General features: G+C 44.5%; 4 protein-coding genes across 6 annotated transcripts in view; all 4 read right to left on the bottom strand.

Moving 5' to 3' along the window:
- The window catches only part of CDK7 (cyclin dependent kinase 7), a 32,734-nt gene extending 22,236 nt beyond the window's left edge, over positions 1-10,498 (bottom strand). For 2 of the 3 annotated variants that reach the window (XR_002907980.3, XM_024197858.3), the window contains exons 1-3: positions 10,390-10,498; positions 4,660-4,719; positions 3,337-3,370 (exon numbers count right to left, since the gene is read on the bottom strand). Coding sequence is in view for 1 of the 3 variants with exons in the window: in XM_024197858.3 (XP_024053626.2) it covers positions 3,337-3,370; positions 4,660-4,719; positions 10,390-10,449 (154 nt within the window). In the remaining 2 variants the exon portion in view is untranslated. Of the gene's footprint in view, positions 1-3,336; positions 3,398-4,659; positions 4,720-10,389 lie in introns of those variants that run through there. The other variant, XM_024197859.3, reaches the window with a different exon arrangement.
- A 5,696-nt stretch (positions 10,499-16,194) lies between these two features.
- MRPS36 (mitochondrial ribosomal protein S36) lies at positions 16,195-23,167 on the bottom strand. The gene is made up of 3 exons (XM_029910891.1): positions 23,087-23,167; positions 21,185-21,248; positions 16,195-17,433 (listed from the first exon to the last, which is right to left on the bottom strand). The coding sequence occupies exons 1-3, from the start codon at positions 23,123-23,125 to the stop codon at positions 17,078-17,080; spliced, it is 459 nt and encodes a 152-aa protein (XP_029766751.1). The 5' UTR covers positions 23,126-23,167; the 3' UTR covers positions 16,195-17,077.
- Positions 23,168-29,369: 6,202 nt separating this feature from the next.
- CENPH (centromere protein H) lies at positions 29,370-49,576 on the bottom strand. Its single transcript, XM_024197869.3, has 9 exons — positions 49,358-49,576; positions 46,802-46,857; positions 46,191-46,239; positions 43,897-43,971; positions 39,821-39,877; positions 39,161-39,224; positions 37,358-37,409; positions 36,344-36,507; positions 29,370-30,068 (listed from the first exon to the last, which is right to left on the bottom strand). The coding sequence occupies exons 1-9, from the start codon at positions 49,507-49,509 to the stop codon at positions 29,976-29,978; spliced, it is 762 nt and encodes a 253-aa protein (XP_024053637.2). The 5' UTR covers positions 49,510-49,576; the 3' UTR covers positions 29,370-29,975.
- Positions 49,577-52,732: 3,156 nt separating this feature from the next.
- Positions 52,733-57,489, bottom strand: CCNB1 (cyclin B1). The gene is made up of 9 exons (XM_024197854.3): positions 57,349-57,489; positions 56,839-56,994; positions 56,646-56,759; positions 55,986-56,168; positions 55,177-55,335; positions 54,423-54,659; positions 53,857-53,997; positions 53,409-53,519; positions 52,733-53,041 (listed from the first exon to the last, which is right to left on the bottom strand). Exons 1-9 carry the CDS (start codon positions 57,367-57,369, stop codon positions 52,931-52,933), a joined length of 1,233 nt encoding a protein of 410 aa, XP_024053622.2. The 5' UTR covers positions 57,370-57,489; the 3' UTR covers positions 52,733-52,930.
- Positions 57,490-70,972: the final 13,483 nt, after the last annotated feature.

The raw sequence follows: 70,972 nt of genomic DNA, 5'->3' as shown, positions 1-70,972 counted from the left end.
AACACAGCAAGATATATTGTATTATCCATTTCAATATTCTTTGTGAAGAGATAGGTGGGCACTCTACAGGTCAATCTATGGCTAGAAAGATGAAGTGCACGGTTTGGTGCTGTCAATATAATAAAGCCAAGTCCTGGATACACACACACTCCCAGTGCGGCTTTGAGAAAAACAAGAGAAGTTTGATTGACTGGCTTAGATAAAATTCTGAGACACTCTTAGGAACCAACTTCAAGTGAAGTTGCAACATCACTTTGTGCTTATGTAATGTGGTATGGGGAGGTTCAGACATAAGTGCCTGAAGCTCACTCAATCTCCTGACTGAAGCAATAGTCTAGGAAGACCAACTTCAGAGATAGGTGGTGTAAGCTGCATTCTGTGAAAGGTTGGAAAGAGGCCTCCATGAGACTCAGACTAAACTGAGATCTCAGGCAGGATTCTGTTCTCTGAACAGTGGGTAAGTGTGCAAAAATTTAGATATTGTGGGGTTAGAAAAGACCAAGCATCACTGAATAGGTGGACCCCAAGAGATTAACAAAAGGCCAGCCTGTTTTAAATGCAACAAGTAGTAGAGAATGTTCAGTACTGAGACCTGGACCAGTGCTCACATTGAGAACCTCTTCCAATTAGATGAATTCTGTATCTGTGGTACTTAGTTAGCCAATAGCCATAGAATAGGTGCAGGGGTTTCAGGTCTGGATGGAGTATCTTGTCATGGTGTTGTAAGATGAGGTCTGGGAGCTGGATCTGAGGCTGGATGGACATTTGTAGCAGGTCTGTCAGCCAAGACTGCCTCAGTCAGCACAGAGCTAGGAGAATAATCATGGCTTTGTCCCTTTTGATTTTGGATGTCATCCTGAGGGTCAGGATAATTGGTGGAAAGGCATAAAATAGGCCTTGGGACCACTGCAGAAAGGCAGCATCTGGTAGCAACCCCAAACTCATGCCCGCTCTGGACAAAAGTTCTAGCATGTGGCATGGTGGTAATTGCCTGCCTGCTTAGGAAGTCTAAATTTGTTAGTCTCTAAGGTGCCACAAGTACTCCTGTTCTTTTTGCGGATACAGACTAACACGGCTGCTACTCTGAAACCTGGGAGATGAAGAGCCATTGATGTTCTCCAGTATTGGTGGCACCATGTCCAGCACTTGATGGCTTCCAGGCAGAGAGGAAATTAGCATATCTCTCTTTGTTTGTTTATGTACTATATTGCAGAGCTGTTGTCCTACAAGAAATGCACTGTTGGATTACAGGCTAACCTGATGGCTTGATGTGGAACCTCAGGTCTTCTGAGGACAAAATCTCTTGAATTTGTAGATTGTCCAGGTGGGCTTCCCAATCAGTACTGGACACATCCATGATTAAAGTCTTTGTCAGGGAGGAGGCAGAAGATGGTACCACTCCATGAATGTTTCTGGGTTCCTTCCACCAACTCAGTTCTGCAACAGGAGGTGGCACCACAAATTTCTGATCATCTGGTGTGGAAGGACAGGTCCCAGTAAGACCAATATGGCCAAGGTGGGACATTACATGGGTACTGGCCTTGTTAGCTGACCCAGTGTCACTCCCATGCCATTTGGCGCAGCACTCAGTGCTCTGAATGGGGGCTTCCTTATGCCCTCTTTGGGATCATTCTCCATTGCAGGGGCAAAGGATCTCTGCTCAATGCTGACAAGAATATATAGGCAATGGCAAGGGGTGTATATTCCCTTCAAAGGGCACTGGCAAAGCACCAATCCTGGTCCAGTCCACCTCATCAGTACCAGGAACATTTGCGGATGGTATATGGGTTCCTCTACAGAAAGTGTTAGGTCCTTGCTCAGCTCCATCACAGGTAACAGTAACAGGATCAGTGTCAGGGCTCTTGCTCTGCCCAGCTGCTTAGGGACTGTGTTCTTGGAGGATTGACATTTCATGTGCTCTAACTGGGACTTCTCTTTGGTTTCAGGGCTACGCTTATGCTCGGTACAACTATGCAAGTTGGAGTCCTGTTTATGAGCAGGCACAGGTGTTATTTTATTGTCTGAGGTGTCAAAGTAACTTGCACAGGAACCAAAGTCACTGGTTCCAGCATTGTCAGTGCTAAGGTCTCACGCACTGGGGACTTCACCAACGTTAAGGTGGTCAGTATCATCAGTACCAATACTGCTCTCTCTGCGTTCTTTCCATCCCCTGACCACAGAACATGGAGTGCTCAAGGGAATGCTGGCCAATGCTGCTTTATCCAGCCCCACTCTGGCTGTAACCATCATCTCTTGGTCTGAAGTAACCAGTATGGACTGTTCAGGGAGATGCAGCTTGAGCCAGTTGTCCCTGTACTGGATCATGCCACATAAAGACTTGCACACAGAGCACCTGTCTGGGATGTGGCTCCCCCTTAAACAGAAGAGGCATCATATGTATCTGTAGCAGGATGGCCAGAGATGAAATCCTGAGGATTTGGATTCCATCATGAAAGTGTGGTTGGCACAAAGTGCTTCACCCCAGTGTATAGTGGGATCAGTTGATTTCATCTCTCTTTTTTGGGAACATCATTTGCATGAAAAAGTGTGAAGATAATTTCTTCCCCAAAAAAGTTTAAAAAACCTGTTTAAGGTCTCTGAAGAGAATAGTGGGTTGGACACTCGTTGGGTTGGACACTCGTTGGGTTCTATCTTGCTGCCACAGACAATAAAAGTGATCTTAGGGAGGGGTGTGCCTGCCCTACTCTTTATGCGCTTGCATGAGAGCACAAGGAGGCATAGTGTGTATGACAGGCCCTGCTAGACACCACTATTCAAAAAATCTGATCTTGCATGCATGAGGCACATATGCACCTACAATGAGATCCACACCAACACATAGTTGAAGCCTAATTCTTCCTACAGTCATCTTCCTTCTTCTAACTATGATTGAAATACATGAATGATATTAAACGGGGAGACATTGGGGACACCAGTGTGAAAAGAAATACAAAAGGACTAGCTTCTTACCAATCTAATATGCCATGCACATCAACAGCACTATGATAAAACATACAACAGAAATGTGGGCAGGAAATCAAAGGAGAAAGAAGTTAAAGGCACAGTAAACTCAGTGTTGTAAACTAATAATTATGTGACTAGCCAAAGATTATTAAAAACTGAAAAGTTTTAAAATTCAAGGTATTTGCCACTGTTTATATTTCATTTACATCTACTTATCTTAGATAATGGAAATCAATTGATTTGACACTCTACAGCTAGGACAGATGAAATAACTAATTCACTGCTCTACAGCAACAGTAGGAAGTTCACAGTCACACACTAAAGGCAAAAAGACAAAACAAGTTATGGTGTACAAGTATTTTAAGTACTTACCATCTTTAGCTTCCGATCTATGTCCAAGTTTAATCTAAAGAAATAGTAAGTTCTGTATTATCTGTAATTAGAATCACATTCCTCAACACCTGAAGACAACTTCAATAAGTTTCTCAAAGATAAACTGAGTTTTAATGTTAACAAAAAATCTTAAATAGCTAAGTAGTTTATTTTTAGAAGTGAATTTGTAGCTTTGGCATTTACAAAAGGAACAGGTGTTTATGTTTCCCAAAGCCAGACATAATGCAATCTTACCAAAGAGTTTTGTAACTGCAACCTCAGTCTGGGCCTGCAAAGCCATACGACACCAGTAATGGGCTTCTCCCAAGAAGGTGAATCATACCAAGTATGAATTTTATCAAGACTGGCATCCACATGGTTGTTGCAAACCACCTCAAATTTACAGGCTATTCTGATTTTACCAGACTGATCCCATGCCAAACATTTTTCGGTCCTGAAGTTATTTTTTAACCAACAAAACTTCACGTGATCTTACAGCAATTCTACAGTGCAAACAAGTTTGTTCTCCACGGCAATTTTAAACAGCAACAGCCTTATGGAAGCAGTAGTAGAGAAGTAGTACAATATGAATACTGAACAACCTGACTGCATTATTGAAATGGCTCAACTTTGCTTATTAAGCAAAGCTGAGGGGTACTTGCTTCTTCATTATGGTAATCCCATCATAGTAAGATTCCCTCAAAGCATATCTAAAACATTTATATTCAATATTACAATTTACTGTAACCTCATCAGGTTATGGTGTTTCAAATCAGAAAAGAGCAATCACACTGTAAACATTTTACTCCAAAGGCTAAATTACAGAAATCTATGACTGTCAAAAGCAAGATTTCCCCCAACACCAATAGCCAGACCATCTAAAAGGGTTATCTGAAAACAACTTTATCTGAGGGGGACAAACATTAGACACTCCTTTTGAAGAAGACAAGTGTGTGGAAGACCCAAAGTTTAACACTACTAACATTATGTTTGGAAAAGCATGTTTGGGTTTTTTTTAAGTAATAAAAAGTAACAGCCCACCAAAATGTGGTCTGCAATATTTAAAATTCCCGCTTCTGAGCTGGGTGACCAATCACAAACCTAGAAATGTAATGGTGTTGAAGCCAGCATTTTACATTATGAAAACATTTGAGGTGGCTGATTCGGACTGGTCAGCCAGTTGGTCAACCACCACACTGTTGGTGCCATAGGAATAAATAATCACAGCTTCCCTTTAAATTGATAAAGCCATTGAACAGTTTCAAGAGCAACTAGATACCTGATTGCAGAGTACGTACATAAAACAGCACACAAAACACTCACCTTTTTAATAGCAACAATCTGATTGGTGTTCTTATCCCTTGCTTTATAAACAGTGGCAAACTAAGACAAGAAAAAACAGTAGTCCTTGTTTACAATATTATTAACCACCATATAACAGGTAAGTGCAATAATGTAGTATTCTTCATAGACATAGAAATTGCCATAATGGATCAAACCTATAGTCCAGTAGCCAATCTTCAGCAGTGGCCAACATAAAAAATCCTGCCCCTCATGACTATGCTCTAACTGCTGTTGGAGATTGGCTTAAGCACAGAAGCATGAAGTTTTATACCCCTTTGAAGTCTCTTTAGCAGTAGCTATAACAATTGTGCATATTCTTATCCAATCCAGGGGTGTCTAACATATGGCTAGCAGGTCAGATCTAGCCTTTGTGATGTGTTTGTGTGATCCAAACACCACTCATTGTGCAGAAACAGAGCTTTCACATTTAAAAACTTTCTAGCTCTCATAGGGAGCAAAGAAAGCCTTCCAAAACATGACCATAACCAGTGTTGTGGTGTCTGCCTGAGTTTGCAGACAGCCTGAAACAGTGACTGAGACAGATGAACTCCCTCTCTCTCCCCCCTCCGCCCCCATTGGTGTGTCAACTCTAAATATCAGTGAGACTTCAGTGTCAACATTAACTATTTCATTGCTGATCACTTTAGCAGACAGACTGGGAAAGGGAGTGGGAGTGAAGACTGGCCCAAAGGCAGAGGAGGGAAAGAAACAGAGGAATGGGGATGGAGAAGAAAAAAATACAGGGCAGGAATAGCAGCCTCCTATGGGGAGCAGATCCTCATTGAGTGATATTGAATGTGTCAATTAAAGCATTGAATAAATAGTAAATTTTAATTACTACATAAAGGCTGTGGTTCCCCCAATGACCAAATGAGTGAATTCCATTGTTGGCAAAATAAGAGGTTATGATCAGCTTCTTTTTACATGAGTTGCGGTCTTTGACTGTTAGCTAGTTGCTTCAAGTGTCTTGGTTAGGCAACGTTTGATGAGCTCTGTGCTAGTTTTACCTAGAGAGGTGTCATGTGTGGCAATTTCTTGCTAGTTCTAATCCAAGCAGAATATTGAAGTTTTCTGAGAACTAACAAAGGGGAATACATTATTCTAGGTGAGAGCAAACCACTGATTAATACAGAAAATATTACAATGACATTTTATAACTTTCCATCTCATTCCTTATGCATCCTAATATTGTTGACGTTTTTGGCCAAAAGTGCACATTGAACAGATATGGTCACAGTCCTGTTTTCCTCCCCTCCAGACTTCTGGATCCAGTTCAAGGTGCTGATCCTTATCTCTAGAGTGTTCTGTGAGTTAGACCTTTTACACCTCAAACTATCTTGCCCTCAGTGCCTTGCCATGACAGTTACCACCACGTAGGACATAGTGCCTAATAGTTTCTTAAGTGAAGCTTGAAGGTTTGTGGGGGAGAAGGGTATTTTGGGTGGAGGGCCTTCAGCTCCAGACAATCCAATGAATTATCACAATGGATCTTGCAATACTTGGGGCAAATAAGGCATAGCTCTTTCATCGGCAGAAGCCCTTCTCCCAATAATGGTGTAAAAGCAGGAACCAGCGTTCTGGTAGATACTACCTACAATAAATGGATAGTGACTGGAATTGCCCACCCACAGACAGAAGCCTATATGACTCTCCATTATGTGTCTCGTATAAAGATGCCACAGATGTCAGTGCATTGCCTCAAGGTTCTGTTTAATATATTTGTTAGTGATCTGAAAAAAAAAAAGAGGTGAACAGTAAAGTGACAGTTTATACATGACAAGCTTATTTAGGTTAATCAAGACTAGAGAAGAGTGGCGCACTAATAAACCTAATTAACTGACCTAACAAAGCTAGGTGAATAGGCATCATAAGGATGAATGGAATTCACTGCTGAGAAAGGCAAGGCTAGTCCCTTTGGAAGGAGTAACTATGCATTCACAAAGCTGAGTTCTAAATTAATTGTAACTGCTCAAGAAAAGTCACAGGTGTCAGCCAGATCAGTGCCCAGCAGTGATCAAAAAACAAAATGGTAGGGTCTAAACTATGGGATAGAATATCCTGAAAATATTTTAATATCATTATACAAACCAATGGAATGCCTTTACTTGGAACACTGTTCTGTTCAGGTCACTCTATATTAAGAGATCTACGAGAAAGGGTTCAGAAATTGGCAATGAAAGTGATTAGATTCATGGAGAGAGACTCCCAACTAAGAGACCGAAAAAAAATTAGAGAGAAGACCAATAAGAGCAGATATGGAGATTTAACAAAATACTGGAGGAGATAGAGAAGGGAAGTCAAGGGCTCCAATTTATGCTCATGATACAAAAAGGGGACATTCAATATAACTGAAAGACAACATATTTAAATCTGTTTTAAAAAGGGTTCCTTTTATCCGTGTGTAATTAATATGTAGAACTCGCTGTCTACATCTGAGAGATCTCAGGCCAAAATGAACAGGATTAAAAACAGAATTAATATATTTACATGGATACTGGAAACATCAAAAGATATTTATCCTGATATAAAAGGGATAAGAACTCTCAAAGTTCAGTGCAAAAGCCAAATATTTAATGAAGACAGAAGCTTCCCCTATGGGCTGGTCATTCTGTATTTGTCCTTTACAGAGTTTCTTGTACCTTCCTTTGAAGCATCTGGTATTGGCCTCTGTCAGACTGGATACTGGACTAGATGGACAAGGTATGCAAGTGTTTATATTCCTAGATGAATGCACCAGAAATCAGAAAAACGCCTTTAGACCAGAGGAAAAGGATAAAACTCTCAAGTATGATACTCATACCCTGTCCCAAACCACCCAAAAGAGATGCCTCCCCATCCTTAGGGCACACACACTGACCCCATACTCCAACTACAGCAGGTCTGCACAACCCGTAAAGCGGCGAGGGCCATATTACTCCAAAGAAAACAGCTGAGGGCCGAAACCCCCCGGCCCCGCCGAACTCCACCCCCAAAACACAACCCCTCCCCTCCCCCAGCGCCGCCCGCCCCACGGAAACAACTCCCCCCCCCAGCGCCGCCCTGCTGAAACAGCAGTATTGAACCTTGGTAATATGTTATAGCTGGCCCCTAAGGTAGTATAATTAAGGTAAAAGAAAAATGTCTTTTTGCTAGAAGTAGAATAAGATCTTCCCCCCACTTTGTAATCAATTGCCCTGTTGAATGAATGAGGTGTGAATGAGGAAGGCGTGGAAGGAAGGCACCTCCAGACAGCTGCAACCTTTGGAGAGGAGATGGGAGCCAGACCAGATCAGTAGAACAGGTCAGCCACCGACTCGCCGCTTGCCTCCTCAGCCCCACACCGCCCCGGCTCACGTACTCAGTCCCCCGCCACTGCCGCCAGCTCACCTGCCCCCCCGCCACTGCCTGCTCGCCTACTCAGCCCCCCCCCGCTGCCGGCTCACATGCCCGCCTGCTCAGCTGCCTCCTCCCCCGCTGTCGTCTCAGTTGCCCCCCTGCCACTGCCCGCCCCCTCACCCCCTGCCACTGCCCGCCCCCTCACACCCCCACCCCTCCAGCTTGCCTACTCACCCACTGCCCGCCCACCTCCTCAGCCCCCCTCCCTCACCCGCCGCTTGCCTACTCACCCCCCACGGGCCGCACAGTGAGCCCACACGGGCCGCATGTTGTGCAGGCCTGAACTACAGCTACCAATAGACGTGATGATAGCCCCTCAAGTCAATGTGACTTTATTGGCATGACAAGTGTTGTCAGGGCATGAGAAAAACATCCCTCAGGTATCTCTCATATGATCCACCTAGGATAGGATTACACACTGTGGGGGATCTAATCCTCTATTTGTCATTACTGTCCCTTCCTGATCTTGTGGCAGGGTACTACATAGCACAAGGCCACCTCTTGTCAGCATCCTTCTCAATTTCATTCTGGGACAGGAGCTAACCAGAGTACAGACCTTAAACTGCCACCATCCTCACTCTGCGCAGCACCTCTCTGTTGCATAGGCTAGCCCAGGGCTCCACCATAGCATAAATTGAAGATGCAATAGACACCAGTTTCTTGTGGCACAACTGGAAAGAATTTAAACCAAACCAACATAACTAAAGCCCAGCCACCCAGAATAGAGCATTTTCAAGACCTATAAAGAAAGAGTCCATGAATAGAACCAGACCAACTCTCTTCAATCCATACATCAATGACCTACCAACTCTAGTGGAACAATTCCCAAATTCAGAACTCCCACTAATGGACTCATAAGTTGACTGCAGTATGCTGGGAACCTAGTTGTACTATCATCTACTCAAGATGATTTGCAAAGAATCTTACTCCTTCTTAGAAACCTACTATAATACAGGTCAACCTTGGCAGGGGCAGGGAGAGAATCAGTTTTTTAAAAAGAAAAGTCCCTAAACAGCCAGAACAGGGGACATTTTTCTTTGAGAGACTTGAAGATTGAACAGACTTAATTATAGATACCTAGACCTTATTATAAATACATCAGAAAGTTTCAGATGGGCTATCAGAATTAAAGAAATAACCTTCCAGGCCTTCCACTCAGATAGAAGCACACAACCCCACTCTCCCCTCCCGACAATAAACTAACCACTAAAAGCTATTCAACAACACAACCCATTTTATTTATGGGAGTGAAATTGGGGGCCCAACTTAAATTACATTAACTGGGATAAGCCCTCCAACAAAAACCCTACATCTGCAGTTCTGCAAACATACTCCATGTGCACAGGAACAGAGCAGAATTGGGATGATTTCCTCCTATTAATCAATATACAGAAAAGAATATTCAAATTCTAATGCCACCACAACCAAAGCAGCAAATACTACCTCTACCCCAATCTCCTTAGATTTAGGAGAGCTAAATCTAAATGAAAGCACAATTTACTGCTATATGTCATCATTTCTTAAGTGCAAGACCTCCAACCCACTGACAAGCAAAGCAAGCAATGAAAACGAAAAGATGCTCAAAATATTAGAGCAACACCTCAAACACACCAATGAAGGACAAACAAACAGCAATAAAGTGGACTGCTTCAGATCCCTGCATGGAACTTCCTACCTGCAGACCTTTTTACCACAATGAAATGTGTACAATCAAGGCAGATTCTCCCTATTTCAGTGACCACAAACTAGAAGTGCAAAGGCACAAAATATACTCTTGTCTAAACCCAAAGAGAAGTAACTTTGCATTCAATGAGACAGAAGAAACATTTCCCACTGAAATGTGTCAGGTAGTAAGCAGTAAGAAAGATTTTTCCTCAAGTTATTGCATCGAAAAGCAACTAGGACAAGTTGCCCCTGACCCTGGGAAAAAGGAGAAGAATGAACAGAAATGACATTGTGCTATGGAGCAACTTGCTATCAGAACCAGAATGGAGAGTACCTGACAAGTGAATACAGGAGAGTGAAGCCTAAACAGTGAATAACACTATCCCAGTGGGTTCATAGCCTCCCCTAAGATCCTAGTGAAGTCTTTTTTTTAAACTAATTGAAACACTCCTACAGCACATGAGCGACACAATTGTATAATTAATATGTAGCAGGTGGCCTTGTCTCACTCAGCTTGTCTCTCATATCCTGGGAGCACAAGGCAACAACACCGGCCCGGCCCCCCTGATCCCCAAGCCGAGACACCCCCCACCACCCCACCCCCCCCCCCCCCCCGGCCGGCCCAGCCCCTCTGCCCCCAACTCCGCAGCCCCCCCGCGCAGACCTCACCTGCCCCTCGCCCAGGAAGTCGAGCTTCTCGTAGCGCTTAGCTCGCGCCCGCGCGTCCATCACTGCCCAGGGGGATTTAAAACCGTCACTGCCTGAGCCGCCCGCTGCTTCCGGCCCCGCACACGGAGCCCCGCCCCTTCCCCGAGCTCCCTGCGCATGCGCTTTACTAGCGGCCGCGGCGTCCTCCTCACGACGCCATCGTCCCGCTCTAGCAACAGTCGCTAAGCGACGCACGCTCGTCGCCCTGGGCTCCAGCCTCGAAGCGGTGTCAGCCCCTTCCGAGCCTGCCCCGTCAGACGCCTGCCGCAGGCAGGGCAGGACGGGAGGCGCCGCTTGGAGCCGGCTCAGGGTTCCTGGAGGAGCTAGGGCCGAGTCGGAGCTGCTACAGGGGAGCGCAGCATCTCGCTGAGCAGGGCGGGGTGAGGCGGCTGCGGGCTCCACGCTACCGCCCCTAGAGCTGCACCAGCAGAGGAGTTTGCCTGAAGCACTGCCTGGCAGGCTAGGCCGGATACAGTCCGACCACACCAGGCAGGCAGCAAGGGGCTGGGCCCGTTCCCCCGAGTGAGAGGCAGGGACACCAAACTTTGGGAAGATGGGAGCTCGAGCCTGAATGAGACAGGCACCTTAAACTCCTCCCCGACATCCACCAACACTCGCTTCAGCTCACCCAGAACCGCTAACAGGTTGCTGCTGAGACACAGCTACAGCAGGCTGCTGCAAAATGCACTCTCTTTAATTTCTAGAGAGGTGTGAGCCCTTTGAAAAGTGCATTGCAGTGATATGGGCTGGACGTGACAGGCCCAGATCACAGTAGCAAGGTCTGTGTCTGACTCAGTCACAATCTCTTGCTCAAGGCTAGATGGAGATAAAAGCATTCCTGAAGAGCACAGAATCATAGAAGATTAGGGTTGGAACAGACCTCCCGAGGTCATCTAGTCTAACCCCCTGCTCAAAGCAGGCCCAACCCCAACTAAATTATCCCAGCCAGGGCTTTGTCAAACTGGGCCTTAAAAACCTCTAAGGATGGAGATTCTGCCACCTCCCTAGGTAACCCATTCCAGTGCTTCACCACCCTCCTAGTGAAATAGTTTTTCCTAATATCCAATCTAGACACCCCCCCACTGCAACTTGAGACCATTGCTCCTTGTTCTGTCATCTGCCACCACTGAGAACAGCCGAGCGCCATCCTCTTTGGAACCCCCCTTTCAGGCAGTTGAAGGCTGCTATCAAATCCCCCCTCATTCTTCTCTTCTGCAGACTAAATAAGCCCAGTTCCCTCAGCCTCTCCTCATAAGTCAGGTGCCCCAGCCCCCTAATCATTTTCCTTGCCCTCTGCTGGAATCCCTCCAATTTGTCCACATACTTTCTGTAGTGGGGGGCCCCCAAACTGGACACAATACTCCAGATGTGGCTTCAATGCCGAATAGATGGGAATAATCACTTCCTTCGATCTGCTGGCAATGTTCCTACTAATGCAGCCCAATATGCCGTTAGCTTTCTTGGCAACTGTTGATTCATATCCAGCTTCTTGTCCACTGTAATCCCCAGGTCCTCTTCTGCTGAACTGCCGCTTAGCCAGTCGGTCCCCAGCCTGTAGCAGTGCATGGGATTCTTCCATCCTAAGTGCAGGACTCTGCACTTGCCCTTGTTGAACCGCATCAGATTTCTTTTGGCCCAATCCTCCAATTTGTCTAGGTCACTCTGGACCCTATCCCTACTCTACAGCATATCTACCTCTTCCCCCAGGTTAGTGTCATTCGCGAACTTGCTGAGGGTACAATCCATCCTATCATCCAGATCATTAATGAAGACATTGAACAAAACCAGCCCCAGGACCGACCCCTGGGGCACTCTGCTTGATACCGGCTGCCAACTAGACATTGAGCCATTGATCACTACCCGTTGAGCCTGACGATCTAGCCAGCTTTCTGTCCACCTTATAGTCCATTCATCCAATCCATACTTCTTTAACAAGACTACTGTAGGAGACCATATCAAAAGCTTTGCTAAAATCAAGGTATATCACGTCCACCACTTTTCCCCATATCCACAGAGGCAGTTATCTCATCATAGAAGGCATTCAGGTTGGTCTGGCATGATTTGACCTTGGTGAATCCATGTTGACTGTTCCTGATCACCTTCCTCTCCTCCAAGTGCTTCAAAATGGATTTCTGGAGGACCTGCTCCATGATTTTTTTGGGGACTGAGGTGAGGCTAACCGGTCTGTAATTCCCCAAATTCTTCCTCCCTTTTTTAAAGATGAGCACTATATTTGCCTTTTTCCAATCGCCTGGGACCTCCCCCGATCGCCATGAGTTTTCAAAGATAATGGCCAATAGCTCTGCAATCACATCAGCCAACTCCCTCAGCACCCTCGGATGCATTGCATCCAGCCCCAGGGACTTGTGCATGTCCAGCTTTTCTAAATAGTCCTTAACCTGTTCTTTCACCACTGAGGACTGCTCACCTCCGCCCCATACTGTGCTGCCCAGTGCAGCAGTCTGGGAGCTGACCTTGTCTGTGAAGACGGAGGCAAAAAAAGCATGGAGTACTTCAGCTTTTCCCATATCGTCTGTCACTAGATTGCCTCCCCCATTCAGAAAGGGTCCCACACTTTCCCTGATCTTCTTGTTGTTAACATACCTGTAGAAACCCTTCTTGTTACCCTTCACATCCCTTGCTAGCTGCAACTTCATTTGTGCTTTGGCCTTCCTGATTACATCCCTGCATGCTTGAGCAATATTTTTATACTCCTCCCTAGCCATCTGTCCAAGTTTCCACTTCTTGTAAGCTACCTTTTTGTGTTTAAGCTCACTGAAGATTTCTCTGTTAAGCCAAGCCAAGCTTGCCATATCTGCTATTCTTTCTGCACATCGGGATGGTTTGTTCCTGCACCCTCAATAAGGCTTCTTTAAAATAAAGCCAGCTCTTCTGGACTCCTTTCCTCCTCATATTAGCCTCCCAGGGGATCCTGCCCATCAGTTCCCTGAGGGATCAAAGTCTACTTTTCTGAAGTCCAGGGTCCTGCTATAGGATTATCGAACAGCAGTGGAAGTAGAAGGATAAAATTGACTTTGAATATTCAAAGTGATTTTTTTTTTTGCTTTGTTTTCAGAACTTTGGAGGAAGATGGTGATTTGGAAGGCAGAAGAGAGTCTTTTTTTTTTAATCCAGTCACTTCGTTGTGCGCTTTTGGGCCCTCAAACTGGTTTGTAGAACAGAACTTCATGGTTAATATTCCAGCTCTCAAGTGGAATCATTTTCAGGAAAATTTGGACAGATTATATAGTATACTCCTTAGACTCAGACCTACTTACATCCATGCTTCACATTCTGGATATGACTTTCCACCAGTGCCAGGACTAGTGGAATGTGCAATTGATTTAACAAGTAAGTTTATTAAAATGAGCTTTTGTAAGACAATGCTCTTTTTCATTGCCTCCTCTGCATTTTAAGATGGTGTTATCCTTTCTATGCAACATATTCCATTGATTTAAAATTATTCTTTTGCTGCCACTCCCTCAATTATACTGGAAGTAGCAGCCAACCCCCAGTTAGAACTGTTCATATTGACACATTAAATAACTAAGGCCTTGTCTACACTTGAAAGTTATTTCAGATTAAAGTGTGAATTTAAAGCACAAAAGAGAATCCAGAATAGCTCACTGTGTGGACAAATTTATACTGGAGTAAGTGTTGATGTGGGGAAGCTATTCAAATTAATTCTCCCAGATAGACAAACTTAAGAGTTTAACTCTCTTTTCTTTGTCCATGTGTAGGTAATGCATTGTAATAATATGAACAAACTTCTCTCATCTTTGTCTACTATACTCTGCAGTATGTTCTGGCACCACCATTTTGTACTTTGGGAAAAGAATGGTCTGTGATGAGAGCTCATGACTGGGAATCAGGAGATCTGGCTTCTATATTCCTTGTTCATTCAACCATTGTGTGTCTCAACTCCCCTCTTCAGTACATTTATTAGTAATTTTCTGTCAGCAATATTACCATTATCACTGTGACAAAAAAAAGTATTCTTGTACAGTGTACATAATTCACCAATACATTTAAAATTCTGTGAGATAGTTGGGAGAGATGGGTCTCTAGGAGGACTTGAAGATGCATTAAGACCTGGTTGTAACTGAATATTTTATTTCCTGAACAGTGTTGTCAGTGACAGTTTAAGTAGTAAGACAGACTGGTAGTGAGTTGTTGGGCGTTTTTTTGCTACCCAAAGAGAGCCGATAAAGAAAATGGGTCTTATTTGTCAGCAACTACATTTCAAGGCTTTAGTGTTTAAAATTACTGTGAAACATACAGAACCAGTTAATCTGATAGAGCACTCACTAGTCTAAGTTGGCAACTGAACCTGAAAACTATACTCTGATACAATCTTGAAAAGATAGGAGGCAAGCCCTTTCCCTAGCATGAGCCTGCAACTTTGCAACTCTGCCCCTCACGCTGTTTTTGTATCTTCTAAGAAAGGACTGAAGTCCATTTTTAATAGGTTAAAAGGTATAAAACAAAAGCCTGATTTCTGCACTAGTAGGCATCAAGGGACTGAAGGGAAGTTCTCCACCTTACTGGGCTAGTGGTGTAGTTTAACCTATTAAAATTGCCCAAGGCACAAGGAGTACTTAACAGATGTGGCACTCAAGTTAATTTTTTAGTCTCCCTTGTACCCAGATTATGGTTAATTTGTCGAAGAGAAGTAAAGGCTACCTGTAGTTCTCTTCCTGAGGCCAAACCCATCAGCCCCATGATATACCTGAGCTCTAAAGCTCAGGAAAGCAAGAATCAGTTCTGAATGGTAGTTTTCTCAAACTGTATGCAGATGAGTTTAAGATCTATTCTAAACACAATTTTAATTACTAAAGTTAGTCCAAGAATAAGCTGATAACCTCTATCTTAATGCAGTTCTCACCCTAGGAAGCATTTAAACTGTCAGGGCAAGCAGCCACCATGCAGCTGGATGCCAGAATCAAAGCTTATTTTTATATAATATCTGTCTGAAGTTGAAAAGTAGGAACATTAAGATTGCTACTTTTTATTATAAGAACTTTACAATGCTCATCTTATGGGCTTGAGAGGTTTCGCACTAGATCTGGACCTTTGTTTGTGGATCAACAACAGCTACAAAAATAGATATTCTTGAAAATTTTATTGCTTAAGTTACATTTTAATAGTGTAGGTTTCTAAAGGGGATTCAGACAATTACCTTAATCAGCCTTTAACAGAAAAGCTGGCCCAGAAACATAAATTAGAAGACAAGTGTCTAAAGTGTCAACTTTCTCACCCCTTTATACAGGGCCATTATTAAAGCTATTAACAAACTGTTTATAACATTCATAGAGTGAGGAAGGCCTTTAATGTGAATACAGTAATTCATTCAGCAGTGGTGAACAAGTATCTTCTGTAATTATTCTGGACCGCCACGCTGTAAAAGAAAAACAGACAATTACATGTCTTCTACTAAAGGAAAGGGAAGCTGACATGCTGGTTTGCACTTTGTTACTGAGTAGGGAAGTACTGTTTTCAATACAGGGTTATTTGCACATTTAAGAATTCTACTTTTTATTTCTTACTTTTATGAAGGGACACAAAATTTCTACTGGTCTTAGATGATGTAAAAAAACTCACAAAATCTGAGAAACGTTTATGTGACTTTTTATATAGGTCAGTGTAAAAATTAACACTGCAGCATTACACTGGTGAATAAAAGCCTGCAAAAGAAACTGACTAGTTATTTTCTTTGTCCAAGTTCAAAAGTGCAAAAAAGACAGTAAAAAGCAAGCTTCCTGTTTAAACTTTCTTTGTTTTAATAATCTAAGGTGTTCAGCAGATGTTTCCACTGTTTCCCCACTAGACTTTTACAGCTTAATACCTCTCATTGCTGGGAAACTTTTAGGCTGAATTTCACACCTTCTTTAATTCCATTACTCCTAGTTATATCCCTCTTTCCACCCTATGTAAAAATTCCTCTCTGTCATCAATGTTTATATCCTTTGAATACTTGTGGACTTAATCATCACCTAATCAAGCTATACAGATTTAGTTCTTTTAGTCTTGCCTCAAACCCATCCCTCCAGCTCTTTAATATTTTTGATATTCTTCTCTAATCTCCCAATTTGTCACCATCTGGTGATGAAATGCTCAAAACTAAACAAATTACAGGTACAATGCCATTTTGTAGTCAATTAAATGTTCTGCCTCTCATGTACTCGCATAATGCTGCAATATTAGTTTGCAAACACTATAAGGGAGCATTTAAACTCAATTTGTTTTCAGTGAAATAAATCATGAATATTTGTGTCTGTAATTTTTATTCTTAAACACAACCTATATTTTGGGCATAAGCTACCTGTTTAGCCTCTTCACTCTGTGAATAAACTCATAATTGAAAGGATCAACACTTTGTACATTGTATTTCTATTAAAATTATATTTATTTATATTTATTGCACATTCTACAATTGTAAATACAATAGGTAATGACATTGAAGCAACATGGTTTAATGGATTAAGTGTAGTCTAGAACTTCAAAACAAATTCTAATCCTGATTTTGTCACTGGCTTTCTGCGTGACCGTGGGCAAGTCACAGTCTCTCTGTGTTTATCAGTATCCCGAACTGCCAAATAGGGATACCTTATCTACCCAACTTGTGTGCTGAGGAATATTTAGTTTGTATTTACTGCAAATTAAGTTGTAACGCTCGATGTAAGTGCAAAGTTAACAAGAGTTTAAAAGCAAGGATATTTATCATGTTGTCCAGAAGTTGTTTTGCAAAGTTTTCAACATAGTGAATAACGACAGAGGACATATGTAGTAACACAAAACTTACTTGAATGTATTCCATCTCCTCATCTGACATCAGCTTTCTCCTGTACTTTTGAGGTAATGTTTTTACTAATTCTGTCGTGTCTGGTGTGCCTTGTACTCTACTAATGGATGAAATGTTTTGAAGGGCTGGTGGTCTGTCTCCTACAGACATCTGTGCTGCTGAAGCATGAAGTGGTGGTACCCTTGCTTGTAGAGATTCCTGCACTGAAACCCAGATTTCAAAACCATGTATAGAAGTACAGAGAATATTTTAATACCTTAACGGGCTTGAGTATAGTTATTCATTAGTGCAATCAGTAGAAGTTAGAAGGTACTGGTCGTGCAGTTGAATTTTTCACTATAAAGCTACTTGCATGAATTAAAATCCCTTCCTTCTCACCATATACTTTTATTTTCAATTTTAGGGACTAATGTATCAATGTTCTCATTGCTATAGTCAAATTTTGAGAGTAGGAGGAAGCACAGATAGAAAGGGATAGGACCTAGGTACTGATGTTGCAATGGTAGCTAAACCAGTACATAGTTTTACAAATACTTACATTGGGAAGCTATAACTGCAGATTAAGAACATACAGTGCCTCACAGTGTATTTGTATTTATACAATGCCATAAGTGTGTGGGATTCTTTAAGGTTTGGTCATTATATTTCTACTCAAGTAGTTTACAATACAAGTTGTCCACAGACAAAGGGACAGGTCTATGGGAGGATAAAGGTTGTAACTGTGAAATATTACAAAATGTGGTTTGTATTATACCCATTTTTAATGTTTTGTTTGTAAACACTTGGGTCATGAGCTGGGGAGTAGGAAACTAGGTGTCAGAAGGGCCTTGAAGCTGCAAGGATGGAAGATTTTGAACGTGCTATAAGTCAGCATTGCACGGCAATGCAAGAACTTGATGATGAGGACTAGATGGTCAAAACAGCCAATAATGAATTATTCTAGTGGCAATGTGTTTATATTTATATAGCATTCATCCCTCTGGACAAAAAAAAGAACGATAAGCATAAATGATTTAGACTTGACAACACAGTAGACTATAAAATTATAATATCCTGTGGAAGTAAAGATTCCTAATTGAAGTCTCAAGTCCCATGGGAGCAACATTTCCCATCCTATTACACCCCCCAGCCTCAATTTGTGGACTAGAGTGAATGAAATGCAAAAGTCAAGGAAGCCAGAGATGAGGAGGCTGCAGTAGACCAACATTTAAGCAGCAGTGATAAGATAGTTGCAGAATAAGCAGTAATGGGATTTAGCAATCCTAAATGAGTCAAAATGTACAAGGAGTCAAATGTGACACTATGCTTGCCAACCCAGGCGACCAGATAGATGATGAAGTTGCTGATAAGGTCAGAATAAGAAGCAGAGGAAGATTAGTTTTTCAATTTTAGCCATGTGGAGTTTCATCTGATTCAAGGATATTGAGCAAGAGATGTGGGACCGAACACTGTGGGTGACAGCAGCAGCAGGGAGACATATTTAGGAGTTGACAGTGAAGAAACTATACTTGATACCCTCAGTATAGGTAAAGCTTCCCAGAGACTGAGGGAACCAGGAACAGAGCCCTCAATGCCAACCAGTCAAGTATACAGCCAACCACAAAAGTATCATGTGATGGTAAAATACAGGCTATCATATTCTAAATCACTACAGGATGAATGGATTGAAAGTATACAGAACAGTCTTGAGGTGACAAAGGCATGGATCAAGGTAGGAAGGTCTATATCTATCTATACACACACACACAAAAGAAAGAAAAGTCACAACCAAAGCTAGTCCAAAATTTTCCAGGGAAGCTGAAGAGTCATGCTGGACCGCAGACCCTGGGAATCCCAGCAGGGGCTTAATGAAACTGACATTCAGTGAACAGCATTCTGATTAGTTTCCCATATTTCATTCCACAAATACCATGTTTCAGTGTCTCCAAATTGAAATTTTGGATTTGTTGAAATATTTCAACAAATTTGGTTTGGTTATGATGAGAACAAACCCCAACTTCTGAAAAGCTGAAATTTCTCATGAATCAAAAATTGTGAGTTTCAGCCAGCTCTAATCAGAACTTGCACATCAGATTTAGAAGAATAATAGATGAGAAATTAGTTGTTTATTCAATCATTGAAAAAGATTTTCAATAGAGTAGAAGGCATGGTATGATGGGATAGCCTAATTTTGGCAATTAATTGATCTTTGATTATTAGCAGGTAAATATGCCCAATGGTCTGTGATGGGATGTTAGATGGGGTGGGATCTGAGAATTCTTTCCTGGGTGCTGGCTGGTGAGTCTTGCCCACATGCTCATGGTTTAACTGATCGCCATATTTGGGGTCGGGAAGGAATTTTCCTCCAGGGCTGATTGGCAGAGGCCCTGGAGGTTTTTCGCCTTCCTCTGCAGCGTGGGGCACGGGTCACTTGCTGGAGGATTCTCTGCACCTTGAGAATCTTTAAACCACGATTTGAGGACTTCAATAACTCAGGCATAGGTTAGGGGTTTGTTACAGGAGTGGGTAAGTGAGATTCTGTGGCCTGCGTTGTGCAGGAGGTCAGACTAGATGATCATAATGGTCCCTTCCGACCTTAAAGTCTATGAGTCTATGGGTGTTGGAACTGGATACAAATTAGATGGTGTGGGCAAACACTGACCAAAACACTGCACAGAATTCTGTCAATATACTTCATTTTTTAACAAAAGTATTCAATGGAAATTCAAACTCAGGTCAAAACCACCAATCAAGCGAACCAATAGATATTTTGTGGCATTAACAGGAAAACTAAACTCTCAAGTCTCAATTGTGATTTAACTGGTATTCGAACTCAAGAGAAAGGCTAGTTTATTAGCAAATATGTAGTACTACTAAAGTAAAAAATGTAAATCAGTTCAAAGTAATACAGGTGACAAAAATGCAGCTGCATAATTAAAGTGGCTTCCAACTATATTTTGCAGGAAGGCCATCAACTGAAGATCAATCTCTTGTACAGTCACCAGATTTATTTATTTTTTTAAATAAAAATATTTTTATGGAGTGCTTCCAACACGAGGGTTGAAGCATTAGATTCCAAGAATTAAAGTTCTCATTTTTCAAAATTCTATAGTATTGTAATGTTCATTATATCTACCTCTACCACCACCAGTGAAAAACCTTAAAATGAGTAGGTGAGCTCTGGGACATCAACAGGAAGGGATCCTTTAATTTTAGATGCGCTGAACAGGTTTGACTCCAATATTTAAGAACAGGTACTGAATTAAAAGAGGAATGAACCAGGAATTATCACAGCCTCCAGACAAAAAGTGAAGTATTGGGCCAGAATTTCATAAAAACATCTCCTATCTTTGTTTCAAATACTTTATTGAGTCAAGAGGAATGTTAGTCATAACAATACACAATCCCATTTTAAAGGAGCAATATGACAACTTTGATGTCTACATATGACGGTGATTGGTATCCTGTAAGCATCAATGTAGTAATATACAGATATACAGTAAAGTCAGATTGAGTACTGTTTTTTTTAAATATAACAACTTTTTTCCCGTATGCACAGTGGGAGTAAACTGCCCTCCCAGGTACCATCAGGATTTTAAATACGTCAGACAAAGCAAGGAAACTTCATTGAAAACTCATGCTGCTTAAAAGTGAATTTAGCACAGCCTCTCATAAATGGAGATTAGTGTTTGCAAAATGAGCTCATAGTATAAGATTAAAGTAGGAGGATAAAAATGGAGATCCTCAAAACTCTGCCTGAGCAATAGAGGAAATAAGGTAATCTCAGTTTTATGCATTAAGTATGGTCTGTTTTCTAAAGCGTAAAATCAGGCAGCTGCCACCAAACTAGGTCAATGCTCAGAAATAACTGAGCCATATAAGTCAAAAAGAAACAATGTGTCATGGTCCTTATGTAAATATTAAGGCAAATAAGTATGATATGGTAGAAGTTTTATTTACAAATGAAATACTTACTTTTAGGTTTGGGACTATTTTTTCTGTCCGGGAACTTGATTAAGGGTGTATGTGGCTTGACTACCTAAAACAAGACACAGCAGTGGAAGGAGGCAGGGGAAGGGGAAGGCGGGGGAGAGAAAGTTTGGGTAAATAAAATGTAAAAGTTCATGAGATTTTCATGGCAAGAATGCTACACACTAAGCAATTATTTTGACCCTGTTGCTTTGTGCTTTCATTAACACCAGATTTGGGAGATTTACAATAATTTAAATTTTATTTTTTAATCAAGGCTAAGACTGTCCAAGTGACATTTCAGATTCAAAGTTGTACTAGACTGTAAAGCAAATGCAATGCTTTTTTAGTTTCCACACAACTAACTATGGCTTATAGAGGAGTAACTATAACTGCAGTATAAATTGGATTCTAATGTTTTTGTGCTATGATCATGGGACCTTTGGCTCCCTTCTGCCTTTTCACATTAGCTCAGATGGAGGGACAGAGTTAACTAGTCTCAGAAGTAAACAGTTATACATTAGTAGGTGTGGAGTTCAACCCCCATCTGCATTAAAATATTTTTGCATTGATTTTTCAAAAAGTTTATTTCTTTAAAATAATTTTTTAAAAAAGGGCTTTCCCTCATTCCTAAGAACAGCAATTTTTGAGTTGCAAATAAGCATTTATGGGAAGGTGACATTTTGAGGGTGCATAATCTCCTTCTCATGAGGGCTACTGCAAGATAGGCAATTTGCTGGCATCCCTATAGCAGTAGGAATAATACCACAAGAGAAGCAGGCAATTGAGCACTGGGTCCAACAGACCAGGTGACTAGTCAACAGGGATAGGGAAGAAAGGGATGTGAGGACATCAAGACATTGGAGAGCCCCTACTTGCTTGGTCCATGAAGCAGAAAAGCAAATTCTACTACACATCAAGTGCTGTCAAAGGCACAAAGGAAACAAGACTGGAAAAAACAGAATTTTTTTTTTCTCAAATCTCTTTCATGTATCTTAACGGTTACTTGTACTAATAACAGGTGCTTATTTTTAACAGACGTGTGATTTGCAAGCTGGTGTCCCTTAAGGCAGAAGCTGAAGACAATTAGAGCAGGCTGTTGCCCACATAGCTAAACCAGAACGGAAAGAATTGGAATAGAGGCTCTTGAAGAAAGAGCAGCGAAGATTTATTCCCTCTCTCGGTTCTGCGCCCTCTCTCCACCAGCTCCTCCGAGTCTCTCGAGGAAGCTCTCCCAGGGTGATGAGGCGCCGCCGGCATCTCCACGTACCGCACCCGTGCGAGCCCCCCAGGGGCTGCTGTGCGAGCCCTGCGCGCTTCCATGCACCGAGAACGAAACGACGGGTCGTGCGAGCAGAGCCTCGGGCCTTGCACCTTAACGCATTGCCGGGCTGTGGGGACACGACAAGGCCCGCGCGTGGGGCGGCAGCAGCTCTGAAGGGAGCCTGGCTGTAGCCACTGCACGGCAAGTGAGTATCACCCATGGAAGCCAGGATGAGCCCATGGGCGGCGGCAGTCCGGGTTCAGTTCCGTCCCGACTCCCTCCCGCCGCTGCGCGGAAGAGTCCCCGCCCCCGGGCAGGTGAGGCCCCCACTGCTGTCACTCACCCCCAGCGCGCGCCCGGCCTCACTCGCGTCCCTCCCGCAGTGTCCCCGCAGCTCAGACCCGCTCGCCCCTTCTCCGAACTCGGGTCCAGAAGCACTTCGGCCCGCCACTGCCCAGAGCCCCCGCCAGCGCCCCGGCTCCCCAACGGCACCTCCAGGCCAAGGGCATCAGCCCCGGCCGCTCTCGCTCTGCTCCGGCGTCTCCAGCCGCCGGCGGAGGTGGGCAGACCCCACTAGCCTCCCCCGGGCGGCCGAACGCAGAGCTCCGGGCCCGCCCCCTTCGCGAGGAAACAACTCTAGTTACCTGAACGACCCTGCTGGCGGCCGCCATCTTGCTGCCCATGGTGACCCGCAGCCAGTTACTGCATCCTCCAGTCCGCGAGCACGGCGCCGGCGCGAGGGGCGGGGACACGGCAGGGGGCGGGGCTAAGCTGGAACTGCCTGGAGGGCGGGGCTGGAGTCAGGAGTTCTGCGGGGGCCGGGCCAGAGCCTCCTGGAGGGCGGGGCTCTGCCGCCTTCTGGGCATTGGTAGCTCTCTGAGGCCAGCGTTGTCCTGTCTTTCTTCTACAATTGTGGCAGCCACATACACAATATTTATGGCTGTGTTCGTTCGGTTAGCAAGCAAAATACTACGCTGAGTACAATCTTATGCTGTACACAGAGATGCTGGAACAATTTGTACAGTGGGGCTGCTGAGTGCCATTGAACCAAACTGTAAACCCTGTATATGACAGAACCACTTCAAACCAGGGGGTGCTACAGCACCCCCACCTCCCAAAACCCCTACTTCCAGCACTGATGGCTGTACATTCCCTATTAGACCTGACCTAGGTGTTTAAATACACTGCTCCAAGGAGTTGTGAACTTTCTATCCCAGCAAGCTTGGCTTCCTTGTCAGAAGTATTATTAGAAGGCTAAGAGGTGATGTTATCATGTGCTTACACAGGGAGAGGCTATCTGGTAGTAGAATGCTTGTTAGTCTAGCAGAGTTAAGGTGACCATATTTTGCTGGGTACATAATTGGCATGTTAATATTTCCATAGCCACAATCTCCCATATTTTTGAACCATTCCTCTATAGTTGGACTATTTTTCTTTTTGCAATGAGATGCTATCAGTAGCTGACTAACACGGCTACCCCCTGATACTTATCAGTAGCTGAGCAGCTACTAGCAAATAAAAGATCAATTCATTTCCTTTTGTGTGATCATTTCCAGTAGGAAGCCCTAGGAAGTTTACCAAAGGATCATTTGGTAATATATCCACCAAATAGTGGTAGTTGGTTACAGATTGCATCCTGTTGCTCTCCAATGACTGGACAAGTCCACCATATATGCATAAAATCTCCTCTTTTACCACAATTTCTCCAACAGTTATCCCTATTCAATCTCTCTCTACATTTTAACATGACTGGTGAGAGGTACCATTGAAACAGTATCTTAAATAAAGTGTATTTTATTGTGCTACAAACTAAGGTTGCTGGCTCTCTTTTCCATGCCTCTGGAGTAATTTGTCTATACAGGTCCTTTTCCCAGTGTCATATGTGGACTTTTGTTAGAAAAGTTGTAAAGATTATCAATTCAATATATAAATAATTGATAAGAACACTGTGTAGCTTGGCTTGACCAGACTGTATATGCCAAATAAGTTATAATGCCATCACTTCTGTTAAAGTTATCTTTCTGTATACAATTTTTTGCTAGAAAGTTGAGTCAGGCATTATGTCTCTCAAAAGTACTGGTGCTACAAAAGAGTGGGCCAGTTAATTTTGATCTCTAACTAGGTTAGAAAAGTTTCTTTACTGAAGAGCTGGCCAACCATATGTATTCTATGGCTCTTTGAATCTTTAAAATGCTCTAGTTTGTCACTTGGTTAAGATCTGGATTATTTAAAAGTGGCATGGGGAAGGAAAAAAAACAAGAGACAAGATGTAATATATCAAAACCATAGAGTTTTTGCCAAAAGATGTGTATAAATTTCTGGAGGGTGGGTTTTTTTTTTTAAATTAATCCATGGTAGCCTAGTGAGGTTTACACTGGCACAACTTCTTTGTTCAATAAAGACCCAGTCTTTGGCAGTGTTAGAGTGCCAATCCACTACTGCTTTGAGCTAGCTGGCTTTCATAGTACCATAGGAGATTTGGAATAGCGAGTCCATCTGCACTTACTCTTGGTCTTCTCTTATTCCATATACATTCTAACATGCTCTGTATTCCTGCTAGGGTTTTACCTGAGATGATTACAGGAAGATTTTGAAACAAGATACTTAGCAAAATGTTCATTTTGACTGCAGCAATTCTTCCCAACCAAGAAATTGCAGACTTTCCCCAGCAATACAGAACTGTTTTAATTTACTGAAGTCATGGTTTGATATTTAAATCATAGAGCTTTTATAGTTTGTTTGAGATTTGAATTCCCAAGTATCTTATAGAATCTGTTACCTATTTGAACCCAGATATTTTCAGGAAGAGTGACTTTTCAGAGTCTGGAAAACTTATAGCTAGCATTTCAGATTTGGTATAATGTATTTTAAATCCAGACACTTCCCCAAGTTCCTGGATTTCTTTAGAAACTAATTTGAGGGAAATATTTGGCTTAGATAAAAATATTACATCATCTGCATATGAAGCTATTTTCTGATGTGTTCCTGTCCAAGTTTTATTCTTATGACAAATTAACTGTTCCTTAGCACCAGTGCAAAAAGTAAAGGAAACAGCGGGCCTAGTCCTTCTGTGTAATTCAAATAGGGGAGACTTAACCCGATTAACTCTCAGCTGCTTTTGGGGTGGTGTAAAGAGCAGTTATCCATTTAAGGAACTGAGACCAATGTCCATGTAGGACAGGACTTGAAACAAAGTTCCACGCCATTCGATCAAAGGCTTTCTCTGCATCAAGTCATAACAAAAGATTTCTTTTTGTTCTGGCATTATGGATGATTGCAAGTACTTTCTGAATGTTGTCTGACATGTGTCTATCCTTAATAAATCCAGTCTGATCTGGATTTATATAAGGTGAGAACACTGATTGCAATTGGCTAATTAGTAATTTTCCTAAAATTTTTGTCATGATGCAGCAGTGATACGGGTCAACAGGAGCTGCATAACGATAGGATCTTTTCCAGCGTTAGGGAGAACCACCACAGTAGCTTCTTTCATAGGTTGTGGAAGTTCCTCCCCTAATAGAATGGTATTGAAGGTTCCTCTCAAGGGACCCACTATTACCTCCTAAAATTCAGCTGGAAAGCCATCAGATCCTGGAGCTTTACCACTTTTCACACCTGCTACTATTAAAAGGGAGGTGATAATCAGTGCAGTGCTCATAAGGGTAAAAAAAATGCTTAGTTGAATTTTAATTTTAGCCATGTACCTTAGTAACATGAAGAACAGAAAGAGACAGTTACCTTTTCCATAACTGGTGTTCTTCAAGATGTGTTGCTCATGTGTATTCCACAATAGGTGTGCATGCTCGCCACGTGCACCAGTGTTGGAAGTTTTTCCCCTAACAGTACACGTAGGGGAGCGCCCCTAGCAACCCTTGGAGTGGCGCCTCCATGGTGCGGTATAAGGGGTGCTGTGCGCTCCCCCCACCCTCAGTTCCTTCTCACCAGACAACTCCGACAGAGGGGAAGGAGGGCGGGATGTGGAGCTCCTTGATGTTTATGTGGAGGGCCAGGTCCTGTGCAGACCACAGACCTTGGGTCTGAAGGTCCCCCACATGGGCTCCCCACCCCAGATCTGATGCATCAGACACCAGTTCCATTGACGGGGGCCTGCCTCTGAACGGGACCCCGTGTAGTATGTTCCCTGGGGAGGACCACCATCATAGGGAGGTGATCACCGGTTCAGGCACAGTGAGGACTTTATCCATTCTGTCTCTGGCCTGGGAGAACGCCATGGCCAACCACAGCTGGAGGGGCTGCATCCTGAGTTTGGCATGGTGGATCACATACGTGCATGCAGACATGTGACCCAAGAGTTGGAGGCACGCTCTGGCTGTTGTCAATGGAAACCTTGTGACCGTGTCTATGAGCCCTTTCAGGGTCTCGAACCTGTCCTGAGGGAGGGAGGCTCTGGCCGACGTGGCTTCCAGGACCACCCCGATTAACTCTATGCGTTGTACCGCGACTAACGTGGACTTGGTGTCATTTACCAACAGGCCCAAAGTGGCGCACATGGACAGAAGGAGCGCCACGTGATCCTGCACCTGCAACCGGGAGCTGCCCTTGACCAGCCAGTCGTCCAGTGAGGGGAAGATCTGGACCCCCCGGCGCCTGAGGTAGGCCGCTACCACCGAGTCGGAGGCCTAGAGGCCGATGGGGATCGAGGACTGCCCAACACGGGTCTAGCTCTGCCCCAGATTTACTCCAGTGCTGCGGTGGAGAAGGCCTCTTCTTGGCACCGCTCCCTGTCCATGGGGCATGCTAATTAGTAGCTGGCGCCGAGGGGTCGCCGCGCACCAACATCGTGGTGCCCGGTGCCGACTCGGAGCAGCGCGCCTCAGTTGGGGTCAACGCCAACTCCATGATAGCCCGGAGCCTAATGTCTCTCTCTCTCGGTCCGAGGCTTAAATGACTTGCAAATCTTACAGCGATCGCGGAGATGAGTTTCACCCAAACAGCATAAACATTCCGTATGCAGATCACTCACTGGCATCAGGCACCTACAAGTGTCACACGACTTAAAACCCGGGATGCAGGGCATGCCCCAGCCCGGGCGCACTAGCTAAACTAAACTAAACCTAATCGAGTACTAACTAGAGGTCACATACACTGAACGAACAAGAGTTCTGGGACAAGCTACAGCAAAGCTGGAGCAAAGCAGTTCCGAAGCACCTTCACTGGCGGCAAGAAGGAACTGAGGGTGGGGGGAGCGCACAGCGCCCCTTACACCGTGCCATGGAGGTGCCACTCCAGAGGTTACTAGGGGCGCTCCCCCACAGGTACTGCTAGGGGAAAAACTTCCGACACTGGTGCACATGGCGAGCACGCACACCTATTGTGGAATACACATGAGCAATCACTCGAAGAATTTATCTTATGCTTGACAGATTTAACTTAGTTAACACTTCCCTCTTATGACAAGGCTTGTGCATTTCTTCCAGAGGAGCCTATGGCTAGAGCGTTTATGGCTTCTTCTTCTTCTGTGAAGCAGTCGCTTCCAGAGGGCTGAGAGAAGTGAAGCCTTATTGCCGTGAGCATTGGGCCAGTTTCCTTTCACAGGCCCTAACCAGCAGTAGGGTACTATACTTTCTTTCAAAGAAGGGTGCCCTGTTGCCACAAATGGTGACAGCTGCATTTTCTCTCTGATTTAAGGAGGCTATTACCACTGACAACTGTTTTCACTCTAAGGTGGCCTTGCTCTTGCAGGGTGAGAATGTTGCTGCTGTCCCTGCTCTGCAATAGTGCTCTTTGAAGGGGCTGAATCAGAGGAGGCAGATACCAATTTAGAGTGCACAGGCATGCTAGTACTTCAAAAAGAAGTGAACACCTGTGTATACCAGAGGCATGAACAAGGATACAGGTGTGGGATAGAGGGGAGAAAGACTGGAGGTGATGGGAGAATAAAGGACCATAAGCCACACTGGTAAACAGCCTTTTCTCTCAACAGAAACAAGGTTGGTGACTGAGGTAATATATATTTTTTTTACTGGACCAGCTTCTGTTGGTGGAAGGTATAGGCTTTCGAGCTACACTGAGCTCTTTTTCAGGTCTGGGATCTTTCACCAGAAGACACTGGTCCAAGAAAAGACATCTCCTCACTTACCTTTTCTCTCTCATATCTTGGGACCAACACAACTGTAACAATGAAAGATACTGAATTTTCTGTCAGCAGTCACTTATATATAAACTAACATGCCTGTCTGAGTCAACAGAAGCAAGGACAGAAGGAAGTCAGTAAGCTCTAAAATAGCGCCAAGTCTTCCATACCTATTACTTCACATGGGAACATTCAAAAATACAGACCATTTTCTATATTATCACCAATTCTGAAGAACTCCAAGATTCATGAGAAGACAAAGGGAAGCAGTCAGCACAAGTCATTTTATTGAGGTTATTACTAAGAAAGACTTTAAACTACAGTATATAGTTTAATCTATTTTTGCATTTTGAAGCTTAACAAAAACAGAAGTCACATTCTCATCTTAAGAGTTTTGTCCCCAACTTCAGATCACCTTTGGCTTTGTTACCTGCATTTTTATTTAACTAAATGCATTTCCCCTATCCAAAATGTTACTTTTTACTTAAAGAAAATTTAAGTGTGGAATGAAGTCCAGATACAAATCTGTCAAATTGTAAAGAATGAAGTTAAAACTAAGTTCAATTGTATAGAAACTCAGGTCCTGGCCTATATAAAAATCCCACATGCCTTCTGCACAACCCCCATTTTCTCTATATTGGCTGTTGTGATTCAGGACAGACAATTTTTATTGAAGCTGGTGTTAGAGAGCTGCAGTAGCAGATACAGCACAGATGAATTGGTTTTGATCATCATTTAGTCTTTTGAAGGCATACAAAATAAAATGAGCTCAACTTTTAAAGAAGTTTTAAATCATACATAACACTTTTGGCCAAAGTGCTACATTGGTTATCAATGGTAGCCTTTGTAAATGACTACACAACCTTTGTACGATTACTATTTTCACAATGTGCAGTACTGGGACATGTCCTTAGGAAAAGGATGCAGAGGAATAAGGGGAGTGAGATGCTGCCTTACTCTCCTGCACAGGCTATCCCACAGTGAGAGTCACACTTCAGTGAGGAACAGCATCAGGGGGACTGCTACTCCCACTCCCAGGCAGGAAGATGGGGGAAGAAAGCAGAGTCTTGTTTCCACCCTTCAATATGCCAGCCAGTAGCAGATCATTGTGCTCCTTGGTGTGGAGGTAGACAGGACTTAGACAGCTGCAGTTCTTTCCCTGGACAGCTCCTGGGATTGAGCAACTATGCACTTACCTCAGGTCAGACTGTAATGTTACAATCTAAGTCCTTAAAATAATGATTCAGTTTTGCACTGTGTAATTGCACATCTGAATCACCATAGCAGAGGAAATGCACTTGTAGAAAGGTCCTGTTTTCAAAGTCTCTTAAGTTGTCTTGCTATTGTTACCATTATTTGTGTCAGTCTAGTTGAACTCCGGTTTATTGGTGCATATTATATAAAAACTATAGCTTTAAAAAAAGAGTCTTGTGGCTTATTCAGATACAGTTCACATTTTTCTCAAGCTGTAGAACAATTGCCTTCAAAACTGGATCCTCTGCCCAGTTGACTTTACTTCCAATAATGATGCCCTGTAATAAGACAGTTATCATTAAGTTAATGCCATAGAAAAACCAGTTTAAAAAAACCCCCCTAAAATGTTAAAGCACTATTTTAATTGTCACTTATTAAGAAGTTGCCCAAGTTGTTGCCTTTTTTTTTAAAGTTTGAATCAGTACATAAAGTACATGAACTGAAAAAAAATCTCTAGTTTTAGTAACTCCAAACACAGAAAATGTGTTGTTTTAACACCATGCATATGATTTTGGTGCTGAGAACAGGAAGTATTAATTTCAACCCAAAGGATATCTCCTCTCAAGAAATATTGAAGTGCTTACAAAAATGAAGGTTACTTACATGTAACTTGTACCTAGCTCAGTATATTCACACTTAGGGGTACTGCGCCACCTTGTGGTAGCAGGTTTCAGAGTGGTAGCCATGTTAGTCTGTATCAGCAAAAAGAACGAGGAGTACTTGTGGCACCTTACAAGACTAATCAATTAAGGTCGGCTATTATCTCCTGCTGATAATAGCCCACCTTAATTGATTAGTCTTGTTAGAGTTGGTATGGCAACACCCATTTTTTCATGTTCTCCATATATCTATATATCTATCTTCCTGCTGTATTTTCCACTGCATGCATCCAATGAAGTGGGTTTTAGCCCATGAAAGCTTATGCCCAAATAAATCTGTTAGTCTCTAAGGTGCCACAAGTACTCCTCGTGCCTTGTGGTAGAACCTTCCAGCAGTGTTAGCTAGAGAATTCTCATCCCATTCCCCCTCCCCCCTCCCCCCCCAGTGTCACTGATGTACTGAGGAGGCTATATAGGAGGCCGAGCTCCCTCCCCACCTCAGTTTCTTCCACCATAAAGCCAGAGGGACAGAACGAAACAAGGACTCCAACAGAGAGGTAAGCTGGGTGGGAAGGGTGAACATGCAGAGCCATCTTGAACTCTGGTTACAAGTAATAAATGGTTACTAACCTTTCTGTAACTGTTTTTCTTTGAGAGGTGTTCCACTGTAGGAGTTTGTGTGCTCCAGTGCACAGCTGGAGAGTTTTTACCCTTAGCAGTACCTGATGGGCAGGCCTGAGCACCCTCTGCTGTCTCACACACACTGCCCAGGCATAAAGGGCTGAGCTACCCCGACCCCCCTCAGTTCCTTCCTACCAGATCAGCTCCATTAGAGAGGGGACGGAGGGTGGGTTGTGGAATGGATATGTGCAACACAATTCAAAGAACAAATTACAGAAAGATTAGTAACAGTTTTTTCTTGTTTGAGTGATTGCCCATGATCATTCCACTGTAGGTGACTCAAAAGGAGTCCCATCTGGAGTTGGATTTAGAGTCTATTTGAACAGGGACGGGTGGACCACTCATCCAAATTTAGCATAGTCTCTAGGTTGCTGAGAGATTGCATAGTAAGAGGCAAACGTGATGTGTACTGACACAGAGATGCTTGGTATCCGAACTGAGGTAGATGACTCAGATGGAGGACATGGCACCAACGCCATCAGCAGATGGAACGAGGCTTAAAGCCCTTACAAATGTCACACCTGTCACTCACATGAGCCTCCCTCAAGCACTTACAACAGCTGAGGTGAGGGTCACTATTAGGCATTGCCTTATCACAAGAGTGTCAAGGCTTGAAACCCGGAGAGTACAGCATATCTTCAGTATCCAAACTAGGTGCTGGAACCACAGAAAACAAACAACTTTTAAAAAAAAACACCTAACCAACCCCCCACTCTAATCTACTTATACACAGGTACTATTTACAGATTTTGACTAAAGACTTGTAGAGGCAAGGATAGGGAGCTCCAACAACTGTCATGAGCAGTAGGAAGGAATTGAGGATGGTCAGTGACAGCTTGGCCCTTTATGCCTGCTCAGCATGCATGAGACAGCAGCAGGTGCTTGGGTCACCCTGACGGGTACTGCTAAGGGTAAAATCTCTCCAACAACTGTGCACTGGAGCGCATAAACACCTACAGTGGAATGGACATATGCAATCACTTGAAGAAGAACCTTCATTATTTCTTTGTCTGGCTCTGCACATTTCCATTTATAGGACAGACTAATAAAACCAGGCACAGAGAGTCCTAGCTGAAGAGAGGCTGAAGCACCACTTTGCCAAATCTGGCATCTGCCCTAAAAGCCAAGTGTGAACTGAAGTTGAGCTTGCAGCTTTGCAAATTTCAGCAACTGGCAAATAGCAGCAGGTACCGGAACTTTTGCCAGCATCTAGCATTCAGCAATACATTGTTTAATCCACCGAGAAAGTCTGGGAAGAAACTGAATCTCTCATGGGATTCTTGGCATAAGACAATCTAGAAGAAGATTTACAAAAACTTTTAGTCCTGTCCAGATAATAGGTGAGGGCTCTCCAGGCATCCAAAGTGTGTAGGACAGATTCCCCCTTATTCGAGTGTGTCGTTGGGGGGAAGACAACAAAGTAACGGTCTAATTGATATCGAAATCAGACACTACCTCAGGTAAAAATCTGGGATCAGGTCTGAGAACTACCTTGTCCTTATGAAAAGAAGTTAAAGGTAGATTAACCATAATGGCATAGATAAATGGTAGAGGTTCAAAGGGCGATTTTACCAGTATGGCCAACCTCAAATTGGGGTCCCAAGAAGGGGCAAGATCTCTAACAGAGGAATACACGTTTCATAAATCTTTTAACCCAACAATGAACAAATAATCTACCATCAGCTAGAGTGTAATACATAGAGATGGCTGTCAAATTAACTTTTAATGATGAGTTAGACAACCCCTGATTTTGTCCTAGGTAATTTGCCTTCATACATTGATGAAATAGGTTAGTCTGTTCCCAAATTAAAGGATAGATTGGTCTTAGTTGACTGTTTTTTGACTCTTGCATATCTTGTCAAAACTGGGGCTTGAGGCTTCGTGATGAGGATGCTGATGATGCAGTGGATTGTTTAGGTTTAGACCTTGGTTTGAAAGGCCTTTTTTCATATTGACTCTGAGTCTAGTGTCTATAGTTAAGGATGAGGAATGGTGCCATGCATGCCTCCTAATGGTCACAGCAGACACCAATGCGCTTGCAACAGAGCCTGAAACATCAAAGGCAGCTCAAATGGAAAGTTTAGCTACATTTTGACCCTCTACTAAGAGGGCATTAGCCAACCCTTTTCTGTCATCCAGCAGGTCAAATAAAAATAAAGTCATTTCCCACCCCCCACCCAATAATGGAATTGGTAATGGGCCATGGTTACTTGATAATTAATCACCCTAATACTGAGGGACAAGGAAGAACACTTTTCTCCCTAACGACTTTATCAGCTGGTATGGAGTGCTTCTGCTCAGTTCTTGCTCTATTGCTGACGTTACCAGGGAAGTGAATACAGGATTGGCATGAAAGTAAGAAAAACCTTCAGAAGGTACCTGGTACAGTTTATCTGGCTTTTTGGAGCTGGGCTGATGATGTAGCAGTGGACCAAATGGATCTGGCTGACTGTAGCAGTCCATCTATGATGGGTAGGGATATCCTACTCTTAGCTGTAGCACCACAGATATTGCATACCAGGCAGGAAGTCTCTTCCAAAGATACCACAGGTAGTTTCAAGATGGAAACCATGTTGTCCACCAGATTGTGGAACTGCATAACGTCCTCAACTGGAGAGGAGGCTGAAGCCACCCCCACATGTTTGTCAGGTGATGGATTTGGTTCATAATCCGTGTCCATCTGCTTCTGATAAGAGAGTGGAGTCTACCTCCTCCTACTCTTCTCCCTTGGACAAAACTTCAGGAATCACTGCCTGAATCATCAGTGTATCCAGAAGAGTCGGATCAAAGTATCTCTGGGCTTCTGGATCCTTCGCAGATGAGACATTACCTCTCCATGTGGAGAATAGCTGAAAAAATTCCTGAGGTGGCCCCCAGTACAGGCCCCAGGGCTGCCAGTCTCCCTAGCAACTAGGATGTGGGAATATGCCAGCCAGGGGAGGACCAAAGGCAGGTCCCAATCACACTGTCAGTCTCTGGATTCTTCTTCTAGCTCCCTCAATAAAAATCTGGGTCTGGATCTGAGATAGAATGAACCAGGGACAACAACAGATCCAGCAGGAGATATGGGGAATTGGCTGTTTGTGGAGAACCTCAGTGGTCTTTGGAAGAGGGAGAATGGGAGGATCTGTGAAATGGTCCTCCCACGCCTTCTAGTATCTTCTTCCTGATGGGGAATGTGGAAGAGGCTCTCAGAGTTGGGGAAATGGGCCTTCTCTTAGAACACAAGTCCCTTGCGTTCACACTTGGATCTAACCCTAACCCCTTAAATCCCAGCTTCTTCTGTTTCTTTAGTTCCACCGTAACATGGAATGAAAAAGAATCACTAACTGACTAAACTAACAACTCATACTAACTATTGAGAAAAGATGCTCCGGCGAGAACGAAGAGGTTCACATCAGACTGTGGCATGCAGTTGGAAGGAACTGAGGTGGGGAGAACGCTCTGCACCTATAAAGCCTTGCCCTCAGTACATCAGTGATGCTGACGGGAGGGTCAAGGAGCAAAAGAGTGCTCTAGCTCAGTGGTTCTCAACTTTTTTTCATTTGCGGACCCCTAAAACATTTCAAGTGGCAGTGCAGACCCCTTTGGAAATCTATTGTCTGTATATATAATTGAATTATGTTCAGTCAGTTTTCAGTCTAAGTGGACCCCTTCGACACAGTCTGCAAACCCCAGGTTAAGAACCATGGCTCTAGCGAACACTGCTAGTAGGTGCTACTGCAAGGCACCACAAGGTGGGAATATGCAGAGCCACTCAAAGAACAAGAGAAAACAGGTACTTATGGCAAAGGCTACGATTTTGTCAAGGCTACTGATTTTTTTTCAGTAAAAGTCAGGGACAGGTCACAGGCAATAAACAAATCACAGAAGCTGTGACCTGTCCCTGACTTTCACTAAAAACATCCCTGACAAAATGGGGAGGGAGGAGGCTGCAGCACCCTAATCCCCCTCTCCCCTTGCTGGCAACAACTGAGAGGGATCCCCCCACTGCCCTGCAGGACTGGCGCTGGGGGGAGGGGTCCCCCCACTGCCCTGCAGGGCTGGGAAGCTGCAGGGGGAGGGGCGGGGGCTGCCAGCACTGAGCTGCTCCGGGGTGCCCTCTGCCGCCGCCGGCTGGGAGCTGCGGGGCAGGGGACGGCCGCTCATGGCGGCTGGGGGGGGAGGGAGGTCCTGCCAGTGGCAGTGGCTGGGGAGCTGTGGGGCCACTGAACAGCTCTGGGGTCCCTCCGCCGCCGGCAGTGGCAGCAGCTGGGAGCTGCGGGGGTGCCCAGCTGCTTGTGGCAGCTGAGCCACTGCAGGGGGGACCCTGCCAGCGGTGCCAGCTGGGTAGCTCAGGGGATGCTGCTGCCAGTGTTGGCCAGTCAGTTGCGGCGGGTCCCATCACCCGCAGCTGCTGGGCAGTTGCGGGAGGGTCCCCTGCTGCCTGTGGAGTTTGGGCTGCTGCAGGGTCCCCCACTGCTGGCAGCAACTGGTCAGCTGTGGGGCCCCCACTATCACGGAGGTCACTGGAAGTCACAGATTCCATTACTTCCACAACCTCCATAACATAATCTTAGCCTTACTTATGGCCTGATCCAAAGCCTACTGAAGACAATGGCACTCTCTATCTTGACTTCAGTGGGTTCTAGATCAGTCCCTTAGAATGGAAGTACCTTCTCATACTTAACTATAGAGTTACTAATGTAATGCTAACATCCACACCAACCTCTGGTAAACATATGATCACTCAACACAGAAATGTATGGAGCTTCCTTTTAAATTTTTCCCAGTGCCACTCATTTTTACAGAAGGTGATGATACAGCCATCAGCCCCACTCCTCTTAATATCCAAAACCTTCAAAACATGCTCCTATCCCTTCTTCCACCCTAGGGTTTCAATCCCATGTTCATTCCCCAGTGGGATTTAATGGACATTCAACTAGAAGACCCATCATATCTTTTAAGTACCTTAAACAGTGTAACAAATGGATAAAAATCTGGTAAACATCATTTCAAAAATAGTTTAAGACAGTTTAAGATTCTCAGTATTTGAAGTACCAAAATCATGATATTTACATACAGGCTAGTTTGCAGTTATAAAAATTACAATTTTAAAAGAGTAAATTAATCAGACATTTTTAGAGATTCTATAAAGTATTTTTCTCAAGTAAATATCCATCACCAAAAAATAGCTGAATGCCTACAAAAGTTCATAAGTTGTGTTTGGTTGAGATACGATAGAAATGAGACTTACAAATCTGTCCTATTTTCAAAGCAACAGATTAAGTTACCTGGAAGATATTTTGAATTAACGTAGTCATCTGTGTTTCTTTTTGCAAGTTTCTACATATTCTCTTTAACATTTCACCTACTTCCATACCCTCTAGTTCCTCTTTTTGTTTTTTCTTCAGAGTGTGTATCTGTAGCAGTTTGTGTTCTCCAGCTTGCTTTAGTGCTATTCAATTCACAGAAAATGAAAGATTAGAACTAGACTGGATAAAATCCGAGCAAACATACCGCAAACAATTCCTGGACTTACAGACGATGTCCCATCTTACCTAATATATTTTGCTCTCTTTCTAATTTTTATGATTCTGTGAAGAGATTGTTCGAAGAAAAGTTTGGGTGCCCTGGATTTCTAAACACAGACATGCACTTTCCCTATGTCAAATTGACAGTAAAAGAACAAAGCTGATAGTTAAAACTACTGACAAAACAAACTATGCCATTCAAAAGGCTGGTACGATATTTCTAAAGGTCTGCATATAATATAGTAATTTAGTTTTGAAGAATGGTTTTAAAGAATCCAAATCCAATCCCTGGCCAAGTCATGTAGGCATGTTACAACCATTCCCTTCCCCCAAAATATTATTCTTTACGAAGAGATCTTTATGAATCAGACTTTTCCACCAAAACATTACACAAAGTTACAGTATGATAAAATGGTATGTGAAGAGGGATTGTAAGATAGGGGTTTGTTGTACTAAAGGACTCTAAATGAGGTTTAGTAGGAAACAGTGGAATGAGACTGCATTCTTTTGAAGTTCTCCAGTCTCTTTTTCTAAACCATAGTACCTGTCCTGTTTGCCTGCAGACATTCAACATACCAGCTCACTTTCATGTACACATCATACTTAATTTTTTAGAAAGTTTTACATCTAGACCAGAGCTTTACAGTAATACAAGATAATGTAGTTGTCAGCAGACACTTTTTAAAGCTTGTCACAAAAGTTTGAGCTTACAATCTGAAAGATACAGAAGGTAGCAAGACAATATATGCTTGCTAGCAAGTTATATACACTTACCGAATCTCCTTTTTTTAATCTCATTCAGTTTTTCTTCCAACTCACGTGCTTGCTGTGTTAAAGAAAAAGGGTTTGACATATTGATATTAATATATTGTCAATCTGTAGTACTGTTTAATAGGTACTAATCCTATACACAAAATAAATTAAATAGAACAATATGAGGTAAAGTGCAGTTCTGTGTAAAAAGGGACTTTACTGAGCAGACTTTCTCTTTATATATTCAGTCACCTGTTTATTTTAAAAATGACTTTTTCACTAAAATAATTTTATTACTGTCAATGAGAACTATGGTTTTTTGGTTTGTGTATCATTAAGTTCCAAATGCAAGACCACTTGTGCATTCCCTCTGTTTTCAAATTCTGCTCTTCATTACACATGTACAAGATCACTTAGGACAACAGACCTGTACAGTTGTAACTGAGGGCACAATTTGGCTTGCAGAATATTTGTTGAAGGTGATGATACCTGAACCAGGAAAAATCCAGCTTGACTTTCGGATCTTAAGATCAGTTTTGCATTTGACTTACTACTACACCATACTCGGATTAAAATAAATAGCACTATACAAAGTCAGTAAGGCACATGGACTAAAAACCCGTGGACAGATCTCAAAAATGTAATTCTTGAGGATTCTCCATTAATGAGTGTTTTCTAGTGAGGGTCTGGAGGGTTCTTGGCCCAATGCTCTTCAATATTTGATTAATATTTGCAGATGACACAAAGATTGGTGGAGTGGTGAATAATGTAAAAAACAAACAGATTATTTACTCCGAGCAATCTGGATCACTTGGTAAATTGGATGCAGTCAAATGATATGCACTTTAATACAGCCAGTTGCAAAGTTATATATCTAGGTATGCTGGTCACACTTACAGGACAAGGAATTATCCTGGAAAGCAGCAATTATGAAAAAGAATAAGGGGACATGGTAGAAAGCCAGCTGAACCCCCTATGTAAAGCTGTAGCTAGAAGAGCTAGCCTGATTCTTGGATGTATAAACATGGAAATCTCAAGTAAAAGTAGGCATGCAATACTAGCTCTATAAAAAGGCACCGACGAAGCAACTACTGGAATACTGCGTTCAGCTTTGGTGTCCAAACACTGAGAAAGATGTTTTAAAATTTGAGGTTTCAGAAAAGAGCTCCATGAATGACCTGTCTGGAAAACTTGCAGTCTTTAAATAATGACTGAATGTCTTTCTAAATGATATGCTCTAGTTCAACAACAAATTATTGGGACTATAGCAGGAATTATTGGGTGAAATTCTATGATCTGTATTATGCAGGTTAGACTAGATAGATCAGTTATCCATTCTGGTCTTAAAGTCTGTGAATCCACGACTAGCAGTCTTTTTAATTGTAGACTAAATTTGATATAGACTAGATCAAAACTGTAAATGTGGAACACACAATGCCTTGCAAAATAAAAACAACTTCCCTTTCTAGAGTAGATTTAAATGCATCATGTTTCAGGCTCCTCACAGCAGTTATATGCCTCTGGCTAATGTCCCTTCCGCTCTATAGCTGTCAATTAAATTGCTATAGATTAATTTCCAGCAGATAGACAGTCCCAAACATAAATCTACAGCATCTATTATCCCAATCATAATAGGTTCAATATCAACATAAACCTCAAACCTAAGATGTCAACAGTATAGACAAATTAGCGTTTTCTCCTAAAAGAAATCAGACCACCTTTCAGAACTACATTTAAAAAATAGAAAGAAAAAAAAAAAATTATTTTGGCAACCCACTAAAGTCTGAAAATGATTTAATAATTAGTAATACCAAGGATACTTGCCTGCTGAGATTCAAGTATTGCAGTACTAAGCATTATGATGTGTTTTATAGTTTCCAAGATCAACCTAACGATGGAACAAATAATTAAATTACCAAACCATAAATTAACACTATGAACATTTTAACCATAATGATTTGGATTAGGGAAAGACTGTTCCTTTAGCATCATTAAAAGCATAATGTGCTTTTAGCACTTGAAAAAGTATACATTTATTCCCTAGGTATATTATGCTAAATACAGTTCAAGAAATCAATTAAATATTCTCTATGCACCCTCATCAGATCATCGGGATTTAATTTTCAACAGTTCTAGCACTGAGCGAAAGGTACACAACTTGCTAGGCATCAAGGTGATAGTAGCAGCATCATGCAAAAGAAAATCTAGGTTAAAAAGTAAACTAGAACTTTTGCCTTCAGGCTAGCGGTAAAGGCATTATGGAGGTGGAGCATTTTTAATTCCTAGAATGGGAAGGAAGGGTGTCCAAGCCAATTGCTCAGACAGCGTCCCTTAGTACCACTTTCTAGCTACCCAGTGGAACTGTGCTACAAACAGAAAGGGAAAAGCGTATTAAAAGTGACTGAGGTAGTTTGACAATCTCTCTACTCTGGAGTGTCAGGCCCACCTCCCCACCCACCCACTGCACACAAAAAAACACCTTACTTTGAGTCAGCATCAGTGTGTCTCAGTTTGGTTCTGAGGGCATCTATAAGCTGGATCCTACACATGGTAGGGAAAGAGGAAAAATTCTGGTCGATGAGAAAGCCAAAGGAAAAAAACCCAAAACCTTAGATAAAGCTGAAAGAAAAGCTGAGTTTGAGCATCTGTTTCTCCTCATGTATTTGGTGCATATGTAAAATACATGATGATACCCAAAATGTATTATCTGAGGATTCTCTTATAAATGGTCATAAAACAAACAAACAAACAAAAAAACCCACCTTAATATGCTCCCTCCAGGTTCTGTGTGTGTTAAAGTGAGAATGTCCCCCAACCACTCTAATTCTTTCAGTTACTTCAGTAATCCTCCTTAATCCAAGACTATGAATGTGTGTGTGGAGGGAGGAAGAGGAGGAGAGAAGGTGTGCAGGGACATGGATCTCTATGGGGAAATCAAACACCAATGCAGGAGAGCCACCACTTTCCATACATGCTGCATTTTTATATAAAAATAATAATCTGTCCCTATGTTCCAATGAAGTTGTTGTTAATTATTAACAGTTAATTATTTGTATTACGATAGCACCTAGGGAGGGGAGCTTAACAGATCAAGATTCCATTGTGCTAGGCCCTGAATGTAGAATAATGGTCTCTAACCCAGAAGAGTTTGCAGTCTAAATAGACCAGACAGACAAAGACTTTGGGGGAAGGATCTAACATATAAGCAGAGTGAACAATTTGATGGTCTGTGTGATGGCATGGAGGTCACCCCCTTTCAGTCAGGCATGGTACCACAGGTCAACCCTTCCCCACTTCCCTTGGCTATAAACAAGAGTGCCCGTCTATCCCCTTTTAAGAGTCTCATTTATTGATAGCCATAAGCACAGGTAGATATACCCAGGGACATTCATCGCCTTAGGTTAAGCCCAACTAACAGTTTCTGTCTCCTTCCTTCTGGAGACTCTTCTTTCCTGTGCCTGAAAACCATGTGTGGGCCAGGAATGCTTCCTGATTCCTTTGCGAGTTACCCCTTTTCAGTACTTCTGTAAGCAGGAATCCCTAGCTCTCTTCTTTGGAACTGGGCTGTATTAGTTAGTTCCACACTTTCTCCTTAGCCAGGAGTCTCCCCAGCTCTCCTCCCTGGAGCTGGGTTCTGTTAGGAAGAACTAGACAATCTGACTAAGCAGAAGCCCTCAGCTCTCCTCTCTGGAGCGGAATTGTGGATTAGCCAGCTGTGGGACATTGGGAAGCACTGCAGTATTTAAGATCTGAAGAAAGCTGTCATTTTGTGCTTAAGGAGTTTCTGAAGCCACTGAGATCTCACTGGAGATGTGATAGAAGAGTAGACAGGGGAGGGGAGGGGAAGACATCTCTAGTGGAAATTAGGCATGGTTTGCACTAGAAAACTATGCTAGTCAGGAGTTTGAAAAATTCACACCCCTGAGTGGTGTAGTTAAGCTGACATAAATCCTCACGTAGACCGTGCTAGGTCAATGGAAGAATTGCTACAGCTGTGCCGCTATAGCATTCTGTGTGTAGACAAGCCCTTAGACTAAGACAACATTTTTGCAAGTGTTGCCACTTTCCTCAGTCCTCCCAAAAAAGATTTTTCTCTCTCTCTCTCATAAATTTTAGTCAAATCTAGTTTCTTTCTCACAAATTAATAAAGACTGTCATTTAAATCCATAGTAGGAAACCAAAAACAAATGCCTTTTTATTCAGTTCTGACCTTTCAACTGTATACCTAAAAAGCTGATAATGGGGGGAGGGGGGGGAAGAAGAGAGAGAGAGAGATTTGGATTTATTATTTTATTTTGTGAACCTGTACTCCAGAACTGGTACCATATTTTATTCCTGTTAATTTCATTGATCTATTGTATTATGAGCTTCCTAATAAATAGCTTAAAGAAGATCAACTCCTAGATACCCAAGCTGGAAAAAGCAAGCTTTATTTTCTTAATTCCTGCTTCCTGTTTCTCTCATTGTATTTACTGAGCAAGAAATTCAGAGATTACTTCTTCAACTGAAGTGTTAAAAATGTACAGTTTATGGGCCTATGCCTGCAAAGACTTATGCATGTAAGTAACTTCTCATGTTAACAATCCTATTAGCTTTAGTAAGACTATTTGAATATAGATGAGAAAATGCATCTTTTCAGGATCGGGGCCCTTCCATGACTTAGGTTTGGAGTATTATTTGTTTTATCCTTTTCATTTCCTTTTATAAGGTATATTTGTCTACATTCTTTTTGGCCACCCATGGCAGAGGCACATTGGTGGTTCATTATGCTATGTGAGCAGCTCTTGTCAAGCCTGACATACTCACTACACGTAACACACTGTTGTCAAGATATATACCCGCAAGATGACATCTAAGATATCATTGGAAAACTAATAACTCACTGATCATTAATGTTCTTGCATGATGTATGTATGGGGGTGTGTACAAAGTTATGGATATGTGCTAGAATTATGTTCTTAAAAGGTATTTGGCAAGCATCAGGTCATCAGGCAGAGACAATTAAGTTATATTTTCATAAAAGGTAAACAAAGCCATCAGCTAGTGAGTGGAGACAGCCTCTTGCAGGAGAATGAACCTCAAATGATAAGCAATTGAATCCACTGACTGCATACAATATTACGGTATTATACAAGTATATCAAGTAAAGTCTTTTATGAAAGCTAACAACACTTGTGATTAATACATACATTTCACAAAGATATTAACACTATATGAGGAATTATGGATACTTAATGATATTATACTTCAAAGCCTGTGACCAAACACAGGGAGAAACAGGTTTTCCCCCAGACAGGAAGGAAAGGAACTATCTACCTGTCTCCAGTGAAATTAAGCAAGGTATGGCCAAAAACAATGGAAGCCCTATTTACATATCAGCAAGGGAATGGGAAGTTCACAAGAAAGGAAGAATAGCATACAGTCATCTGAGTCTGGGGAAAAAAATGAGTTTGGGTAGATATAAGGAGAGAGAAGACAGCATCCATCGCTGGACAGACAAGGGGTCAGAGTTCTTGCAGCCAAGGTAACTGAAGTCTCTGGGAACTGAATATACTTTATATACTCATTCATTAGCCCATTTGTTTATAAGTCGACCCCCCAAAATGGATAGGTAAAAATAGCAAAAACTGTATGACCCTTTTATAAGTCGACCCTATATTTCAGGGGTTGGAAAACTTTGGCTCCCGGCCTGTCAGGGTAAGCCGCTGGCGGGGTCGGGACGTTTTGTGTACTTGGAGCATCTGCAGGCATTGGCTGGGAATGGCAAACCGCGGCCACAGGGAGCTGAGGGGCACCATGCCTGCAGACGCTCCAGGTAAACAAAACTACAATGTATTAGATCAGGGATCGGCAACCTTTGGCACGCGGCCCACCAGGGTAAGCAGGTTTGGCCAATCGCGGCTCCCACTGGCCACGGTTCGCCGCTCCAGGCCAATGGGGGCGGCGGGAAGCGGCGTGGGCCAAGGGATGTGCTGGCCAGCGCTTCCTGCCACTCCCATTTTTGGTGTAGACCCGTTTATAAGCCGAATCCCGCTCTTTGATGAGTCACTTTTTTACCAAAAATATTCAGCTTATGAACAAGTATATATGGTAAGTGAAAAACCTGCTGAGGCAAAGATCTTTCACCTAGGAAGACAAGGGAAACCAGCACCTTGTACTTCTGTGGAATGTCCTGACTGAAAGACTGCCATGGCTAGAAAGAAAAAGATTGGTAAGAAATTTACCTTGAACCAAGGCTGGTGGAGACCAGGGTGGGGCTGTTGTGTTGTAGGTCAGCTGGTGGGGTCAGAATGTTGAACCGACATTGTATACTTGTTTGCTGACTGTTGGTGTCTGGGCTGTGAGCCACAGCAGCAGAGCGTTTAAGGTACCCCAGAGTTATAGGGCAGGTACTGACAACCTCACTAGTGTGGATTGCACCCCAAAACGTGACACCACCATTCTAACATTTCTGATGTTATTTGCAACTCTAACTTCTTGGTTCAACATTAATAAAGTCTTATGTAGTTCCATTACTATTTAAACAAAATTTCAGAATAAAACTTTAAGAAGAGCTTTACCTTTGTAACGCCAGTGTTTTGTTTTGAAAGGAGACTTTCACTTGTTCCATTTCTCTTTCCAGATCTTCTGTGGCACTAAAAACAAATGCAATAGCAGAAGACTTTAGAATTCTACAGACAAACAAAACCACACACTTTAAATAAAACATGGTTACACTGTCTTTTTTTGGAGTTAGACACTTTTCCAATATATTATTGATGAATTTCCCCTTTAAAAAGCAGAGGATGACTGATTATGGTACCATTGTACCACTGGTATCACAGCGCATGTGTTTTGCTGTGCTTTGATACCAACTTGGTTTCCAGTGCTATGGCAGAAAGAATATTTGTAAAATAATTTGGAGGAACAAAAGTTAAAGAGAACCACTAAGACCCACCAACTCACAGATTCAGGGCCCCCCCATCCCCCAACTAACCATAGGGGGAGCAGGTAGCAACCCTTTCTTGTCTAAACTCTCTATTATGAAGTATTCTTGTGACCTTTTCTTTAAGAACCATCATCACCTCCATTGTCTGCAGCAGACCTTTAATACTCAGCAGGGAGAAATCCTCTAGTCTATAGAAGTGCCTTTTCTTTGTCCCATGAAATTCCTTTCAGATTTAACTGCTTTGTAAAGTGTAATTGAGCTCCTCAGGAAGATGTTGGTAGCCTGCAAACCCAATGAACATTCTAAAGAGCCCAGTCCTGCCACCACCAAAGCGGCAACAACAGCCTATCCACTAGGAATACTTCGGAGAAGCTACAGCAGAGCAGGGAGAGAGAGAGAAGAAAGAGGCTCTCCCCAATACTCTCCTGACCCCAGCATCTGGTCAAAGCTCCTCACCCCTACTCTGGAGGCACCAGATGGAACAGAGCTCCCTCAGCTCCTAAGGTGGCAAATAGAGTGAGTCAGACCAAGCTCCCCTCAGCCCCCCCCCCCACCCCCCGGATTCAGCACATGGTGAATCCACTATCAGAATTAGTCTTGTAGCCCAAGTTGTAGAAGTTGGTGCTGCCGTATTGAAAGCTGAGGGTTCAAATCCTCATGATGAGACAGATAATGATGAGAGATAATAGTTTTATTGAAGAAATTACACATGAAACAAACCCAAATCCCTAAATTAAAAGAATATTATTTAGCCTACAAAAATCAAGCACTTGAAATTTAAGAAGTGCCAGATTTATAATTGTCCATGCAACCTTAATTCAACTACATTGAGTATATGCATTATGATCTTTAATTACACGATCACAATCTGTTTTTTCCAATAGGACCTCTGTCTCATTCCATGCACAAATTGGATGCACAAAAGGGCTGAATTAAGATTGCATGAGCAATCATGAATCTGGCAATTCCTAACTTTAAGTGTCCAATTTTACAACCTAGATAATATTATTGACTTTTTCCTATGTAAGGATATTTACATTGCAGAACTAACTAGCATCACCACATGACCGTGTTAACTTTTTTCCTCTAGGCCATAATACTAGACACTCCTGCTGTGCCTCAGTAATGCAAAACAGCACTCAGAACTAGTGCCAAAAACTTTGATCATGGTTCTCCTCTGATTATGGTTGCTTAAAAAATATCTAACAGAACAAAAATCGTACTATGAACAGATTTGGGGATGGAGAAAAATCAGGAAGGGGAATGCCTTCACTTTTCTATTCATAATCAGCATTTTAAAGACCAGAAAGAAAAGTAAGAACACATTATTTAGAGAATTCTGTATCTCCCACCGTTTGAATCGTTAGGAATATTTGTTTGAAAACAGCATCTGTATTTGAGTTTCTGCTTCTGATGCTTATTTATCTGAACTCTTTAAGAAATATTAGAAATATGCTGATCACTACATCCAGTTACAAGAGTACATTCCCTTTTTTAAAGCATCTTTATTATAAAAGCATAATTAAAGAGGAACCAGTAACCTGAAAGTCAAATGTAGTTTTGGACCCTAAATGCAACTTGCTATCTGAATGCCTAACATAGGTAAAATACTTTAAGAGATGTACGTAAGATTATATTCTCATTTAAAAGTGGAATTTAGTTTAGCACTTGGATATTTGTAGCTAAATCCCAGCCAACACTCTGAAGACTATGGGTATGAGAGAGCAGAGTCCACATCATATGAAAAAATATTTGAGGGGTGGAATAAAATTTCTCTGCTTACCCTTGCACACTCCACAAGTGAAATTAAAGCTCTGATAATTAATCTAACATTCTTATTAAAAGGAGAGCAGTAAGAATAGAACCTATGACAGCTTTCCCCTTACCCCTATTTTAAAAGTTAAAAATAGTTATCAGAAGACATACGCCTCAATTAGCTTTTCTTCTATGGCTTGGTCTGGAATGCTTTCTTCACCTGCAAGTCAATAGTATTTTTAAGTTAACAAGATTGAAAAAAAAAAATCTGTTTACACAGAATATGTGAGATGTCAGTTGAACAGATTTCTGAAAGCCTTTATTATAGTTTTAACTTTGTGATGATATTGAAAAGGGTCTAATTTGAAATTCCAAAAGCACACCATTGTCACAGGATTATAACTTTGCAAACAAAGAGGTTGTCTGTTCAGTGCAAGAACAAGGTATTCAATAAAAATCTGAACAAGCATCTTGTTTGTAAAATAAAAAAAAACTTTAAAATGTTTACATTTATTATTGGTTTCTCATCTTTTAATACTTTACTGCAATATCAGTCAAATTAAGATAGAGCATGCAGGTACATTATTTTCTGTTATGACAACATGTACGTTTACTTGCATTGGATAGAGACAGCGAAGAATGACAGAGGAAAAAAAGGTTTAAAGATGAATGAAGCCAGGAAAGTGATACAAAACAGAAAGTGGTGGAAGACTTCATTTGGCTTCATTGTTGCTGTGGAGCTAATGGACAGGAATCAAAGAAAGAAAGACAAAGAGACTTACCTGCATGAACTGTTGTATTATATTCCATAAATTGCTGTTTTATTTGTTCTCTTAGTCTATAAGAGGAAAGAAGAAAATTAAAATAAGAAGTATTTTATCATTTTATTTATTTGATTTAAAACAATAAAAAGACACCTATTCTAAAGCTCTAGACGCCCCCAAACATCATAAATACAACAAATAAAATCCCAGACACTTCAAAAGGAAGTCAGACATCTAAAGAAACTCCTTTCCAACCATTTGTTATTGTGGGAAGTATACACTCAGCCCTCTCCAAAAACACTATCAAGAGAGTATTTTGCAGCATACCCAGCAAAATATTTGCAAGTTTGGGGGCGGGGTTGTTTGTTTTTTAACAGAATCTGTTATTCTAAAGGCATCCCCAAACCAATAGTGAATTACAATAGCATAGTCACTGTGATAACAATGACCTCAATGGACTCAGGTGACATCTTCACTGAAGGGAAAAAAGGTGTATTTTCCATCAAGATACATATCTTGATGTAAAATCCTAGTGGAGAATTAACCCAGGTAATTCTGATTTTGATGTAGGTAAGCATGTCAATTCTATATCCCTCAACTACTTATGTTAAGGTTTACTTCAACTACTTATGTTAAGGTAAGAACTACACTGCCTTGCCTCCCCTAGGATCTCTCAGTGTAAAAACATATTTTTGTGTGCAGTGCAGATGTAAGCGGGGGAATAGGCCCACTATTGTGGGGAACTTTCCTGGCTTATACACTACCCCAGTGAAATGGGCTAGCGAAAGGATCGGAGTCCTCACTCCCACTTCCTTTACCCAGAGGCCTGCCTGACCTCCAGGGCTCCCCTTCCACTCTCCTGTGTGGCAGAGTCCTCATAACGCCAACAAGGCTGGGCCCAGGATTCCTGGGGGACTCAACCCCCAACCTTGTTGTGCTCACTTAGGGCAGGGGCTAGGTGTCCTCACTTAGGGCAGGGGCTAGGTGTCCTGACAACTCTCTCTGCACTGGACACTTCCCTGACCCACTGATCATTACATACAGTTCAAAGCAAATATAATTTATTAAACAGCAATCAATTTAAAAAAATAAGGAAAAAATGGGAAAGGTTAAAGGAAAACACATAACCCTGCTCTGTGGCACAGGGACATCACAACAGCATCTCTGGAATGTAAGGGAAGTTCAAAGTCTGTTCCTCACATGTCCCAGGCCTCCTTCTCAGGCCCTGGCTGTGCTGCAGGGATGCTGGGGGTTGGACACTTGCTCTGATGGTGGCCACAAACTCTCAGCGATCAATCCAGCAGGGGTCGATTTATCGTGTCTAGTGAAGTCACGATAAATCGACCGCCGAGCGCTCTCCTGTTGACTGCACTAGAGCGAAAGCAGAGTTGAGGGGGGAGCAGCAGCAGTCGACCTACCGCAGTGAAGACACTGCAGTAAGTAGCTCTAAGTACATCAACTTCAGCTACGCTATTTTCATAACTGAAGTTGTGTAACTTAGACCGACTTAGCTTCCCTCCCCCCCCCCCCCCCATTTCCCCTGGGGACTGTCAGTCTCAGGGTTCTCATTTCCTATCGACCCTTCGCCTTCCTTTAGGTAGTGGGAACTAGCCAACCAAAAAAAACCCCACTGAGTTTTAGTAAGGGAACAACAGTCCTCTTACACAGACATAAACTCAGCTACACAGACCTTCATATGACAATGTCATGGTGAAGTTTTACTGAGCATAGAAATGAAGGGCTCCAGGCTTGTCCCTTTACTCTTTCGGAAGGGAACCCCAGACTGATATTGCATCAGCAAAGCCACCAGAAATGGTTACTTTCTCCTACTGGTGCATCAGCAACCCTGAGGGGTTCAGATCTGGGCGGGCTGCATGCCTAGGTCAGGTGGGCCCATGGATCAGGGCTAGGCACACGTCAGCTCCCCTCCCGTACACGCCAAGGCCCGGGCCGGAGAGTGCCAGGGCAGTGGCCGTGGGGCTCCAGGAGCCGGGTGTCACAGAGAAAGGGCAGGGCTGAGCCTGGCCCAGGGGTCATTTCAATCCAATCCCCACTCAGCCCGCTGCCGGTCTGGGGTCCTGGCCCTGCCCACATAGAGTGGGTACCTACCTTCTCCCTGGTTTTAGCCCATTCTCTTCCTCTCTCTCTGCACTGAGCTGAGGGTGAGAGTGCACCGAGCACAGGGCTGGGGGTGAAGGAGCAGGCTGGGGGTTGAGGTGCAGGGTCTGGCCAGGAGTTAGGATGCAGGAGGGGCCTCTGGGTTGGGGCAGGAGGTTTGGGTGTGGAGCGCTTACCTGGGCAGCTCCTATTTGGTGTGAGGGGTGCAGGTAGGAATGTGGGGGGGGGGGTGCAGGAGCTTCCGTTTGGTGCTCAGGGTGGGGCTGGGGTCGTGGGGGGTGCAGGGAGCAGGGCAGGGGACTGGGTGTGTGTGAGGGGGGGTGCAGGGGTCCCTGGGTCCGGCTCTGAGCTACCGGCCCGGCGGAGGGGGCCGCAGGCCGCGCCTGGCGGGGAGACCCGCGGGTTCGGCCGATGCTCCGGGGGCGGTGGAGAGACTCCCGCGGCCGCAGCACTGACCGGAGCAGGGTCACCAGGTCCAGCTTCTCGCCAGCCGCAGCTCCCAGCCCCGAGGCTGCCCCGGCCTCCACGGATCCACCGGCGGCAGCGCTGTGAGCCGCCAGCTTCCCCAGGGCTTTGGACGCGTCCTTCACTCGCTGCAGCGGCTCCATCCGGGCGGCAGCAACAACGCCCGACAGCAGCTCAACTGCCGCCGGGTTGCGCCTTCAAACCGCCCGCCGCCGCCCTGCACGTCACCAGCGCCATCGATGAGCGCGGCCGGCGGCTACTCCTGACTGGATACCAGAAATCCTCACGGTCGCTTCCCGGGCTCGTAATTCGGCATTCTCCTCTCAGGCCTGATGAGAGGATGGTCCCCGCGGGAAGGGGCGAGAGAGGCAGCAAGGTGGTTGGGGGGAACGTGGCTTCAGCAGACCCAGCCTGGCGGCGGGAGGGTTCACGGCTCCAGCAGACACAGCAGAAGGAAGGTTGCTCCCTAGCATGGAGTTGGTGGACAAGGCCGCTCTCTGGGGGTAGGTGGTCCCCCGGCTCCCGGGGCAGGATGGGGCACTATTGTGCTCTGGCCCCGCACCACACCATGGCTAATCTGAACAAGGCATTGCATATTTTACCCGCCAGCATTTTTGCCCTCACACTAAACTCCAGCCAGGCACAGAGCTGCTGTGTGACTTGGCCCGCCCACGTCCTTTTCTTTATCAACTTTCATACCCAGCTCATTTCACAATTCAGCCCTGTCCTGACATTTTACTGCACTAGCCAAGCGGATTCTATCTTAAATACTCCTTTGCCTTCACTTTCCAAGCACAGAGGTGTAGCAATGTTTCACACTTGTTCCTGATTTTTAAGTGCATTTGCAATATTACAACTAAGTGAAGTGATTTTGAACAGGCCCACTGACAGAAATTCCAGGCCCCAGGGCCAAACAGTCAGTGGGCCCCCAAAAGCCATGTGGATGCGGTCCATCTGACATTTGGGCGGTGCTGCGCCTGTGCTAGCTGGTGCCCAGTGGGCTGCCGGCTGTGCTCTTCCGGCACAGCCAGGGCTTCCACATCCCTGCCCCTAAGATTGCCAACTGTCTAATCATGCAAACCCAAAGACTCGTGCCCCACCCCCTGCCCAGCCCCTTCTTTAAGACCATGCCCCTGCTCAGTCCACACACTCCCCCTCCATCTCTTCCCCACCCTCACTCACTTTCACCAGGCTGGGGCCAGGGGTTGGGATAGAAGCTCTGGGAGGGAGTTTGGGTGAGGAATGCAGGCTCAAGGCTGGGGTTAGCGCTTACCTGGGGTGGTTCTTGAAACTGACCGGCCCACCCCTCTGGCAGCAGCTCCTAAGCGGGGAGCCCAGAAGGGTCTCTGCACACCACTGCTCTGCTGGCAGCTGTGGCTGGGGGCCCCTTTTATCAGGCCTGCTTTTGAAAATACCATGCACGCAATCCCTTTTCTTGAAGGCTTGTGCAAGACCAGCCTGAGGTCTAAGAGTGATGCGCTTACATATACAGATTTTTAAGGAAGCAATACATGTAAGTAATTCTCCCCCTGGCTGCTTTATAAGATCTCATTGAACAGATTTTTATTAAATGTGTTCCACATTTAATTTACATATAAAAATAATTTGAATATTGCCACCTCATAAAGTCCAATTTTGTGACACTGACAGACCAGCCAACCTGTATCAAGACAGATCACTTCTATGTGAATTTCAGCAATGTACTAGACTAGCAATTCATTTGTAATACACCTCTACCCCAATATAACACAAATTTGGATATAACACAGTAAAGCAGTGTTCTGGGGGGCAGGGCTGCACACTCCCGTGGATCAAAGCAAGTTTGATACAACACGGTTTCACCTATAACGCAGTAAGATTTTTTGGCTCCTGAGGACAGTGTCATATCAGGGTAGAGGTGTACTAGAAATTAAGGGTAGATACCAAATGGATTTGTTTGTGTTTACCTATATTCTGTTAATTGTATCAGTGTAACCAAATAGCTTCTAGATGCTAATTCCCTTTCATGTCTTAATTATGTATGGGACTGTGTCCAGTTAACCTTAAGATCAAGGGTGTAAAATACTGTAGGAAACTAATACCTACATTGTCTTCAGCTTAACTATCTCTTTTATAATAGAGGACTGGTTAATTGCCATATGTTAATCAGGCTAACTGAGTATTTACTATGCATACATAGGTAATGTTAGCATCAAAGTGATGGGACAGCCTGTGCACAAAGAATCCTGTCATATGCTGGGCTCACGCTTAACAGCTGCTTCAGGTATAAAAGTGAAACCTTGGGCTTGATGTTTTCATCTCCAGTCTGCTTAAACTTTGAAGAGCTAAAACATATAGGATGGAGCTATTCCAAATAACTATTTGGAATAGTCTTTCCAGGGTAACTGGACATCTAAGCTGCCTTTGCATTCTGATCTGTTGACATAATTTGAGAGAGAGAGACTTTTACAAGTCAGCAGTTGATTCTTGCACTGTTGTGGTCTTGAACAGTGAACACAGAGAATCACTTGTATTTATATTGATCTTTCAACCATAGGTAACTTCTCTTTTACTACTAAAAGTAAGATCGTTATTAAGGTTTGGCTCACAGCAGGATGTTTAGATCTGGCCTCAGGGTGTGTCCACTCCTGGGGAATTGGTGAACCTCATATGATGAATCAAGTGGTCAGTAACTTGAGAGTGCAAGTATTACAGTAGTGAACTAGACAACTAATGAGCATTACAAGTCCTCCACATAACTGACTACTAGTAAGCTACCTTATGTCCATTACAACTCTGAATGGATTTATGGTAATCATGAAGCCACTTAATATTCCAAGATAGGAGTAGCAGGCACACTCATCTCTTTGAGAGAGACACCTGTTAGACTGAGACAGGCACCTGCCAATACTGTATCTCTTGTGGAGAGATTAAACTTTTACATTGCCAGCTGAGGGATGCAGTGTATGGTTCACCTACCCAGGTGATCATTGCTCCAGGCTGACACCCACTGCACTTTAGGTTAGAGGGGAAAAATGACTAGAGAAGCTGGACACCTGTAGCAAGAGGCAGTGGTAAGTTATTCTCCCACTGTTCTTAAGGATGAACCTATAGCTTGATGTTAGCAAAGCTGCCCCACCACCCTTTTACAGTGCAATATAAGTGCATTTCTGCAGCTATGATGGGAGAGCTGTCCTTGCTCTAACAAGGACAGTTGGTACATGTGGGGTCTGTTTTGCTATTGACACTTTAGAGCCCATTGACCCTCTGCTCTTCGTGCAAGAGTTTTGTTTTTTTTTTAAATAAAGTTGAGAACACCTGGCCCCCTGAGCACCCTAGGTAAATGTACTAGAGCTACAAGGTGGGTAAGAATAAGCAATCAACCTCTTATGTTTTAAGATTTGTCACTGGAAAGTGGTTATACTTAGACATGATAGGAAACATGATTAGAGTAAGAAGCATAAAATGCTTTATTAAAAGCTTTAGGTCAAGGACAAGATATTATATACACACACATGCACAAACACATACAATGGCACATGGTGCCAACTTTAATCTAATTCTGCTAGTTTTATATAAAAAAAGTTATACCACTTTTGACACAGGCTTAGCCAGATCCTGTATGACTGTAGAGTTTAGCTGTGGAAGAGTGCTAATCTTAGCATTTTTGCTGCTGGCATATTTGTTCTTGACTGTCTGAAATGAGAAGAAAATGAGGTTAAGTCTTGCATATTATAATGCCAGATGTTTGGAGGGGGTCTCAGTTTCCAACTAGAGATTGGACAAGAGCTGAAAATTGGTCAATTTGTGCCATGACAGGCCTATGAACAGCTAATATCCAAAACCCACATTTAAGCAAGCTTTTCCATGAGCTCATACCAGAGACTATCTACACTAGGCAGGTAGACTAGAGTGTCTGTATTTACCCATTAAGCTTCATTAGCAGCCAAGTTTAACAGCAAGCAGTTTTTTGGGTTAAGTGTTGTGCTGCACCAAGTGTTTTGTATTACTTGGTTCCCACCTTCACCATACTTTCCTTTTACAGGATGGGTAAGTTCCTTACCATGTGCTTCGTAAGGCCCCGGTTCACTAGGATCACATTCTTTGCCATATGTTGCATGACAGGGTGAAGAGCACTCTCAGTGTAAGACATGTAGTGTTGTAGAGTTAGTGTCTAAGACAAGGAAACTAGAGTTATTCAGGAGTTTACACCAATCCTATTAACCATCATCTAGAGGCAAAGATATGCTCCTTACTTCAAGGAGCAGGATCTACACCAGTGTTCCCTTTCCAGAGTGGGAAAGATATCATGCTTTCCACAAGCCCATCTTATTTAGGTGGAACTTGCTTGGTACTATGCCCAGAGTTCCCATTTTGGGAAATGGAACCATGTACCCTAGGCTGAGTTTAGCATAGTTTGCTGCAGAATTCAATGGGGGTACTCCTGCTATGTTAATTGTACCCAATTGCTCAGTTTAGTCTCAAACTAGAAGGCACCAAGCTAGACTTACCCACTCTCCACCATCAAGAACCTTTAGAGCCAAGCAAAAAGCAGCTGCAGCAATCTGGGATGGAGGGTAGTGTACCATTTCATAATCCACCAGGGATAGTTCCATCAGATATTTGGCTAGAGTGTGCTGTTCTAGGTCCACCTAGAATGAGAAACAAGCATTAGTTGTCTCTTAGTAAGCCCTGATGGGGGGAAACAAAGGCATTCTACTTCTTTTCTACATCCCCTGGAATAGGACTGTCCCCAGCCCCACATCTCTTGTTGCACAGCTTATACAAGTTGTGTCCCATTATTAGTGCACCTATTTCTGCCATTTGTGGTTTCTCCTTTAGACTGTACTAGCAGCAGTCTAGTCAGGTCTGCAAGAACGGCATTCCCCTGAATACCAGTTGTATTTGTGCATAGCTCTAAAGTGGCAGCTAGCTACCAGCCAAGATAAGACTTGCATTTTGGAGAAGCTAGCACAGATTGAATTTTTCATTTATGAATAGCACTTTTGCAAGTAGATCTGAAGGTAAACTGATAAGTTGCCTTTAATAAAGGCTTCAAGAGCCTCATGAATTTTACCTCTCCAATCTTTGATGCCCTCCTTAGAAAGTGCAGTGGTAGAGGGCGGCCCAAGGCAAAGTCTAGAGCTTGTAGAATCTTCCTTTCCATTTGTTTGATCTGGGACTTGGTGTAAGTGTGGTCTGTTACAAAGGCAAAGTCCCCAATTTCAGGAGGATACATTTCCTCATACTTGCTGGCAATAAACATGGCCGTGACGCCAACCAGCTGCAACATCTTCTTGGGCACACTGTTGTCCTATAGTACAAAAGTGTTTAATACAAGAATTATACAAGCCAATAAGCATGTTTGTCACAGGACAGCTGGCTACCATGCTGATGAAGTCAAGTCTTTATACTACATTTAGTTTACTGCCAGTCACTGTCAAACACAAAAGTTCCTGGCCAGTTAGGAGGTAGTGTGAGTTTTAATGCTCTATATAGTTAGACAGCAATTTATGAAGGGGTTACAGGAAATGCAAGAAGGATTGTTATTAGCACACTAAAGCCACAATGATTCATGTCAAGTACAAAGTTAGGTCCACAAATGTAGTGCTCAAAACTACATTAGTCCAGTCAGTTGTGTTTAATGATCCTAAAGTCTGAATTTTAATTTCAAGAAGATTATTAAAAGCAATCAGCCTTTGCTATAGTGAGTGCATAACATTAAGTAACATTCAGCTTGTGCTGGGTTCAGATTTGTCACTCTTATCTGCTATAGGCTAGAGAGCAATGGAATCATGGCAAAGGAACAAGGTGCCATGTCATGCCCTTACCTGCAGGAAGCGATCAATGATGGCAGCAGTCATGTACATAGTTTCTGGAAGTAGTCTGAATTTCACCTGAACCTGCACAAGCCAGTCAATTAGGATAGCCCGCATATTTCCAGTAACTTCCTGGCCTGCCAGGTATTTTGGTCTGACATCTTGTTGCTTCTGCATGGAAGGAATATTTATTACTACAGCAATTTCTGCATGTGAGGAGTATTGGCACTACTACAGACCCTTTAGAAAACTGGAGGTTGCTAGTCTTGACCAACAGAAGTGCAGAATCTAGCTTCTTTGGCCAAGAGATATTTGAAGGCAACAGCTAACAATTGCCATGTACTACTTTGCAATAGTAGAGTAAATGCCAGTGCTGGTAGTTTTTAGCATGCTTGTTCTGCTGATCACTGTTTTCAGAGTCTGTTAGAGCTCTTATATGCAGTGTATTTGTAGCATGTCAGTCACAGGATATTAGAAAGACCTGGTGGGTGAAGGAATCTCTTATTGGACCAAGTTCTGTTGGGGAGAGTCAAGTTGAGACAGCACAGCTCTGTGTGGCTCAAAAGCTTCTCTTACCAACAGAAGTTGGTCCAATAAAATATATTACCTCTAACCACCTTCTAGTGAGAAGGTGGGCAATTAAGAGAAATGCTTGCCCCAAGGAGTTGCTGAGACTCCTGCACCTTAGGAGTACTACAAGACAAGTCTAGGAATAGAGGTCTAGTTTCCCAAATAGCCATTGCACCAAAGATATGGAGACACACTAGAGTCAGGGTACAGTAGAATGGCAGCAGATCTGGTTCTTTGTTGTTCATACCAACCTCAAGGTCTCTCAGATAGCCATAGATGTCCTTTACATATTCACTGCAGAGATTTGGGTCAGCACCATCATCTACATCTACATCTTTCACTTCAAGCAAGACATCAGAAAAAGCCTGGCACAGCACCTCCTCTGCTGGCACACATCCAGAGGTCTCCATTGGGCTTGGGGATGGAGACTCCAACTGGGGAGAAAGTTTAAGATTGAGCACCTATAGCTTCTACTGAAGACTCAGGGAGGTGGATTGCCTACACCAATGGGAGAACCCCTCACATGGGTAGGGTCTACACTGAAGAAGAAGAAAGGCTACAGGTGCACCTGTAGCCTTTCAAGTGTAGGCAAGCTCTCGAGTACTGCACAAATGGGGCCATATAGATACCTTATTTATTTACTACTGATGAGTTAGTCAAATAATCCACTCACAGACTGCTACTTGAATTGACCACTGCTTTTATCCTTCCCCCAGGGAAGGGAGCTTGTAGGTGATGGGAGAAGGAGGCTCCACAGGCAGAGGCTCCAAGCCATGCAGGAGTCAGTGAGGTCATGGTAGGTGTAGAGTGTGAAGAAGCGTGTTCCTCCTCCAGGCTCACCACGAGCCCTGCTGGTTGTGACCAGCTCAAAGCAGGGGCTGCGTGCCGGGGGACTGGCACTGCACAGATACCTTAGCAGGCTCAGGGATTGGCTTCTGCTCCTTAGCTGGCTCGATCACTTTCTCCGCGGCTCTCGTGGCTTTCCTGGCGAGGGGCTTCACCGCAGCGCTGGGGGGCTTCGTTTCCTGAGGAGAGAGAAGGGGGCGTGAGCGGGCCAGGCTCGGGCTGCTCAGGGCTCCGGCGGGGGCAGGCTCCAGGCCTTACCTTTTTGGGAAGCGCTTTGGGCGGCTGCTCGCCCACTTTGTTGCCGATGTCGCCCAGGGCAGTTCTCGGCCTGAGGCCGGGCTTGGCAGCAGCCACTCCCCGCTTGGCAGCGGCCACATTGCTCTTCACTTGGTTCTCGGCGTTGACTCTGGTATTCTGCGGAGAAAAGCGCCGGTCAGCGCGGCAGGCCTGGGCAGGAGGGAACACTACGGCACTTCCCGGAGCCCTCTGGGCGGCAACTTGCTCGGGCGCAGCAGGGGCGAGCCCATTAGCCGAGCTTACCCGAGCCTGCTCCAGACGAGTAAACACCGGGAGGAGGGGGGGAGCGTCGCTCCCTGCAGCGGGCCTGGGGATGGAGCCGTAGCAGCATCCCGCGTGGAGGCGCATAGGTCCCCGCTTATACAGTCACTATCTGCCCCCCCCGCCCCGGAGAAGGAAGGGCTGCAGCCACCCATCCTCCTCCATGGGGGAAGCCCGGCGCGGCCCCGACCTCTTCTTCCCCCAACTTACCCTGCTGATCCGCAGCGCCATGGCCCCCCGCGCCTTCTGCACCACAGAACCCCGGCTCCTCCGCTGCCGCTTGAGCTGCCTGGCCTGGTGCGAGTGACTCCTATCCCGACAGCTGCCCAGCTCACAAATACGCGATCTCCCAGCAGCTGCCGCCGCAGGTTTAAACCACGCACCGAGCTCCGCTCATTGGCTGTCCCCTTGTCTTCCCTCGATCGTCATTGGCCGCTCCTCGTTCCACCCCGAATGCGTTTCCGTGGAGACCGGGCGCTGATTCCTCAAGACGTTCGAAAAGGGGGCGGTGCGATGGGGGTGGGCTGTTTGTACTATGTGACGCCTTGTTTCATTTATAATTTCATCTCTGGAGCGTGAGGCTGCGTAGGTTGGAGCCTGGGGGTGGGAAGTGGAGCTTGGCTAGATCCGTGGCTGACAGTCTTTTAATGATCGTGTACTGTGTCCATTCTCATTCATTAACCCAGGAATTCTTAAAAGCAAGCTTCGCCTTGGGGAAGCATTATAAAGGGGATTGCACTCAGAGGCTTGCTGTGTGAAAGGGGTCACCAGGACGAAAATTTGAGAACCCCTGAGTTAGACATTTGTTCCATTTTACTTTTATTTTCTTGTGACTTTTATGCCTCATTACTTGAGTCACTTAAAACCTATCTTTCTGTAGTTGATAAACTTATTTTATTATTTTATCTAAATAAGTGTGTTTGGAGTGAAGTGTTTGGGAAAATCCATTTGAGATAATAGGATTTGTGCATATCATGTTCTATAAATAAAATGGCAGATTTTATATGATTTTATATGTATTGTCCAGGAGAGGACTTGGTAATACCAGGCATACACTTCTGGGAGAAAGTCTGGGAGTGGTAACTCAGGGCATGTCTGTACTACAAACTTAAGTTGACCTATGTTAGGTCGATTTACAGGCACCACAGTAATTACTGTGTTTTTCATGCCCATGCTGCCATCCTTCTGTTGGTGGTGCGCATCCTCACCAGGAGTGCTTCCACCAACTTAAGAGGGACAGTGGGGGGAGGGGCCTGAGAGCTTGGCTACCACGGGGCTTTCAGCTCTGCAAGGAGTTCCCTGCTGGGAGCCCAGCTAGGAGTCAGGGGGCAGGGCAGCAGGGCTCCCTGCGGTGTGCCAAGAGTCTGGGTGGCAGCCTAGCTGGGAGCCCCCCTCCCACCTGCCCTGGGGTGATAGGTGGAGTTGTAAGCCAGGCATGGGGTTCACAGCAGGGAGCCTACTAGCCTTTCTTGTGAAGAATGTCAGTCAGTAACAGATGTAAGTAACACACTGTCTACATGGACACTGTCAACCTAACTACACCAATATAAGCCCTAAGCAGTGTAAAAGGCACCCCAAGCTGGAAAATTGAGGGGACACAGCATCAGTCCAGATTGTACCCTGAGTAATGTCACAGTGGGCTGCAGCGCCGGGGGAGTCAGGTAGTGCGTGAGCTGTGTGGGTGTGGAGTAGGAAAACGGAGGGTGGCCCAAAGGTAACTGCAGTGGGAAATTGAGGGTGGATTGGGTGGAGAAGGAAGCATGGGAAAACTGGAACAGCTCTGGAGGTTTGATGGGAATAGAGGGAGTCAGGTGGATCAGGAGCCTAGGAGTAAGAGTGAAGCAACAGCGATGCAGGAGAGGTGAGCTAGATGACAGAGATAAGATGCCACCAGGCTGCAGATAGCTGAGTCAGGATTGGTAAAGGTGCTGGAAGGCTGACTGAGTGGCAGCCCCCAGAAGTAGTTTAAAAAGGAGCAGAGGGCTGGATGGGCTATGGAGTCCGCTTGTTTTGCTTGCACAGTACCGTGGCCTTTAACCTATGGACAACTCTATCTGTGAGGGAGCCCGTCAATGAGCCATGGAACTGCCTACCATCAGCAGCATCCCTTGCACTGTTCTCCCATTCCAATGCAGGGGAAAGAGAACAGATAGCTTGATGATGTGTTATCCCAATACATGTAATGCTGTGCATTACTATTTTCAGTTTATCTTGCTCTTACTGGTTGGACTGTTTTCCACCGTTATATTATGCACATCTGTTGCTGTTTCACCCTTGTTTGTTTTGCGCACCTTTCAGCTTTGTAATGGCAGCTGGACTGGGCCTAAATATGTTTACCTTCAATAAAGCTTTGGAGGGTGTTTGTCTGGAGTTAAAATGGGTAAACAAGAAATAGAAAATGACAAGTTCACCATATTTATTTCATATGTCTAGTGCATGTCACTCCTGCAGCAACATGTGATCAGCCCCATGGATCAGCCCAATGTACTCACCCCACAGCTCAAGAACCCAATGCACAAGGCATCTCTTACTGCCTTTGCTGTAGTGGACACTGGACAGGCATCAAGAGGTGCACTAGTGGCTGGCTGTAAGCAGTCTCCAAACCATTGGTGTCTTCCATCCATTTTGCCCCAGAACATTCTCTCTTCTCCTCACAGATTGTGAAGCACTCAACATGCCCAAAAATGGAAATATTTTGATCCAGCTTTGCTGATGGATTGTCTCATCTCTGCAGGCTCCTTTTACAGGCTGAGCTCTCTGGCCTGACTATATCTGCCATGACACACCATACCAGTGATTCCCCTGCCTAACACACCATCTCCATTCTTCAGGAGGGGAGACTATGATGCATCATGGGAGATGTAGTCTGACTAGAGAGCCCACCATATAGAGGCGGGCGGAAACATGATGCTGTGACGTTGTGCAGTCTATATGGTTTTATAAAAATTTAATAATAAGTGACTATAATGTAACTGAGATATGCTTCATGCAAAAGGTCTCTTGTAAGGTATCATTACAAAGCTTATAATCTACTGAGTGTAATCATCCTATTTGTATAAATGTACCCACTCTTGTATCTGCAACTAGAAATGTGAAATATAACTCTAAGGGCCTATTGTAATTATGTAAAGTGTGGGCCATTAATGGTGATTTGGAATCTTGATGACTCCCATTAACTAGGACCATTGTCTGCAAATGGCTGTGTTTTACCTGTAAGTCTTCCTGTATATGTGTATGCTGGCAAGTGGGTAATGAAGTCTTGCAGTGACATGTGATCGTGTCACCTGAACTGGAATCCATCTGTAACCTGGTGTCTTTCCATTGAGAAGGAGGGGGTGGGAACTCAGAGAGGGACAAAAAGATTCCCGCCTTATGCAAAAGATATATAAAGGGGTGGAAGAGAACAAAGGGGGAGAGAGGAGCCATCATGAAGAATCCCCTAGCTACTGTCAAAGTCAGATTCAGGACTCACAATTTGTTAGACCACTCTGTTTATTAGCACAGCGCTCTGCTAATACACCCAGAAAATGTGAGCACCATGCAAGACCCACACTACCTTATTTTATACAGATAAAAAGGGCGCAAACTTAACAAGAGGACAAAGAAAGCAGAACTGACAAGTTTACCTGAGGCTAGACATACATATTTAATTTCCTTACTAACTTTTACCGATCTCTGGTTAATGTTCCACCATTAGCTTAAGTGGACTCATTGTTTATGCCTTAATGTTTCTTTTCCTGACACCTGTATTTCAGCATTCCTTATTTCTGCCTAAAGGTACATACAGCATTTCTTTAATCCATTCTATTTTTACAATATAATTCATTCTACTTTCACAATCCCTCCTTTTGGTCAAGCTATGCAATGACCAACAATTACTGGGTTCCACATATTAACCGTTCTTTATCTCTTTGTTCATCAGCGATATTCAAAATCATCATATTAGCACTCTGTCTTGGGGCAGTCACCTGGGTGGCATGCCTTACACAATTCTGGATACAACAGGAGATTAACTGAAAACATACAAAAATCATTAGGATTCCAAACAGGATAGTCAGGGCTCCCTGAAACAACCAGTTTCCTATGCCAGAGAAATTGAACAGGTTACTTAGCCACTTCCATAAAGAACTCGGCTCTTCATGGGGAAGATATGCGATTTGTTCTAAGTGGCTAGCGCGATCTATTACCTCATTGGTGTCGTCAGGGATATACACACAACATTCTTTTCCAATGAGAGCACAGGTCCCTCCTTTGGCCGCCAGCACTATGTCTAATGCCTGACGGTTTTGGAGGGCCATCTGTCGGATCGCCCCTGTTTCTTTGGCCAGGGCTCTTAAACTCTCTACGGTTTCATTTGCCATTATTTCGACTATTGCTTGTAACCTCAGGAGCCTTTTTGCATGGTGTATTACTCCCCCAAGTGGGATAAGGGAACTGCCAATGGCCTCTTCCCAGGTTAAGGGGCTTATGTTATTTACATACCATTGGGCATCTGGTAAGTCCCTTCTTCTTCGCCTGAAATTACGGAAGCGTTCTCATGGGAAGGACCCTAGCACTCAGAATTGTGGGAAGAGTCGGGCGGGATAACAGATACCTGACCAGTTAGCTGGTAACGCAGTATAAGCTTTGGTCCCACAAACCCAATGATGACCTATTAAGGCCGGAAAGGATCGGTTGCAGCCATTTGTCATATAGGTGCCTGCAAAGGAGGAGTAATATCCCCCAGGGCACAGGGTAATTCTCCTTATGAGGAGTAGTGTTATTTGCATGGCATTGAAAGATTGTATTGTTTTCACTAAGGTTACTGTAGGGGGAATATGAAATTGATTTTTCTGTTTGATCCCAGGTCGAGAAAAAATTCATATCCCCATACCCGGCCGGCCACTCTTTAGTTTTGTTCGAATAATCCCATACACCATTGGCCACAATATGCTGAAGGCAACGGCTTTTTCCCAGATCCAGCTCTGTCCCATTACACACCCAACACCAATGACCTTTTCCCTCCACCACACTTATCCATTTAGATACATTTACTCCCACCGCTTCCCAAGTGTCATTGCTGTTCCATGTTTTGTTAAACGGACGAGGTTCTCCAGTGAGGTCTGGGGAATTGAGTGGGATTGCCAGGACAGGAACACCAGCTTGAGAGTGGGCTGGGATGTGGCTGCAGACCCAGCAATTAGAAATATTAAGGGTCTGAGCTATCCACACTTGCTGCTGGATAAAAGAATTGTCATTGTGGATTCCCCAGACCTTAAGACACCAGCAGCCGAGGAACAGGTGCCACCAGAGGCGCATGTTGGAGGCATGGCCCTTCTGGTTCTGACAACCTCAACTGAGGGAACCGCAGTCACGGTTTTACGTCCATCAGGCAGCAGGCGCTAGGCTCACTACTGCTTCTTCTTGGGCCTTGCTTTACGTCGTCGTCTGCTTCTGGCAACCCTTATGAGAGCATAGATTGTAAGGTATTGCAGGCTGTTCCTCTACGTCTTCTTCTGGAGTAAAAATTGACTCTGCGTGGTTCTGAGGTGATGATTGGTTTGCTGGGGATGGTGCCATCTTACACTGCGAAGCATGTATCCACGCTGCGATGCTAGATAGTTTAAGAGCCATCTGGGTAGTAAGCAGTACCTGATGAGGACCCTTCCACCGGGGCTCCAAGGCGTGTTTTCGATGATGGTGCCGTACATAGACCCAATCACCCGGCTCGAGGTCGTGGCGAGCGTCAGAGGTGGGTTCTGTCGGCCAGGCGGCTCAAACCTGTGAATGGAAGTGACTTACGGCTTGCATTAATCCCTTGCAATATTGAAGGAGCATACTGTGAGTCAAGTTCAAGTCTGGGACTGGAGTAATGGTAGCCATAGCTCGCATAGGGCATCCCATAACAATTTCAAAGGGACTCAATTTATGCCTTTGGGATGGAGTGGATCGCATTTCCATAAGGGCCAACGGTAAAGCTGCTGGCCAGCTTAACACTGTAGAGTCACAAATTTTAGCAAGCTTATTCTTAAATACACCATTTCATCTTTCAACTGCACCTGCGCTCTGTGGGTGGTAAGGACAGTGCAACAGGTGTGTGATATGTAATACACGATCCAGATGTTGAACAAGTTGTCCAGTAAAATGTGTACCCCGATCACTGGACAGAGTGGCAGGAATTCCCTTGGCAGGCATAATATGATTTAACAAACAGTTTGGCAACAGACAGTGAGTCAGCCTTGCGACAAGGAAAGGCTTCGATCCAACCCGAAAATAAACATACCATAACCAAGATAAATTCATATTGTTGACACTTAGGCATGTGTACAAAATCAAGTTGCCAATGCAAGAATGGTGCTTGGGGCAGGCCCCGGAACCCCTGAGCCACTTTTACAGGTTTACCAATATTGTGGCTTTGGCAAGTGGTACAGGCGGCACAGTGGCAGGCTGCAAAAGAACTGAAATGGGGGGCCTACCATCCTGCCTTAGTTACAGCAGAGACCATCCCCTCCTTTCCGACATGCGAAACACCGTGTAGCAGGGCGGCCAGTGACGGGTAGAGTGAAAAGGGGGCCACATAGGCGCCAGTAGGTGAACGCCAAAGGGAATCAGGATGTAGAGAGCAACCCTGGGCAACCCAGGAGTCTTTTTCGGCTTCTGGGGCAGAGTCTTGGAGCAGGGTGAGCTTAGTGAGGGACGGTGGTGGTATAGAAACAGAAAGGGAACCTAGAAATGCATCTGGGGAAGGTTCTATGGCAGAAGCATGTTTAGCAGAGGTGTCAGCAAATGCGTTACCCTTCGCAACATCAGTATCCGCCATTGAGTGGCCAGGGCACTTAACAATAGCTAGTGCAGACGGAAGTAAAACTGCATACAGGAGAGCCGCGATGTAGGGGCCATTTTTGATAGGGGTACCGGCAGGGGTGAAAGTAATCTACAGGATTTACCGGTACTGCCGGAGTCCTGAGGGGGCGTGGCCTCATCCGGAAGAGGTGTGGCCTCAACCGGAAGAGGAGGGGCCTCTCAAGATTTAAAGGCCTTGGGACACCGGCTGTGGCTAGGAGCCCCAGGGCCTTTATATCAACCGGGGGCTCCCAGCTGCACAGGTGGCTGGGAGCCCCCGGGGCTCAGGGGCAAATTAAGGGGCCCGGGGCTTCGGCCGTCGTGGAGCTCCAGACCCTTTAAATCCCCGCCCGAGCCCGGCTGCCGGGCTGGGGTGGGGATTTAAAGGACCCAGAGCTCCCGCGGCTGCAGGGAGCCCCAAGCCTTGCCGGGCTGGGGCCGGGATTTAAAGGGCCCGGAGCTCCCGCCGCTGCGGGGAGCCCTGAGCCCTTTAAATCCTGGCCCCAGCCCGGGCGCCGGAGCTGCGGGTGGGGACTCTGGGCTCCCCGCAGTGGCAGGGAGCTCCGAGCCCTTTAAATCCCGGCCCCAGCCCAGGTGCCGAGCTGCGGGCAGGATTTAAAGGGCCCTTTAAATCCCCGCCACGGAAGCTGATGCGGTCTGGCATGGTGTACTGGCTCTTGCCAGTACGCCATACCAGACCGTACCAACTTACTTTCACCTCTGGGTACCGGCGGAGGTAAGGAAACCCCGAGCTTGCCAGAGGGTGCCAAAGTCATGTACAACCCCAAAAGCATAGCGAGAGTCAGTGTAAATGGTGGCGGAGCGTCCCTCCGCCAAAAAGCAGGCACGGATGACGGCAACTAATTCGGCGACTTGCGCTGAGGTTACAGAAGGTAAAAGCGCAGCTTCTAGAGTTTCAGAGAGTGACACACAGCATATCCTGCAAGGAGACGACCTTGGTTGTCTCGAAAACAGGAACCATCAGTAAACAAAACAAGGTCAGAGTTAGGGAGAGGGACATCAGAAAGGTCAGAGCGCGGGACCGTAACAGCAGAGTCAGTTGCAAGGCAGTCGTGGGGATCACCGTCATCAGACAAAGGAAGGAGAATGGCAGGGTTTAATTGAGAACAACGCTTTATGGTGATATACGAAGCCGACAGCAGTAAAAGTTCATACCTGGTAAGGCGGGCGGAGGAGAGGTGGCTTGTGTTACGTTGTAGCAGGAGAGTTTCCACAGAGTGAGGTACCATGAGGGTTAGAGGAGAGCGGAGGACAAGGGATTCGGACATTTTGACTAGGCGCACTGCGGCAGCCACAGCACGCAGGCAAGGGGGTAAGCCTTGGGCAACAGGGTCCAAAGTGGCAGATAAATAAGCCACTGGGCGTTTTTTGTCTCCGTGCATCTGAGTGAGGACTCCCAGTGCACACCCAGATTGTTCGTGCCAGAAAAGGGTAAAAAGTTTAGAACAGTCAGGCAGCCCTAAGGCGGGGGCAGAAGCCAAACCCTGTTTGAGGGAAACAAAGGCAGAGTCGGCCTCAGGGGGCCACGGCATGGGGTCAGGCACAGAGACTCGAGTGAGTTCCTGAAGAGGTTTTGCAAGGGAGGCATATTGGGGAATCCATTGCCTGCAAAATCCAGCCATGCCCAAAAACTTTCGGCCCTGACGTGGGGAGTGGGGTCGGGGAAAGCTGAGGATAGCTTGGACGCGGGCGGAAGAAAGTGTACAGGAACCCTGGGAGAGGAGAAAGCCAAGGTGTGTGACAGGCTTGACAGAGCTGTAGCTTAAAGCAAGAAGCCTTGTGACCCTTCTTTGCTAGGGCAGTAAGGAGCACTAAAGAATCAGTTTCTGAGGCAGACAACGAAGGGGAACAGAGGAGTAGATCATCTACATATTGGACTAGTGTGGACCCGGACGGAAAAACAAGGTCAGCAAGGTCTCAGGCTAATGCTTGGGAAAAGTAAGATGAGCTTTCAGTATACGCCTGAGGGAGCGTGGTCCATGTGTACTGCTGCCCCTTGTAAGAAAAGGCAAAAAGATACTGGGAGTCAGGGTGAACTGGGACAGAAAAGAAAGCAGAGCACAAATCAACAACAGTAAAATGAGTTGCACCTGGTGGGATAGAAGCCAGAATCGTTGCTGGGTTAGGGACAACAGGAAAGGCGGGTATAACAATGCGGTTAATGGCTCGAAGATCCTGAACAAACCGCCACGATTTACCATCAGCTTTTTGAACTGGGAGGATAGAGGTGTTACAGGGGCTGGAGCAGGGGACAATAATGCCTTGTTCCCGCAGGGCAGTCATGACCGGAGCAATGCCAGCTTCTGCTTCGGGGTTTAAAGGGTATTGAGACAGGCGAGACAGGGGTTTGGAGGAGTCAACAGTAATGCAGACAGGGTCAGTATTTAAGCAGCCCACTTCAGATGGGTGGGTTGGCTACAGAGAGGATGGGATCTGCGAAATTAGTTGTTCAAGGGACGGGATCAATGGGAAACAGGGGACTGGAGTGGAAAGGGGAGTTTCAGACAGCAGGGAGGCCACAGAATCACTCAGAGAGGACTGGGGGATTTGTAAGTAGACACCATACGGGGAACAATACATGGTACAGCCAAGTTTACATAACAGATCCCGACCCAAAAGGTTTACCGGAGTGGAATCAGAGAGAAGGAATGCATGATCCACAGAAAGGGGACCGACCTGGACCGGTAGAGGTATTGATAGGGGATAAGGGGTTGGGATTCCCATAATAACCACAGCGGACACGGTTTTTCTGGAGCGGGAAACCACAGGCAGATCGGTAATACGAACTGCAGAGAGCGAAGCTCCCGTATCAACAAGGAAAGGGAGAGAAAGATCATTAATAGTCAAAACACACTCACCCGTGGGAGTGAGAGGTAGTAAAGGAGCTAAAATTTCCTGAGGTTCCCCGGCGTCCCGTCATTGCTGTGGGACAAAGTAAGGCTGGGGATTGTCGGGCTGTGCCGACAGGGGGTCTAACTGGTTATTTACAGAGGTATCAGGCTGGCTCGAACACTCGTTCTTCCAATGAGCGGGCTGCTTACAGTAATTACAAACATCCCCAAAACCCGAAAATCCAGTTCCACGACCCCTCCCTCGTCCACGTCCCCATCCCTGGAACCTTCCCCGTCCCCGGTACTGTTTGCCCTGCCCTGAATAATGTTGAATTTGCAGGGCCATTAATTTTTGAGAGGACTGTTCCTCCTTTCCTTTCAGAGTGTGTTGGCAGTGCTCTGCGACTGTTTGCAATTTGTCCATGATTTCGGTCTCCCACCCAACACTTTTTCGCTTTAGCATACTGCCAATAGCAGGTAGGAGGCCATTAACAAATGCATGAGCCAGGGCGCCCCGTCCATTTTCACCTGGTTGCTGTATACCAGAATGTTGCAGAAAAACATCAGTCAGCTGGGTGCGATAGTCGCCCGGGTTTTCTCCCTGTCGCTGTTTACAGCAGTGTATGGCCATCCAGTTGGTTTTAGGAGTCCATACTCAAGGGATGGCTTCAAGTAGACTTTTAGCTCGGTCCTTACACTTTTTCCGGTATTCAGCGTCAGGACCAGTGTCTGGCAAATTAGAGTGGCGCTCACTGACAGGCCAATTTGCTGCTGTGAACCATTTTTCATGTTCGCTAGGGATTACAAGCAGCTTACACAGCTGCAGGAGGTCTGCCTCAGAGGGTTCATAGGTGTCGCATACTAACAAAAATTCCTCTGCGAATTTCGTAGGATTTTCCAGGGGCTTTGGAAAGCCTTTTACAATTGAATGGAGCTCTGTGTGAGTCCAGGGTTTATAGCTCCAAGTGGGACCCCCTTCTTGGCCCCCAGTATGCAGGATTCAGAGGGGAGCCTGGACAGTTTTAGAGCTAGAGTGCAAGCAACGGGCCCAATCCTTATTCAGGCTATCTTTGCATGTATAAGAAAAAGCAGAGAAGTCAGGCAGACTGGAGGATTTCAGGGGAACAAGGGATTTTTCTTTACAGGCCTGACCGGTACCAGAGGAATGGGCCTGGGCGGCATTGGATGGTCCGGACTGGTCTGAACTGGTGACCTCTGAGAATTATTCCTGAACTGGGGAGGCTGGTGATCGTCTGTTGATCTGACACAAGGCTGCCAAGCCAATTAATGCGTCTTCCTCATCGTTGTCCCCAGAATTTAACAAAGGGGTTTCTTTGTCCTCTTCCAGAATGAGATGGGAGTATGAATGGGTTAGGATCGATCTGAGTCTGCTTGAACGGGGTAAAGGGGAGCGCTCGGTCTGGTGCTGGGAGAGGAGGCTTCCAATAAAGCTTTTAACTTATCATTTGAAGCTTTGAGAGAGGCAAGTTTCAATTCTGTCCACCTACGATTTGCCTCTTCCCACCACTGCATGAAACAATCAACCTCTCCTCTGGCCAATTTAGTTTTAGGTTGGCCAGTTTGTCTTTTAAGACATCCACTCGGTCTTTGTCCCAAGATCCTAACAGTGGCCACTGAGTTTTGGGATCCCCCTGAGTTAACCTAGACCATTTTTCCAGAAATTTACAGGAGTCCGGACCCTTCCTAAAATACATAAAATGAGCCGGCATTCCTTTAGGGAACTTCCCGACTTAGACGTCTGGTTACCCATACAGGAGGACTTTACATACACCAATCACACAAGAAGGAAATTCGGGTTCGTCAGAGCGATGCCCTGTGCGACACACAAAAGGAGCCCACAGGCTACTGCCTCAATCGCCCTTGCTTTCACACCAAGGGTTTTACTCAAGGTGCGGTGCGTCTGCGATTGTGCAGATTTCACTCACTCAGACTGTGGGGACAGGAACCCCTTAGTCGGCCGATCCCTGGACAGAGACGGCACCCAGACTCAAACACTCCACAGGGAGGACGGATAGTCACAGAGATAGGACAGTCCTCAGTCCGGACAAAACACAGAAATAATTACCTGACCAGATACCTGATGTCAGATCCCGGGATCCCTACCAGAACAGAGTGGGAACCAACAGGTTTGATGGCGTAGACTTCACTGTGGTTGTGCGCCTTTCCGTTCAGGCGGAGGACCGCTCAGGCCAAATGCCCAGGTGCCGGCTGCCACGGTCGTCCTACAAAAACGGTCAGGAATCACACGGCCCCAGTGAAGACGGTTGCCATCTCGGTAGAACCTCCAAATTGTCAAAGTCAGATTCAGGACTCTCAATTTGTTAGACCACTCTGTTTATTAGCACAGCGCTCTGCTAATACACCCAGATAATGTGAGCACCATGCAAGACCCACACTACCTTATTTTATACAGATAAAAGGGCGTGAACTTAACAAGAGGACAAAGAAAGCAGAACTGACAAGTTTACCTGAGGCTAGACATACATATTTAATTTCCTTACTAACTTTTACCAATCTCCGGTTAATGTTCCACCATTAGCTTAAGTGAACTCTTTGTTTATGTCCTAACGTTTCTTTTCCTGCCACCTGTATTTCAACATTCCTTATTTCTGCTTAAAGGTACATACAGCATTTCTTTAATCCATTCTATTTTTACAATATATTTCATTCTACTTTCACACTACCACCTAAGCTGGGACAAGAGCTGTACCAGGGGAAAGAATTGTGCCCAGGCCTGGAAGGTGTCCAGTCTGAGAAAAAACTTACTGAAACATCTGAGGGTGAGAACTGTATTCAGTTTGACTAGACATAGATTTGTGTGTTTTATTTTATTTTGCTTGGTGACTTACTTTGTTCTGTCTGTTACTACTTGGAACCACTTAAATCCTACTTTCTGTATTTAATAAAATCACTTTTTACTTATTAACTCAGAGTATGTATTAATACCTGGGGGAGCAAACAACTGTGCATCTCTATCAGTGTTATAGAGGGCGAACAATTTATGAGTTTACCCTGCATAAGCTTTATACAGGGTAAAACGGATTTGGGTTTAGACCCCATTGGGAGTTGGGCATCTGAGTGCTAAAGACATGCGCACTTCTGTGAGCTGTTTTCAGGTAAACCTGCAACTTTGGGGCAAGTAATTCAGACCCTGGGTCTTTGTTGGAGCAGATGGGAGTGTCTGGCTCAGCAAGACAGGGTGCTGGAGTCCTGAGTTGGCAGGCAAAACAAGAGCAGAGGTAGTCTTGGCACATCAGTTAGCAGCTCCCAAGGGGGGGTTCTGTGATCCAACCCATCACAGATGCATCCCAACTACTGTTCTTTGGAGGCACTATGAAAAAATTCAATTTGGAAATGCTGCCAGTTTTCAGTGAAGTTTCAAATTTTTCCTCAGAAAAATTGGCGAATTATTTTTATCATAATTTTCTATGGAAAACGTATTTTCTGATCAGCTCTAATAATTAACTTGTGATTCCCCAACGACAGGATAGAGCACAGTGAATACAAAGTCTTACAGAAGTTGCCTGAGACGTAAGGAGATGGGGAATCCCTGACCTCCACTTACTCCCAAAGCGAAGCTCTGCTGCAGAAGTCCTGCCCAACCACTGACAGGGCAAAGTTTGCCTCTAGAGCCAGCTGCAGGTTTTTGCAGAATAATATTAGAGAGAGGAAAAATCCTGGAGGGTAATTGATCATCATTGTGGCTCACAGAACTGAGGAGGAACCCACTGCCTGCATTGGCACAGGCTACCACAAAACATGTAAAGATAATATACTTTCACAGAAGAGGGGCATCTTCTCACCACATTAATTTTGTGGTATAGGGATATGGACAAAAAGAAATATACAGTATTGTCTTAATTTTCACATGCTACAACCAGTTTTAGATGAAAAAGTCATGTGCATTGTGAGTTATGATGGATTTCCATGAAAAGCTGCAAGTGTTTTCAGAAGAAAGTCTATGTCAAGGTCAGTAAGATAGTACCAGACCCCTACTAAACCTACAAATTTTTATACTTTACAACAGGTCAGTATGTTTCTTTGAAACTAGTAAGATTTAAGTGTACATTACAAGCAGTAGTAAAGCTCATGATCTAACATACCATCGTACTGTAGTATTGACTAATATGAGCAGTAGC

Source organism: Terrapene carolina, unplaced genomic scaffold, assembly GCF_002925995.2.
Source record: "Terrapene carolina triunguis isolate 2854851 unplaced genomic scaffold, T_m_triunguis-2.0 Scaffold69, whole genome shotgun sequence".
Classification (NCBI taxonomy): domain Eukaryota; kingdom Metazoa; phylum Chordata; order Testudines; family Emydidae; genus Terrapene; species Terrapene triunguis.
Note: the sequence above shows the minus strand (reverse complement) of the source record. Positions and strands in the feature narration are given on the sequence as shown.

Excerpts from the sequence above, each read along its gene's own strand:
- MRPS36 (XM_029910891.1), bottom strand. The coding sequence starts at position 23,125 with ATGGGCAGCAAGATGGCGGCCGCCAGCAGGGTCGTTCAG. Across the intron at positions 21,249-23,086 it reads CCGCCAGCAGGGTCGTTCAG|GTAGTCAAGCCACATACACC; the intron begins GTAACTAGAGTT and ends GTCTTGTTTTAG. Across the intron at positions 17,434-21,184 it reads AAATAGTCCCAAACCTAAAA|TGCAGGAATCTCTACAAGCA; the intron begins GTAAGTATTTCA and ends TCTGGGTTTCAG.
- CENPH (XM_024197869.3), bottom strand. The coding sequence starts at position 49,509 with ATGGAGCCGCTGCAGCGAGTGAAGGACGCGTCCAAAGCCCTGGGGAAG. Across the intron at positions 46,858-49,357 it reads GACCTGGTGACCCTGCTCCG|ACTAAGAGAACAAATAAAAC; the intron begins GTCAGTGCTGCG and ends TTCCTCTTATAG. Across the intron at positions 30,069-36,343 it reads TAATTCAAAATATCTTCCAG|GGCATCATTATTGGAAGTAA; the intron begins GTAACTTAATCT and ends GTCTTATTACAG.
- CCNB1 (XM_024197854.3), bottom strand. The coding sequence starts at position 57,369 with ATGGCGCTGCGGATCAGCAGG. Across the intron at positions 54,660-55,176 it reads TCATTGATCGCTTCCTGCAG|GACAACAGTGTGCCCAAGAA; the intron begins GTAAGGGCATGA and ends TTTGTACTATAG. Across the intron at positions 53,998-54,422 it reads GGGCATCAAAGATTGGAGAG|GTGGACCTAGAACAGCACAC; the intron begins GTAAAATTCATG and ends TTCTCATTCTAG.